The sequence below is a fragment of the Halichoerus grypus genome, chromosome 9 (assembly GCF_964656455.1).
Source record: "Halichoerus grypus chromosome 9, mHalGry1.hap1.1, whole genome shotgun sequence".
In the NCBI taxonomy this organism is placed as follows: Eukaryota; Metazoa; Chordata; class Mammalia; order Carnivora; family Phocidae; genus Halichoerus; species Halichoerus grypus.
This window is the reverse complement of record NC_135720.1, coordinates 77,514,132-77,586,220: the sequence shown is the minus strand read 5'-3', so window position 1 is coordinate 77,586,220 and position 72,089 is coordinate 77,514,132. Positions and strand designations below refer to the sequence as shown.

The window sequence follows — 72,089 nt, the reverse complement described above, 5'->3', positions numbered from 1 at the left end:
ATCCATCTTCTCTCATAAATGACTTGAAAGGAACTCTGAAAATACAGTACAGACATAAGAAAGAATTTACTGATAGGGTTGTTTGTTAAATATTAAAACAGGCTATAAAAAGAAGATGTGGAGTCTTCTTTGTCGGTGATTTTTCCAAAGAAAACTAGACACAAATCAATCTGGTATGGTCAGGGAACAGATATACTTGCAATCAGGGAACCAGAAAAGCTCAACTATTGAGGTCTTCTTTCAGCTCTCAAGAATTCTGTAGTTCTCTGGCTAATTCCCTTGAATAATCAGAACATAGGTAGATAGCAAATTTTTCTAATTATTCTTGTCCAAATATGCAGACTACATGAATCTGTTACTATCCTAATATACGTAGTTTGTTTGTTTGGTTGTTTGTTTTAGAGGAAGGTGTGGTACATGCAGAGGTTGAGTTAATCTAACTCTTTGGTTCATGGCACAGTATCATCGTTAATCTGAGCAAGGCAAAAAAGCAATTTTTTAAAAAGATTTTATTTATTTGACAGAAAGAGAGAGAGCAGTCATGCATAAGTAGGCAGAGTGGCAGGCAGAAGCCAGCTCCCGGCTGAGCAGAGAGCCCGACATGGGGCTGGATCCCAGGACCCTGGGATCATGACCTGAGCTGAAGGCAGGCGCTTAACCAACTGAGTCACCAAGGTGCCCCTGCAAAAAAGCAATTTTAAATGGATTTCCTCCCATTATCGCATTCCTCACTCCCATCCTCCCTTCCCAATAGGTAACTGCTCTTATGTGTGTAGTGGATATTCCTTTTTTTTTTTAATTTTATTTATTTATTTGACAGAGAGAGACACAGCGAGAGAGGGAACACAAGCAGGGGGAGTGGGAAGGGGAGAAGCAGGCTGCCTGCTCTGCAGGTGGGGGCTCGATCCCATCATGACCTGAGTCGAAGAAAGATGCTTAACTGAGCCACCCAGGCACCCCTGTGGTGGATATTCTTAAGTTTAAACGTATCTTTGGAAAGAAGTAGTGTGGTTTTGTGTGTGTGTGTGTGTGTATTTTAAAATTTATGCAAATAGATCTCATTCATTTTCTTCCATTTTCACAAAGCATTGTGTTTTCAAGAGCAATGTTGTTTTTAACTGCTGTGTCATATTCGATAGTGTTCATCCACAGCCTTCTCCTTCCTCTAGTGGTGGTCAACGAGGTTGTTTCCAATTCCCTGCTTCCACAGTGTTGTGGAAAACATATTCTCTTACATGCTTCTTATTGTAAGGTTTCTCTCTCTCTTCCTTTTTCTTTAGAAGTATGACTGGATAATCAAGCACAATTGGTGCATATGCAATTACTTGGCCAGATTGTTCTCCAAAATGGCAGTGACCAAGTATGGAGGAGTTGTTGTTTCCCCAGCAACATTCAGCATTATAGGACTGGGCAATGTTTCCCTATCTGATGATCATAATGTAGTATCTCACTGTTGATTTTCTTCTTTACTTACCGAGATAATATACTTGTTATTTATTCACAGATTTTCCCATCTTTCTAGGATTTTTCAGTCTAGTTGCTTCCAGGAGTTCCCTCTATAGCATAGCTATTAATCCTTTATCTATTACTTATGTCTATTGCATTCATCTATTTGTCTAGTACAACTGACATTTGGTTTGAGATTGCAAAGTAATTCAAGGATAGTTGACTCTATTATACTGTTAACTCACTCCACAAATATACATAGGCTAGATATCCATTTATTTAGATCTTCTTTAATGTCATTTAGTAGAATTTAAAAGTTTCTCCCTAAAGAACTAATACATTAATGATATCTCATCTAAAATGTAATTATCCCTCCACAAATTTGGCATTATTAACTAATTTAATGTACATCTTCCATATCAGCCCTGTTTATGTCCTTCATGTCTGTAGTGTTTATAAACTCTTTAAGGCAAGATCTGTTTAACTTCATCTGTGCATAAAGTTAAATGTCTACACAGCTCTAAAGATAGATATTGATTGTACTTTTCATTAATTGATTCCTTATTTTTTCTCTTGTGAAATGCCTCAAACAAAATGGTAAATCCTTATTATTTATTATTATTTTTAGAATAAAGACTTATTTTTAGAATAAAAAGTTGTTGAATCAATAACAGTAGACTCAAGGAGTAGAGTAATCCAGTCCCTCATTTATATTACAAAATTTTTACTGACTTCCTACCATGTGGCAGGCTATATCCTATATTCTAGGATGATCTGTGGATCCCTATGATCCTGAGACCCTTTCAGGAGGTCTGTAAGATAAGAATTATATTCACAACAATTTTAAGATGTTATCTGCTTTTTCAGCTCTGTTGACATTTGCACTGATGGTGCAAAAGCAATTCTAGAGGGTGAAACTTCCGGTGTCTTAGCGTGAATCCAGACAGCGGCACCAATCTGTACCAACAGTCATTGTGTTCTTCACTGACATGCATTTATAATGAAACAACAAACAAAAAAACACGTTTTATTTATTAAGAATCTCCTTGCTGAGGCAATAAAATTATTAATTTTATTAATCTAATCCTTGGATATGACTTTTTAATATTTTGTGATAAAATGTTAAGTATGTATACTGAAGTACCATAGCCATCTTGAAGAAAAGCACTTTTGCCAAAAGAACTGTATCAATTTTTTCATGGAATATCATTATATATTGAAAGGATGTATACAACTGGCTGACAAACTGTGATTATCAGACTTGGATATTTGGCAAATATGTCCTCAAAAATGAAAAAAGTATTTCAATTCAAAAGAAACAATAGTTGATATTGATAAAAAACAAAAGCTTCCAAATGAAAATTAGAATTTTGGAGAATTTTTATCCGCCACCATGAGCTTGATGGCTTCCCAATACTTAAAGACTTTTCTGATGAGATCAGAACAAGTGTGATTTTTAAATATTATATAATAAATGAGTCAACATTTGAAGAATCTGCATAAATAATCAAATGACCAATGCAAAAAGTTACAAAACCATGCACAGGCAGACAATCCATTCAAATTTTAAAATAGACTGATCAATTTTAATGCACATTGAAAAAGTTAATTGATATGGTTTCAGATTCCATGTTGCAATCAGTCTTTAAGGCACTACCACTTGTTGAGTTTTAGGTTAGTATCAAAGAAAATATACACAAATGTCTGAAAGCCTATAAAATATTCTTCCCTTTCCAACTACATGTCATTATGGGGATAGATTTTAATCAACACAACGTATCACAACAGATGGAATGCAAGAACAGATATGAGAATCCAGAAGTCTTTTATTAGACCAGACATTCAATATATTTGCAAAAATAAAGAATAATACCATTCTTTTCACTATTTTTTTGTTTTAGAAAATAGAATTACTTTTCATAAAAATGTAATTTGTGTTAACATGTAAGATTCATTATTGTTGTTTTAAAATAAAAGAATACTTAAATATTTTTTAAATTTCTCAGTTTTAATTTCTAATAGTAGATTAATAATAGATATAGCTCACATATGCAAAAGTTCTTTGGGGTCCTGAATGATTTCTAAGAGTATAAATTTCCTGAGACAAATAAGTTTGAGATCCACTGCTCTAAAACTAGAGAGGAGAATGAAAGAGACAAAAGTCCCTGCCCTCATTCTAGTTGGGGTATACAGGTGAACAGATATAAAAAGATAACTTCAGATTGTATAAATCTTAAAACAAATGAAGTGTCTGGGTGGCTCAGTGGGTTAAACGCCGACTCTTGGTTTCAGCTCAGGTAATGGTCTCGGGGTCATGAGATCAAGCCCTGCATAGGGCTGCCCACTCGATGTGGAGTCTGCTTGAGATTCTTTCCCTCTCCCTCTGCCCCTCCCCTCGCTCATACACATACTCTGTCTCTCAAATAAATAAATAAACCTTAAAAAATAAAATAAAATAAGTGATGTGATGCAGAGTACATGGGTAAGAGTACTTTATTATTTTTTAAAAAATTAATTTATTTATTTTAGAGAGAGAGAGTGAGCATGAGTAGGAGGGGCAGAAGGAGAGAGAATCTCAAGCAGACTCCATGTTGAGCATGGAGCCCGAGGTGGTCCTGGATCTCACAACCCTGAGATCAAGACCTGAGCCCAAATCAAGAGTTGGATGCTTAACCCACTGCACCACTTAGGCACCCTGGGTAAGAGTTTAAATACTAAGCTCAGGGAAGTTTTCTTTGAGGAAGTTATAATTTGATCTAATACTTGAAAAATAAGTAGAAGTGACCAATTAGAGAGCCAGAGGAAGAGCATTTCAAGTAGGAGAAAGAATTTCATCAGTCTGAGACAAAAAGAGTTTGCATGTTTGAGAACCAAAGATGAGGCCAGTGTGGCTGAGGTGGAACAGTCATCAGAGAAAGCAGTGCTAGAGGAGGTTGGACAAGTGGGCAGAGTAACCAGGATCTTCGTGGCAATCATTTGAATTAAAACAGAAGTCCAGTGGGAAGCCACTAAAGGCTGGAGTGAAGGAAGCTGACTCTGGCTGTTGTGCTGAGGATGGGTTGCTTGGTTGTAAGTTGGTAGTAAGAGTTGAGGGAAGGACACTAGTTAGACAGGCAAGACACTGGCACGAAGAGGAGTCAAGTGGCTAGGCCAAGGCAGTGGCCATGGAAATTGAGAAAAGGTGATGGATTCCAGTATATGTTGGAAATAACAGTAGGTTCTGTTGATGGAATGTTTGTGGGGAATGAAAAGGGGAGGAATCAAAATGGATTCTTAGGTCTTCAAGTAGAGCAACCAAGTGATTCAGAGTGCATTTGCTGAGATGGCTCACCACATTGACACACCTTCAGCTCCCTTGCACCTCTCCATCACACCTGCCTTGCAAAACCTCAAACCTGGTCAAATCTAAATCTCCATTGACTCTTCCTGTGCATCTGAGCAATGAAACATGGAGAGAGAAAAATCACATGCTCAAGCAAACTGGTCTCTCTTCACAACCTCATAATTTACATGGACCTTTCTTCTACTATGCAATCTTACTATAATTTCGTAGTTAATTCACCTTCCTACTATCCTAGATAACTATTGTACATAATCTTTTCTCTCTTTTGGCCTCCAATACCTCTCTGTTCTCCATTTTCTCAGCTGATAATGACCTTTCAATTTCAATAAAAATTGAACTTCCACACTTATGGTCACATCTGCCAATTCACTGCAAACTGAGGCTTCTGCCTTACCTCTCATTGTAATGGATGAACTGTCTGGTCTCCTACCTAAGATCACCACCTCCATCTAAACTCTGCATCCTGTCTTTCTTGCCTAATCGTGAGCATTGCTCCAACAGATAATTCCTATCTTTCCTGAGTCATCAGTCAGCATTTGCAGCACTCTAAATAAGCTTTCACTCCCTCCATTCCACTGAAATAACCTTGTTAAAGTCATCAGTGACCTTCACTTTCTTAATGTAATGATGTTTTTCAGACTTTATCTTACTCACCTTCTCAGCCACATTTAGAGTGAGACACTTCTTTTATTTTTCCTCCAGGCACCATGCTCTCTTGGTTCTCCTTTTTCACTGGTCACTCTTTCCTCAGTCTTCTCAGCAGGTTCTTCATCATCTTCCCAATCAGTAAATGTTGGAACCTTCCAGATTTCCCTCATTGGAACTCTTCTTTCTACCCTCACTCACTTGTTGATCTAATCAAGTCTGGTGGCTTTCAATACTATTCGTACACTGATAAACCCCAATTACTATCTTCCACTTGACTGCTCCCTGAAACCCCAGACTCATATATCCAGCAATCATTTGACATCACCATTTAGTTGTTTAACAGTTACCTCAAATTGATGTCTAACTGAGCTCCTATCTCCCTACACTCCTCCCATATCTGTTCCACCTATAACCATCATCATTTCAGTAACTTCATAATTCTGTTTAAGTCAAAAACCTTGGAGTATGCCTGACACTTCTGTTGTACAATCCATCAGTAAAATTCTGCTGCCTCTAACTTCAAATCATATCCAGAATCTTACCGCTTCTCACCACCTCTATTGCTACCACTGTAGCTCAGGTCATCATCCTAACTGGTGTTTCTGCTTCTGCCTTCATCTGCCCACAAGATATTATGCAGCAGCCAGAGTGATTTATTTAAAACGTAATTTTAATAATGTCTGCTTAAAATCTTCCAAGGCCTTTCCATTTCATTGTGAATAAAAATCAAAATCCTTGATTTTGATTCCTCCAATAAATGATCTTATCCCTTGCCACCTCGATAATCTTGTTTCCTGACCATCTTCCCTTTCTATCCCACCTCTCAACTCTACTTCAGCAACACGACTCCTTGCTGTTCCTTGAACACATTAAGCACACTCCTACTTTAGGACCTTTCTCGCTTGCAGCTCCCTCCATCTGGACTGCTCTTCTTTTAGATATCTACATGGCTTACTTCCTCACTTCTTTCGGGTTTCTGCTTGAATATCATCTTCTCATAAAGATATTCCCTTAACACCCTTCAACTTCTAGGTGAAGATGGAAGATTGAACACATGTATTTCCTTCAGCACTCTCCTCAAACTCCACTATGTGGCAGTTAATGAATGTATTTTAAGCCCATGGACTCACAAAGACAAACACAACAAAAGAGGAGACACTAATGACAAAATTTTGAAAGGTGGAAAGGAGAGATAACACAAAACACACTACCCCCACCCCCCATCCATTCCTCTTATTTTTCCCAATAGCATTCAACCTAGATAAATGTAGATACATATAAACATGAGATATCTAGTTACTTTTAAATTTTTTGTTGTCTCCCCCTCCCCCGCCCCCAAGAATGTAAGCTGCATGACAGGTCTTTTCTGTTTGGTTCATTGTTGAATTCTCAGGCTTTGAAATCACAGATATTCAGTAAAAATTTTTGACTGAATAACTGGGGTAGCCTGGACAAGGTGCAGTTTATGGAAGGTGTGGGGGTTGTGGCAATCAAGAATTCTGATTTGGATGTTAATTCTGAGGTACCTAATAGATATCCAGGTGAAGATATCAAGTGGGAATCTGGATATCTGGAACAGAATGCAGAATGCAGACATCCGGGCTAAATGTATACATTTTGGAGTCATTAACACTAGGAGTAGGTGAGATCACCTGGGGGAGTACAAACACAAAAAGAAAAAAATGCCAAGCTCTGAGTCCTGGAGGATTCCATCATTTAGAGGCCAGGACACTAGTGGTCTCCAAACCTTTAGAATCATATAGCATTATCTGTAAGAAGAAGAAAAAATGATTTAAATTGAGCAATGTGAAAGAGGGTATTTATTTATTTATAAATTATATGTCTTATTGTACAAATATATTATGTGCATTATAAAATACAAAGACATAGATATTAAAAAAGAATGAACTAAAGGACTTCCAGTTAAAGAGGAAATATTGCACACATGCATTTTTCAGGTCCCTCCCGAAGACCGCTATAGTGATAGTAAATGGATTTTTAAAAATAAAGTATAAACCCACAAGGACAAAGAGAACAAGAGTAAAACAAATCCTCAGAATATAGGAAGCTGGAAAGAAGAAAGATGAATGGCAACTAACTTTGACTCAGGAAAGCTGAAGCTATGGTGGGGAAAAGCCAAGAAGCAGCCTGATTTACAACGCAGAATCCCGTCCCCACCCCCACCCCGAAGGCTCAGGAATTGGTGTCTGGCACCTCTGGTAGAGAAGGTAAATGTCAGGCAATAACAGACTTGGCTGAAAATCTATTTAAGAAGCAGCTACACCCCCAGACACCTCCACCACTCCGCATTGCAGGTGACTAACCCCCTACTACACAGCTACTGACTGGAGGTTTATTTTCTGGAGAGGATTAAGTAGAGAGTCTTGAGAGGAGAACAACAGACACACTTGAAGATGGGGATTCCAAATGAAAAACAGGTCATCAGAATGTTTAAAACTGAAATATCAAGAAGGAGCTCTATATGTTTCTTTGAAATAGGGAGACAAATAACAAAAAGAACACTATTTTGATGGGTAACAATGATTGCCAATGAATTCACCAACATAAAGGGAACTTAAAAAAAACAATGAAATATAAACTTTTCTTTATTTCATAGAGCCATTTAAAATATTTATTTCTATTTCTTTTCAAGTACATGGATTGTTTGAACATTGTCTTGGTACATGAATGCAGACATTTAAGTAATTGCATTTGCTGTATCCTGGACTGAAAGTAGGCATAAATATTGATTTCTTCTGTTCTATGTAACTAAAGATGCAGACTCTACTTTGAGCACCATGGCATCACCAAAACTTATTAACACATTTCACATGATGTGTGTATATATGTAGAGAAACAATCCTTAGAGATGCAATAATATCTTGCCTTTATAATATTACATTTTGATATTTATATACCTTGAGTATCCAACATATTCTATACCTCATTCACAGTGAAACTATGTTATTGGAAATCACTATACTTTTATTATTCTTTGCCTGCAATGTCCTTTTCCTCCTTATCTGTCTGAAGAGCTCCCACTTACCTTTCAAGAGCTATCTCAAATATGACTTCTTCTTTAAGGGCTTCTTTGACTCCCCTCAACTGTTATTATTCCATTATTTATGCAATATATACCTTGTTTGCACTTCTATCATGTCAGTCCCTGCATTGTTTTAAAATTATAAGGCTGCTAACTCTCTTAGTCCAGGTACTATGTCTTATTTATATATGTAGTCTGTTAACCTACTATAGTACTGGGCACACAGTAGTTATTTAATAAATGTTCAAATGGATGTTTGGAAATGATTTTGTGTTCATTATCTCATTTGACTTTCCCAGATTCAACCAGTCACTAGATCCTAGTGCTTTAAATATTTATTATATCTATCACTTCTTGGATATAATATATCATGCCAAGAATTCATGCTCTCGCTGTATGTTGCTGGGACTATTAGTATCTTAACCTGACTTTGGTCCCTAATCTCACTCTCTTCCGATTAATACTACTTTTGCCCATCAGAATGACTTAACCCAAATTTTAACATGTTGTATATATACATTAAAAACTTTAAATTGGCTACATGACAGGTATAATAAAGTAAAAAAAGGGTATATTTATCCTCCTGCTTTAAACAATTAGAAAACAGACAAAACAATTTTTAGACACTTAGACAATAGGCAGTGCAGGACATTGATCCTTGAGAAAAGGGAAACTAATAAAGTGAGCCCTTTGATTGCCCTAGCTTACTCCCTGGAAAAAATTTCCAGGCCATACCAAAGTGACAGATAACCTAGAACAAAGTCTTGCTCAGTTGAAGAGACAGAGTTTAGAGTTCAGAGAGATGAAGGTAGCTAGAATTTGTGAAGAGGTGAGAGCTTCAGTGAGGGTGGAGTGCTTGCTCCAGAAACCTTCTGAGTGTTCCCTAAAAGTCTTGAGACTGAGTTCTGATCTGTGAATGTAAGGAAGGAAGGAATTCCTTTTATCAGGAAGGAATAAGATAAAGAATCCTTGAGCTCACATAGGAAAGTAATAGTTTATATTCTAACTAACCAGAATGGAACAACCTCCTAATACATGGACATTGAATAAATCCTCAGAAGGATGGTGCTTCAGTAATGGGGAGACATTAGCTTACACTAAAGGTTATTCTAGACTGCTTCAGAAAGTTTAAAAGCTAACCACAAAACAATCAAACTGATTCCAAGCCAACAATACTTAAATGAATACAACATCCAGTGTCTAACAATGTAAAAATTAATAACATTAGTATTCAATCAAATATTTACAAGCCTGCGAAAAGGGAGAAAAATGTAACTTATAACCAGGAGAAAAAAAATCAATCAATAGATACAGACCCAGAGATGAGATAATAGAATTGACTGACAAGGATGTTAAAATAGTTATTATAAATATATTTCATGTTCAAGAACGTAGAGGAAAACATGAACATGAAAATGAGAGAAACAGAAGGCATTAAAAAACAAGTTAAGTTTTTAGATGAAACAGACATGATCTGAAATGAAAAGTAACTGAATGAGATTAATAGCATATTACACACTGTAGAAAAAAGATTAGTGAACTTGATGATGCAGCAATAGCAACTATCCAGAATTAAACAAAGAGAAATAATTTATTTATTTTTTTAGAGAGAGAGAGAGTGGAGGGGGCAGAGGGAGAGAGAGAGCATTTTAAGCAGGCCCCACGCCCAGTGCAGAGACCAACGTGGGGCTTGATCTCATGACCCTGAGATCATGACCTGAGCTGAAATCAAGAGTCGGACGCTTAACTTACTGAGACACCCAGGTGCCCCATGAGAAATAATTTTAAAAAATAAACATAAGATTAATGAGTTAATAGTCTAATAATGTATGTATGGGAGGGCAAAACAGAAAAAAAATATTTTAGAAAATAATAGGCAAAATTTCTCCAAATTTGGTGACAATATTATACCCACTGATTCAGAAAGCTTAATGAGCTTCTATGAGCATACATATACGAAAAGCACATCAAGACACATCATAATCAAATTACTAAAAATCAGTGATTAAAATGAAATCTTAAGAGCATCCAGAGATAAGGAACACATTATGTTTAGAAGAATACAGATAAAAATATCAGCAGATTTCTTATGAGAAAACATGGAGACCAGAAGATAATGGAGGAACTTCATTAAATAAATGAAACCAAAAGAAAAAAATTTAACCTAGATATCTATATCCAGAAAAAAAATCTTCTAATAATGAAGAGAACTACTTTTTTCTTCAGATGTAGAAAGCTAGAAAGAATACTGTTTTTCATCATAGCAATGAGAACAAGTTTGTAACAATGAGTTACAAAATCATATTTTTCTTGAATCCATCAGAGAACTAAGATTGCCAGATACCCATGAGCTCTGAAATCAAAAACAGACAGACTTCTCCAAAGAGAGAGAGAGAGAGAGAATGTGAGAATTGGCTCATTTGTGGCATAATATGGGAAAAAGAGATGATAGACACTGTAAAAACATGTAAGAAAGATTTAGTTAAAAATTAAAGAGATTGATAAAAAGGCTAAGTTTGGGCTAGCATGAGAGTATAGATACTTGAAAGCCACAAACAGAAGACAAGTCTGCACCAACCTGCAAATCCTTTTCCATGGGTTTCCACTGGGAGCTCAAAAAAAGAGGTTATAGGCAGGACAAGAGATCAGAAAGAGCTTCCTTCCTTCCTTCAGATCTTCCTTTATAGAGGGGTGCAGGATCACTGAAGGGGATTGAGTGCTGCTGTGGGAAAGGCATGAAGTTTTCCTGGATCCTTTACTTCTGTGAAATAAAAGCCTTAAGTCAAGGAGGTAGAAGCAGTAAACCCTGATACTCCCAGGACACATTTGAAGTACACTGTGGCTGGTGGATAGGTAAAAGAAAAATACCCTCTACTTATAAAAGAGAGGCAGGAAATAGTCCTAGACACAGATCCTATATTAATCAATACCATTAAAGTTCTCCTATTACTGGTGTGTGTGTGTGTGTGTGTGTGTGTGTGTGTGGGCAGGAATGGGGAGTCTGGAAAGTCCTAAACAAGACCCACTAAGGATACAAGGCACAGTTTTGCTGTCATGGGGAGGAAGGACAGGATCATGAGAAAGCCCCATTACAAAGGTGGAGACACACAGAGTGTAACGAAGACTGAGCTGGACTAGAACAACAGAAAAACTTCCTGCCCCCTCTCCAGATAGCAAGCTTTGAATAGTAATCAGTAACAGGCTATCACTGGAGAGGAGGCAAGATTGTGGGGAAAGATGTCCAATGTGGCATAATTGCACAGGAACGGCTGAAAGCTGAGGGTATATCAGGATCATTGGGGAAAAAAAAACATTCAGCACAGAGTCCCCAACCCTAACGGCAAAGTAAGCCTAGAGGACACTGAAACTGGTAGAGAAACCATAATCATAGAAACAACAAAACTAAAACCAGTTCAACTTCTGACTAGGTTGAATCAACACCCAAAACTCATGGTCTAGTAGAAGAGGGATGCCTATCTCCAAATATAAATAGAATCTACTTCAATTTCTACTGTTCTATGTTTAATGTCTAGTATTCAATAAAAATTATCTGACACATAAAAGCTAAGAAAAGGCAACCCATGGTTAAAGCAATTAACAGAACCAGAATCAGAGATGACCTAGATGTCGGAAATCATGCAGTGAACTTAAAATAACTATTATTAAAATGTTAGAGGTTCTACTTGAAAAGGTAGGCAAATACATGAGCACATAAGAAATTTTAGCACAGAGGTGAAAACCACAAGAAAGAATCTAATAAAATGCTAGAAATAAAAAACAAACTCCAAAACAACAGAAATAGATGTCTTCAATGTGCTCCTCAATTGACTTGATACAGGAAATAATTGGTGAACTTGAAAATAGCTGATTAAAAATTATACATACTAAAACACAAAGAAAAAAAAACAGAGTGGGAAAAATATAACAGAGCATCCAAGAACTGTGGGGCAACATAAAAAGGCTTAACATACATGTAACTGGAATTGTAGGAGGAGAGAGGGATAATGGGACAACATATGGGGCACCTGGTGGCTTAGCTCTCCCTCTGCTACTCCCCACTGCTTGTGCACGCTCTCTCTCTCTCAAATAAATAAATACAATCTTTTTAAAAAATGGGACAAAATATGATTTGGAGAAAATAATGGCCAAAATTAGTTAAAGAAGACAAACATAGAAGACAAACATAAAGAAGACAAAAAAAAAAAAAAACAAAACAAAACTCAGAGTATACAAAAAATCCCCAAATATACAAAAAAACTGAACCCCTACATATGTCATGTTGAAAGTGTGTAAAACTAAAAACAAAGAAACAACTTTGAGGGTATCAAGAGAAAACACACGCACACACAAAGGAATAGAGCTGACAATTAAAGCAGATTTTACATCAGAAACTATGCAGGGCGCCTGGGTGGCTCAGTTGGTTAAGTGACTGCCTTCGGCTCAGGTCATGATCCTGGAGTCCCTGGATCGAGTCCCTGGATCGAGTCCCGCATCAGGCTCCCCGCTCGGCAGGGAGTCTGCTTCTCCCTCTGACCCTACCCCCTCTCATGTGCTCTCTCTCTCTCATTCTCTCCCTCAAATAAATAAATAAAATCTTAAAAAAAAAAAAAGAAAGAAAGAAACTATGCAAACCAGAACAATGAAGTGACATTTTTAAAGTATTGAAGAAAAGAACTGTCAACCTGGGACATTTTACCCAGAAAAAATATCTTTCAAATATAAAAGCAAAATAGAGGTGCCTGGGTGGCTCAGTTGGTTAAGTGTCTGCGTTCAGTTCAGGTTATGATCCCAAGGTCGTGGGACCGAGTTCTACATTGGGCTCCCTGCTCAGTGGGGAGCCTGCTTCTCCCTCTCCCACTCCCCCTGCTTGTGCTCCTCTCTCTCTCTCTCTCTCTCTCTCTCTGTCAAATAAATAAATAAAACCTTTAAAAAAATATAAAAGCAAAATAAAGATTTTTTTCATAAAAATGAAAGTTGAATGAAATTATTACCAATGGACTTGTGATATAAGAAATGTTAAAGGAAATTCTTCATGCAGAAGGAAAATAATATCATGCAGAAACCTAGAGCTATGCAAAGAAATGAGGTGCTCCAGCAATAGTTAAAATGAAGGTTAATAGGAAAGGCATTTCTCCATTTTAAATTCTTTAAGAAACAAGAGACTTTTAAAGCAAAAATAGAAGCAATGTATTGTGAGTTTATGGTACATGTAAAGGTGTAATGTATGACAAAAATAACATAAAGTAAGGGAGGAAGGTATTGGAAGTATGTTGTTATAAGATTCTTACACTATTTAAAAAGAAGTAAAATATAATTTAAAGGTAGCCTGTGGTAAATTAAAAATATACATTGTAAACCCTAGGGAAAAGACTAAAATATTTAAAAATTATAAGTAACAAGCCAGCAATGGAGAAAAATGAAATGGTAAATTAATTCAAAAGTAAGCAGAAAAAGGGAAAAAAGTAACAGAAGCCAATCAGCAAGATGGTAGATTTTAATTAAATCATGTTAGCAATTAAATTGAATGAAAATGGTCTAAACCATGTTGCCCAATAGAAATATAATGTGAATAAGGTATGTAATTTGAAGTTTTCTGGTAGCCAGATTAAAAAAATAAAAAGAGACAGCTGAAGTTAATTTTAATAATATATGTAACAGAATCTATGCAAAATATTGTTATTTCAACATAGTCATCATAAAAATTATTAATGAGATAGTTTATATTCTGTTTAGTAAAATTCCATGGGTATCTTACACTTACAATATATCTCAATTCAGACCAGCCATATTTCAAGTTCTCCAAAGGCACATGTGGCTAGTAGCTGTCTTACTGGAAAATGCAGATCTCACTAACCACACAAGTTGAAAGACAAAGATTGTCTGGCTAGATTAAAAGGCAAGAACTGACTAAATGCTATTTATAAGAAACTTCCACTTTAAATATAAAGACATAGGTACATTAAAAGTAGAGGATTAAAAAAAAGCAAAAGAATGGAAGAACATTTACTATGAAAAAATTAATTGAAAGAAAGCTGAATTCACTACATTAATATCAAACAAAGAATTCATAATAAGAAAAAGAGGTACTACATAATGATAAGGAGCCAGTTAACTACAAAGACATATCATAATGTGTATGTACCTAATAATAGCTTCAAAATGTATAAAGCAAAATATAGTAGAACTGGAAGGAGAAATAAAACAAACGTAGGGGCACCTGGGTGGCTCAGTTGGTTGAGCATCTGACTCTTGATTTTGGCTCAGGTCATGATCTCAGGGTCCTGGGATTGAGCCCCATGTCAGGCTCCACACTCAGTGGGGAGTCTACTTGAGATTCTCTCTCCCATTCCCTCTCCCCCTCCCCTTGCTCATGTACTTTCTCTCTCTAAAATAAATAAATAAATCTTAAAAAAAAGATAGAAAAAAGTATAACCATATTTAAATATTTCAACAGTCTTTTCTCTGTGTTTGATAGAAAAATTAGAGAGTGAATCATTGAGGATAGAGAAGACCTGGGTAACACTACTGACCAATTTGTTTTAATTGACATTTATAGAGGTCTCCACTTAAAAACAGCAGAACACGTATTCTTTTCAAGCACACATAGAACATCCACCAAGATAGAGCATATTTTAGGCTACCAGATAAACCTCAGTAAATTTAAAAGAATTGAAATAATGCAAAATATTGTCTTTAACCACAATGGAATTAAGCTTAAAACTAATAACAGAAAGACATCTGGAATACTCTCAAATACTTGGAAGTTATACAACATACTTATAAATATCAGTCAAAGAGGAAGTCATAAAGGGAATTAGTAAATATTGGAAGAACAAATATTGTGAAGATGTCAATGCTACCTAGAGCAATCTACACATTCAATGCAATCCCCATCAAAATACCATCCACTTTTTTCAAAGAAATGGAACAAATAATCCTAAAATTTGTATGGAACCAGAAAAGACCCCGAATAGCCAGAGGAATGTTGAAAAAGAAAAGCAAAGCTGGCGGCATCACAATTCCGGACTTCCAGCTTTATTACAAAGCTGTCATCATCAAGACACTATGGTGCTGGCACAAAAACAGACACATAGATCAATGGAACAGAAGAGAGAGCCCAGAAATGGACCCTCAACTCTATGGTCAACTAATCTTTGACAAAGCCGGAAAGAATGTCCAATGGAAAAAAGACAGTCTCTTCAACAAATAGTGTTAGGAAAATTGGACAGCCACATGTCGAAGAATGAAACCGGACCATTTCCTTACACCACACACAAAAATAGACTCCAAATGGTTGAAAGACCTCAATGTGAGACAGGAGTCCATCAAAATCCTAAAGGAGAACACAGGCAGCAACCTCTTCAACCTCAGCAGCAGCAACTTCTTCCTAGAAACATTGCCAAAGGCAAGGGAAGCAAGGGCAAAAATGAACTATTGGGACTTCATCAAGATAAAAAGCTTTTGCACAGCAAAAGAAACAGTCAACAAAACCAAAAGACAACCGACAGAATGGGAGAAGATATTTGCAAATGACATATCAGATAAAGGGCTAGTATCCAAAATCTATAAAGAACTTCTCAAACTCAACACCCAAAGAACGAAGAATCCAATCAAGAAATGGGCAGAAGACATGAACAGACATTTTTCCAAAGAAGACATCCAAATGGCCAACAGACACATGAAAAAGTGCTCCACATCGCTCGGCATCAGGGAAATCCAAATCAAAACTTCAATGAGATATCACCTCACACCAGTCAGAATAGCTAAAATTAACAAGTCAGGAAATGACAGATGTTGGCGGGGATGCGGAGAAAGGGGAACCCTCCTACACTGTTGGTGGGAATGCAAGCTGGTGCAGCCACTCTGGAAAACAGTATGGAGGTTCCTCAAAAAGTTGAAAATAGAGCTACCCTATGACCCAGCAATTGCACTACTGGGTATTTACCCCAAAGATACAAATGTAGGGATCTGAAGGGGTACGTGCACCCCGATGTTTATAGCAGCAATGTCCACAATAGCCAAACTGTGGAAAGAGCCAAGATGTCCATCGACAGATGAATGGATAAAGAAGAGGTGGTATATATACACAATGGAATATTATGCAGCCATCAAAAGGAATGAGATCTTGCCATTTGTAACGATGTGGATGGAACTAGAGGGTATTATGCTGAGCGAAATAAGTCAATCAGAGAAAGACATGTATCATATGACCTCACTGATATGAGGAATTCTTAATCTCAGGAAACAAACTGAGGGTTGCTGGAGTGGGGGGTAGGGTGGGAGGGATGAGGTGACTGGGTGATAGACACTGGGGAGCCTATGTGCTCTGGTAAGCACGGTGAATTGTGCAAGACTGTTGAATCTCAGATCTGTACCTCGGAAACAAATAATGCAATATATGTTAAAAAAAAAAAAAGAAGAAGATAGCAGGAGGGGAAGAATGAAGGGGAGAAATCGGAGGGGGAGATGAACCATGATAGACAATGGACTCTGAAAAACAAACTGAGGGTTCTAGAGGGGAAGGGGGTGGAAGGATGGGTTAGCCTGGTGATGGGTATTAAAGAAGGCACATTCTGCATGGAGCACTGGGTGTTATGCACAAACAGTGAATCATGGAACACTACATCAAAAACTAATGATGTAATGTATGGGGATTAACATAACAATAAAAAAATTAAAAAAAATATTTGTACTGAATGAAAGTGATCACACAGCGTATCAAAATTTGTGGGACACAGCAAAAGTAGTATTTTATTTATAAAATGGATAAAATTATAGCATTAAATGTTTATATCAGAAATGAGGAAAGTTCTTAAATCGATGATCTAAGCTTTTACCTTAAGAAACTGGCAAAAGAAGAGCAAATTAAGCCCAAAGCAAATAGAAGAAAGGAAACAATAAAGTTAATAGCATAAATTAATAAAATAGAAAACAGAAAATTAATTTTAAAAATCAATGAAACCAAAAACTGATTTTTGAAAAATGAATAAGATTGATTTACCTCTAGCTAGGCTGATCAAGAAGAAAAGAGAAAAGACTAACTTACAATACCAGAACTATGAAAACCAACATCACTACAGATTCTACCCATATTAAAAGTAGAATAAGTATTTACGAACAAATTTAACTTAGATGAAATGGGAAATTCCTTGAAAGACACAAAATATCAAAGCTTACTCAAGAAGAAATAAATAACTAGAATAGCCATGTTTATCAAAGAAAATGAATTTATAGTTAAAAATCTGTACATAAAGAGGACTCCAGGCCCCAGTGACTTCACTGGCATATTATATCAAGTATTTAAAATGAAATAATGCAAACTCTATACAAACTCTTCCAAAAAAATAGAAGAAGAGGGAATGCTTCCTAACTCATTTTATAAGGCTAGCATTAGCCTAGTAACAAAATGTGACAAAGACATAACAAGGGGGAAAATACAGACCAATATCTCTCAAGAACATAGGTGCAAAAATCCTCATCATTATATTAGCAAATCAAATACAGAAAAAAAAAAAAGACAATGCATAAGGGCCAAGTGTACTTTTTCTTGGGAATTCAAGGACGGTTCAACAATGGAAAATCAATCAATATAATTCACCACATTAAGAAACAAAAAGAAAAATGATATGACCTTCTTAATATATAAAGACAAAAGCATTTGACAAAATTAGCCAGTCATTATACAAATCTCCAGAAAACTAGGAATTGAAGGAAACTTCCTCAATCTGATAATGAGCGACTACAAAAAAAACCAGTGGCTACATAACACTTCATGGTGGAAGACTACATGCTTTTCCCCTTGTTCCCCTTTGGGAACAAGGCAAGGATACCACTTTTACAACTTTTATTAAACATCCATGTGACTCAGTAGTTTCACTTCTAGAGATCTACCTGAGAGAAATGAACACATATCTTCATAAAGACTTATATAGGAGTATTTATAGAAACTTTATTCGTAATAGCCTCAAACTGGAAATAATCAAAATATCATCAACTTGTGAATGACTGAACAGATTGTGGTATATCCATATTATGGACTACTACTAACTGTAAAGAGGAACAAAGTACTAATACACACAACAATGTTGATGATTCTATAAGGCATTATGGTCAGTAAGACAAGTTACACAAAAAATACTGCATATTATATTATTCCATCACATGAAATTCAAAGTGATCAACATTTTCCAGAGGGTGAGGATCAGGAATTAACTGCAAAGGGAGCATGTAGTAATTTTTCATGGTGATGGAAATCATGGAAACCATATAATGATTGTGTTGTGTTTATATTACTGTATCCAATTGTCCAAACTCATTGAAGTACACATTTAAACTTGGTTAATCTTATTTATATAAACTGTACTTCAATAAAACTAACAAAAATGTTTAACAGGAAAAAAAAAAGAGTGGAGGAAAAATAGACCATTCAGTGACTCTCCTTTGTTCATAGTAAAGTTTGTTGAGTAAATCACAATAGCCACAGGAGTAGGGGTAAGAGAAAGGTTGCCTCAAGGCATGGAGGTGGAACAAAGAGGAAATAAGAGGAGTTTTTGAAATGTACATAGAGGAGTGGCAAAAGGAATAAACTAGTTTGGCAATAGAGAAGGAGCGACTGAGGAACTGTTAAAGGAGAGCCATTTTGACTAAGGAACTGTTAGAGAGCCAAAATTTATATTATTTACATATATTGAGCTGAGACTTGCCTACCTCTCTGTCTAATTTACCTTCTCTTTCTCTTACTCACTGTTTTCACTCTTACTTCTTACTCTCTTACTGTCAACTCTTTCACATTTTCCTTAGTGCCCTTCTCATAGCTCTATGCTTGACACTGTCCTTTATTCACTTTACACCCTTTGCCTCTTTAGGTCAATCATCCACTTCCATGTTTTCAATTATTATACCAGTGATGGCAAAGCCGGGAAAAGCCTCAGAAGTTATTTTTTTCCTCCTTATTGTCAAGTGTTCTTAGGCAATAAGACTAGCTACCTGAATTGAGTTTGGGAATAGAAAAAGGAAACAGAGGCATTTATGGAAGAAGGTAAGAATGGGCAAACATGAAGGAGATGAACATTTGTTGGTATTTCAAAATTATTATCCTTTCAGACTGAGCAGTATTCTCTCCTAGCATCCTACATTTCTTCTCTGAAGAACATAACACACTTGAAATAATTTGTTGAATATCTATCTTCTGGGCTAGCCTGTAATCTCTTTGAGGGTCTGTCTTACTCACTTCTGCATTCCCCAAAACCAAGCAGGGTACCTGGCACTTAGTAATCACCCAATAACTATTTGTTGCCTAACTAACTACTTACTCTACCTCTCAAACTTGTTGCTTCATCCAAGCTAAGCTTATACACTATATTGTTTCATGCCCTTGTACAGTTATTTTAATGATTCTTCTGCCTGGATTGTCCAATCTTCCCAATTTCTTACTAACCACCCTCCAACCCTCATCCACCAGAAAAATTCTTACTTTTACTTCCAACCCCAGCTTAAACATCTTCTCCAGAAAACCCCCCTGACTTCCCTTAACTCAAGGTTTGTGCCACCCCCATACCCTTGTACAACCTTCCCTTGTAGCCTTGTAGCTAGCTCTGTATTGAAATTATGTTTTCATGTCTGTTTTCCCTTCTTGGTTGGTTCTGATCCTTCCGTACCTGCCATAATAGTTGTCACATAATGGATTCTTAATACATATTTTGTTAAATAAGGGATTTTCCCCCATCAGTTATGTGATACATACAGAGAAGCATTATGCCTAGATAATTATTGGGTTTGTGAAGAGAATGAGCCCCAAATTCCTTACATGAAAACTAGTTAAAAACAGAGTGAATCAACTTCTACAAAAGTGGATGTCAAACTTCAAATCCTTCAAGGGAGATGTTGTTGGGATTTCTAACCACTGCTACAATGACATTTAAATAAATAGTAAAGCAACCCAATTTTGTGAAGTTCTCCAAAGGGAAAATAATAAATTCATGCCTACAATTCGTTTAAAATCAGAGGGTAGCTACATTAGCTTGGAAATAACTAAATGCAAAATTATGAAGAGGTTTATGCAAAAGAACTTTTCATATGGCCTAATTCAATGTTGTTTAAGGCAAGTGCCTTAGTTAACTGTTTTTTTTTTTTTTTTTTTAACCTACTTACTTCCAGGAATTAGAATTAAAATGTTATTACTGGGAAATTTCTAACCATGACAGACAAAAGAATTTTGTTAGCATGTAGGACAAATAATGTGTGACCCTGTGTAGTTTTTAAGTGTGTTAGAACTGTAAAATAATGGTTTCCTTGAAATATAAGGACTTTAAGATAAGTACATAGAGGCCTCAACTTCTACAACTTTTACCAACATGCTAGAGAAAGGAATGTGTAGTTCAGAATTGGGTCTCAAGTTAGCATATTCAATTCTCCCCAGTGACACCAAGATTTTAAAGCAGGTGATCTTACTGATGGCAATGAATACAGTTCTGATTGTTTAAAACAACAACAACAACCATGTACAATAGAGAAGCAAAAACCTCACCCCCTTCTTCCTGATTATATATAAGACACCCTGTTACAAATACCTAAAAATCATTTTAGGTTGAGATGACAGGTATGAGAAAAACCATAGATAAATGTGTGAATTGTCTATGATTTTTTGGTCTCAGGGTTTGTGGTGGGAGTTGGGCAGGAAAGAACTAGAAGGAGACCTGACTTCTCAGTTCCAGTCAACTATACTACTTGAGTCACTTAAAGAAAATTTCAAAAAAAAAAAAAAAAAAGAAAAGAAACAGAAAGAAAATTTCAATTCCCTCCTCACATAATATAAGCCCTGCCTACCTGAAGCTCCCTGCACAGAGCCAAGGCCACCTCTATACTTTGTACATTCTGAAGGAGCAGAATGGTGGTCACAAAGGATCTTCCTTTTTCCTTTCATTTCATTGAACTCAGTGAAAGAATTCTCCTGGAAACATATAACCTACTGAGCTAGATTATTTCACTTCTACTGAAAGATCTTACTGCAAATTCCATTCCACTCTGATCAAGCCTTTCCTAAAATATACATCTAGAATGAATGCTAAACTGTCATATACTTGTGTAAATGTTACACTGCAATTATTTCCTTCATAAAGTAGTCATTTATTCAATAATCATTCTTCAACAAAATTTACTGAACACATACTAAGGGCCAGGGATTGCACTGCTTATTGTCATCGCCCTCATGGGATATATAATCTAGTGGGAGAAGCATACCATGATAAATGAACAAGTACTTATGACACCAAGAGTGAACCCTAATGTAAAGTAGGGACTTTGAGTGATGATGATATGTCAGTGTAGGTTCATCAATTTTAAAAATGTATCACCGTGTAGTGGAGGATGTTGGTGATGAGAGAGGCTGTGCACGTATGGGAGCAGAGGGTGTGTGGGAAATCTCTATACTTCCCTCCCAATTTTTCTGTGAACTTAAAACTGCTCCAAAAATTAAAGTCTTTAAAAAATACATGTATAATAAAAGAAACATATATAAAAAATGAACAAGTAAATGATATGTTTACAAATCACAGTAAGTACAATGAAAGAAATAATAGGGAATAAAAGAAAGCATGTGGAGTGACTTATTTTACATGTGGGTTTCAGGGAAAGTCTCTCCAGGAGGTGATATGTAAGTTGAAATCTGAAGAATGAGAAGGAGCTGGCTATGGGGTGTGTGTGTGCGTGCGTGTGTGTCTGTGTGTGTGTGTGTGTGTGAATGTTCCAGATGGAGGAGAGACATGTGTAAAGCTCTGAGATGGGAAGAAGCAAGGCAAATGTGAGAGGCTGAAAGAAGGCCAGTGAGTGATACCAGTAAGAGCTGAAATTTAAGAGGAAGAAGCATGATCGTGCAGGACTGTATAAAACAAAGTAATCAGTCTGGATTTTATTCTACTGACATGGGAAACCCCTGAAGGATTTTTCAGCAGGTATGCAATATGATTCTCTGTATCCTGAAAAGATTAGAAAACTCAAGAGTGAAAGAAGCCAGATTAGGTCTGCCTTCTTGCCTGCAACTAGATTTTAATAGTGAAGAGAACAGGTGCTGTCCCTTAGGGCCTAGCCCTGGGCACAGAGAAGGCATCCAATGCATGCTTATTAAATGATGAATGTAATATTTACATTTTATGATCTGGTGTTCTTTTATACAATAACATTTATAATAGTAACTAAACAAAGGGTGAGTGCATTAAAAGACCTTTCCTTATGAGACTAACAACACCTGTTTTATTTTTACATCTGAAATTGGGTATCAAAGAAAACCGCATTCAGCCAGGCAAGGAAGATGAAGAGCAGAAGGAAGAGAGATGACAATTTTTTTCCCTCTTGCCCATGATCCTATTTCCTCCAACTCATTTCTCTGTGAATGTCTTTGGCTAATTTAAGGAACCTATTCTTGACTACAGGAACCATATGTTGTTTCTAAATGTTATGCCCTTAGAAACAGCTTAAGTTTTTTTTGGGGGGGGGGTTACTCATACTTGATCTTTATAAAAAGCATCATCATCATAATAAATAATCTCAGTAGGAGTATGATCTTTTGAATGTTTGATGGAGATAGTAAAATATTTCACTTTTGCTTATTCCTTAAAGCCATGAAATTCTACTATTAGCTCTGCATGTGCAATATGATCTAGACTTTTCACTCCATGATCATATGATTCTGAATAATATGTCATTTGATTCAGCAACTATCTGATTTACATGTGGAGGTCCACAGCGCTGGAAAGATCAGGAATGTATCTTATGTTGTATTTCACATTTCTGTTTTGGGTATATTCATCTAGTCTAAATTATAAAAACAAAGCCTGAATTGATTCTTGATACATTACAACCAAATCATTTGCCTATTTTTTCTATTTAATTTGCTTTAATAAAGAAGAAGTTCTCATTAGATGAAATGGCTCTATGGCCAAAATTATGTACAGATCAGAGATGTAAGCCCTTGGGCTCTCTGTGATTTTGCCCAGTTTGATGATGGCTAAGAGTGAAATGGGAGCCAACTACGGTATCCTTGGGTGCCATGCTCAGCCTCCACAGATCCCTACTCCTTCAAACGTGTGCTGAAGCCCCGCAGAGTGGCCAGTCATGTTTTCAGAATAAGCAACTTGCACGCAGGTCTTTGAGAATCAGTATCCATTTGGTATGGCCTTTACCTAGAAAGGTGGATCCTACAAAGCAAAATTCTTCAAGAAATTAGGGATATGAAAACTATTGTTTTTAAGCGTAACTTAACAACTAGTTAGGAGTTTTATATTTTTCAATGTGTTAGCAGTATTATTACCTCTGGTAATTATAATGCAAGATTGATGTATATCTCTTTCATGATGATGATAATAACAATAATAATATCAATAATTTATAATGTTTTGAATGATTACTATTTGCAAGCTCTGATACTTCCTTTGTATCATCTCATTTACTCTTTACAACAATCCTATAAGCCAGATACTACCCTCTCCACTTTATTGGTGAAGAAATGGAGGCTTTGTGCTCTTAACCACCCTCTCTTAATGTCTCTTACAAAAGTAGTTCTTCCTTAGGAAATTTGTTGGAATATACTGTTCTCCCTGGTCCTGAAGAGGCAATCCAATGTCTTTGTTACCTTTATGCTCACTTCAAAGATTTCATCTCTGGACAACTTGAAACTGTGTGCCAGGATCTGTGTTAGACTAGTAACAATGTATCTCTATTTTTCTTAACAGTTGAAGAAATTGAAGCTCAGAGTAAATGTATAACTTGCCTAGAGTGAGAATTGCAATTTTGCATCAAGAACTACATTTAACTTATGATCCCACGGTTCACTAGCATTGCTACATTTGCTAAACTTTTTTTTTTTAATTATGTTATGTTAATCACCATACATTACATCATTTGCTAAACTTTTAAACCTCTCCGAGCCTCTGTTTGCCTTTAAACCATGCTGACAAGAATGCTTATATAATAGGCTCCTAACTGTCAGGATCCTATTGTGAATATTAAAACAAGAGCCTGCCACAGAGTAGCTCCCCAGTGAAGGTAGCTTATCATGGTGACTTCCATTTGTCAGCCTCAAACAAGAGAAGAGATGATGCCCACTTCTCTCCAGGCATTCACAGACATTACCCGGGGTGTGTTTTCCTTGCTATCTAAGGAGGGAATGTTCCATGGAAGAACTCTTGGCCCCAGTTTCTTCCTGGAAACAAATCTGAAATTTAATCTTGCCTAGGTGACAGTAACTGCAAGATATGACTATTAGTTGTGTAGATTTGTATGTTCTTTTCTTAATGCACCATAAATTATATATTTTTAAATTGGCAGGGTAATGGGTTTCCTTAGGAATTAATAACATATAATAATATTGTTATAAATAAATAAGTATGAATAAAGTAAAAGAGGGCATGCATAGACCAATGATGAGACTATCACATGAAGCAAGGATTATGATTTAATCTAATTCTATGCAGCTAGAGTCCATCAAAAATAAACCAAAACAAGAAACTTCACCCTTTTTCAAAAACTCTCAATGGCTCTCTATTACATTAGGCCTCATGGGCTTTAAGCTGTTATGTCTAGATGTTCCCTATTTCTTCATTTCTTTAATGTAATGGAAGAAAAGGAAGGAAGAAGGGTAGAAGGGAAGAAGGAAAGAACAAGAAAAAAGGAAAAGGCCACAGGACTGATTGATTCTTAAGGTCAGTGAAGCTCATCCAACAGTGACAAGTCATTCTTTTTTTTTCTTCATAATCTTTCATAAGATAAACAAAAAAACAAAAAGTTGACTTGAATACTTCCCATTTGTTCCAATTTAGTAGGAGATGAATAAATCAGTTAAGATGGAATAGAGCATACAGATGATTAATGAGTAATTTGGTTACTGTCTTCCGGGGGGAAAATATATATGAAAAATATACATATATATTTATATTCTATATATAATTTATATATAAATATAAAAAAGAGGAATATACATATATGTAGGATGAAATTTGAAACAACATATAGAGGAAATAAGGCTTCTATGAATTTTAAAGACGTCCTCGGTGTTAAAAAATTCTCAGTTTCATGCTTTTACCTTTGGATTTTGAAATGTTAAGACCTTTGCTCTTTTTCTTGGAGAGAAAGAAAATGTTTGCAAGAGTTGAAATGTCAGAAGTCATTCTTCATGCCTTTAAGGCCTGGGATCAAAAACCCCAGGATGGGGAGATTAAGAATAAACAAAAGTAGAAGCAGAAGGAGATGTCCAGCAGAATTCTGAACAGGCCCTCTCGCTCTTTGAGCATTCCTTCTGGCATTAATTCATTTCCAGCTAACTACTCTGCCATCTCCTTGATTCTGTCTCTTGGTATATTTTTTTGCTCACCATCTAGGTTACCTAGACTCCCCTTGCTTGCTCCTTTTTTTTTTCTTTTTTTTTTAAATAACTCTGTTGGGGCTCAACTTGCCTTTGATCCTTGGTTCCGGCTTCTGGATTTGCTCTGCACCTGTGTTCAACCAAGCTCACCTTGACTCCTTTTGGTTTCTGATTCCCATTTCAAGAAAAACCCTTGCTGAATGTTTGCATGTATAGTTACCCCTCCTGACTGCCTCCTGCCTGGTTCCTCCTCAGCTTTGCCCAGCCAGTCTTACAATATGGACCAACCAATATAATATATATAATATATATATATATATTATATATATATATATAAAATATATATATATATATATCTCAAGCTTAATAATCAATATCAATAGTCTCCATTTTGGGGACTGGTGATGAGCTTAACTTATGAAAGAATCCTAGTTTTTATTTTTATTTTTTTTAAAGATTTTATTTATTTATTTGACACAGAGAGAGAGCGCACAAGCAGGGGGAGTGGCAGGCAGAGGGAGAGGAGAAGCAGACTCCTCACCGAGCAGGGAGCCCCATGCGGGGCTCGATTCCAGGACCTGAGAGCATGATGGGAGCCGAAGGCAGACGCTTAACCGACTGAGCCACCCAGGTGCCCCAGAATCGTTTTTTTTTTTTTTAAGATTTTATTGATTTGACAGAGAGAGACACAGCGAGAGAGGGAACACAAGCAGGGGGAGTGGGAGAGGGAGAAGCAGGCTTCCCGCTGAGCAGGGAGCCCGATACGGGGCTCGATCCCAGGACCCTGAGATCATGACCTGAGCCGAAGGCAGACGCTTAACGACTGAGCCACCCAGGTGCCCCGCCCCAGAATCGTTTTTAAAAAGCATTTTCTAACAAAAGCAAGGTCCACATTGGCTAAATTCTATATGGGATGGATTATGATGAATGAATGAATGAATAAAACAGTCTTATTTGGCCAGGATCTTCTTATTTGTGTGCTTATATTTTAGAACAACAACAACAACAACAACAAAAAGATTCAGAGGATAATAATTTTTATCCTACACTTCAAGCCAAACAGTAGAATGTGATAATCAAGTGAATAAGCATTGTGGAAATGCCCAAAATTAATGGTTGAAATTATATCCTAATATTTTAGCTTTATTTGTAGCTCAAGCCTTATCATCTATTTCAAATTTAAATTTAAAGAACTCTGACTAATAATATAAGCTTCCTCAGTATATTTAAGAAGATCTTTCCTTAAACATTTGGTTAGCTTTATTATTATTATTATTATCAATTAGTTAATTCTTTTCCAGAATTAATATTTTAATTTCATTTTCATTTATAACATCTATACTTCATATATAAGCAAAATTCACTTCTAGATCACTGATGTTGTAAACATTGTCAGCAGTCATGGGAGACATGCCAGGGTACCCCAGCCTTTATTGCAAGGCATTGTATCATAAATACTGAGATATACTTTAACTCCTTTAAATGGATAGTTGGCTTAATATGTATTTTGTGTCATGCTATGTTTATTTAATGTTGCATAAATAATATAATGCTATTAGTAATTTTTTTTTTAAGATTTTACTTATTTATTTGTCAGAGAGAGAGAGAGAGAGAGACAGAGCACAAGCAGGGGGAGCAGCTGGGAAGGGAGAAGTGGGCTCCTTGCTCAGCGAGGAACCTTATGCAGGACTCAATCCCAGGACCCTGGGATTATGACCTGAGCAGAAGGTAGACACTTAACCGACTGAACCACCCAGGCATCCCGCTATTATTAGTATTTCTTTACTTCAAGCTACTTCTGCAACCAACTAATTTTTTAAATAAATAATCATTTGTTTTTTCTTTTTAAAAAAATAAAACAGAACCCTGACATAAATAATACCTCAAAAATTGCAACATATACCCTCCATTATCAGTTTTCAGAAATTTTACTACTCATGGATTTATTCAGCCATTTATTCACTAAACATTTACTGAAAGTCTTCTATGTGCCAGGCACTACTAATGTAAGGTGCTGAGTATATGGATCAATAAAATATGGTTATTCCCTCAATGATCTCATTGTCTAGATAGAAAGTCAAGAAATCATACAAATAGTTAGAATACACTATGATATAGTTTCAAATACAGTTATTTATAAATTGCAGATACAAAAGCCTTCTTTCTCTCTATAAGACTTATGGAAAGCTACAGAAAAGAGATAAAATTGGGCTGCTTTTGAAGAAGGAACAGGATGCAGCAGAGGCAAGGGATGTAGACAACACATTCCAGGAAGGAGCATCTACCTGCATAGAAGCTGGAATCTCATGAGGAAAGACAATAAGGCACATGGCATCCAGCATATGGGTAACATCAACCAGTGCAGTGTGGCTGGAATGTGGGAAATATATCAGAGAAGGTATGTAGATGAAATGGTGGGTGGACACTTTTCAAGACAGTTAAGACTTGGCACTATTTGTGGTAGAGGCAAAAGATTCAGCAAAATGAGAGATGAATGACACAAAGGTAGAAGAAACAATTCTATATGGCCCTATTCCAGCTCCCTTGCTGTTAGGCAACATCATATGAGTAGTTCAGGTGAATAAATTGTGAGCAAAAGTTCAATGTGTTACTTGTGAGCTGAGGCAGTGAAAAGCCCCTGTGTTATTTTGCAGGGTCTTTCTTCCCCTGCCATGGGAACCAATGGTGCCTCATGTTGGTGTGGGGAACCACATGATCATAACTGCCTAAATTCATGAATCACCACATCAAAGACAATTGCCCTGGAGAGTTGCCTAGATCCACAATAGTTTTGGTGGAAGGAATAAACAAAAACATTTTTTTTTAATTAAGCCATTGGATTTGGGGATTTTTGCTATTGCAGTACAGTCTAGATGATTCTGACCAAAACTCAAATCTGAAAGTCAATGCTTAATGGGCATACAATTCAAAGGAGGCAGAAGAAGATGGATTCAAGATCATAAGTTAAGGGGTCTGGAGAGAAATGGGACCACTTCTTCCTCTGACACATGTAAGAAAGTTTAGGGAGGGACAAAAATACAGAAAAATTTGGAGGCTGTAAAGGGGAATGTAAAGGAGTTTATGATGGACATTATATTCTTGTGATATTAGAAGTTAGGTCATTTGCTGAGAAGGTGAGTGGTAAGACTGAGGGAAATAAAATTATTGAGCAGTTGAGGGGACTGTTACTATTCAGAATGGGGAAGACAGCCAGGTAGACAGGAGGGACAGAACTGCAGAGCAGTGGTGGGCAAGTGCCCAGCGGGGTCTTCGGTCATGCATCTATAGTGGAGTCAGCCAGCACGAGTTTGCCATTTGCTATAGCTGTGATTGCCAGCCTGAGAGAAAGAACAGAAAAAACAAATAATTATGCCTATAGTAGGGCTTGGAAAATAAGTTATAGTACAAAGAGGATATCTCTAAATAATTAAGGAGGCTCGGGAAAGTAGAGTTGAAGTGATTGACAGTAGTGTTAAATCCAAAGAGGAAGAAAGTGAAGTCAAGGAGTCTGATAGGGATGCCTGGGTGGCTCAGTCAGTTAAACGTCTGCCTTCGGCTCAGGTCATGATCCCAGGGTCCTGGGATTGAGCCCCGCATCGGGCTCTCTGCTCAGCGGGGAGCCTGCTTCTCCCCCTACCTGCCGGTCCCCCTGCTTGTGCTCTCTCTCTCTCTCTGTCTGTCAAATAAATAAATATCTTAAAAAAAAAAAAAAGAAGGAGTCTGATAGAGCCAAAGACTCTACAAGAAACTGTATGTTTTAATGGGGTTAAAGGGGAAGTTTAGCAGGTGTAGAAATAGTTAAAAGACAGGAGGTGATGCTTACAGAGACAGTAGTATAATGTAGTAGTTAAGAGCAAGCAGCTTTGCCCCTTACTAGCTACAGAGCACTAGGCAAGTAGTCACATTTTTTTTTTCTGTGCCTCAGTCTGCTTATAGGACATTTTAAGCAACACTGAAGGATTTTTGTGATGACTGAATGAGTTAATGTACATAAAGCTTTTAGAGTTGTGCTTGGTATAAAGTGTTCTGTAAGTGTATGCTGTTATAATGGCAGAATTTATGTAGCTATCTATGGAAGTGGGTGTTGAGGAATAAGGAGATGAGCATTGTAGATGGAAAAAAGATTAAGGAATTGTAAGATGGGGATTTGGTGAATCATTAATGTGAACACTGTGTATTCTCAAGATGCTGAGGAGAAAAAGAAAATAAGATTGTGGGGGTGCCTGGGTGGCTCAGTCGGTTAAACGACTGCCTTCAGCTCAGGTCATGATCCCAGGGTCCTGGGATTGAGCCCCATGTCAGGCTCCCTGCTCTGTGGGGAGTTTCTCCCTCTCCCTCTGCCACTCTCCCTGCTTGTGCTCTCTCTCCTCTCTCTCTCAAATAAATAAATTAAATCTTTAAAGAAAAAGAAAAGAAAATAAGATTGTGAGCTAATGTGACATACCTCAGCTGATGCAGTGATATCATAAGGTAATGACCATGAGGAGAGTGCGTAACTATAGCATGGTTCAAGATCTGCAATTCAGTAGTGTGGGAAGGTTGTCTACCCTAAAACTTGTCGCAGAGACACAAAGGGCATGAAAACATGAACAGCCTCTTCTTTCAAGGGTTCTCAGAAACTTTTGTCAAGAAAAAGCCATGGTTTAGTCAATGCAGCAAGGAATAGAAGAAAGAGGAGGGTTCAATTAAGCAAAATCTGTGGATATATATGAATGAAGAGTCCCAAAGTCACTTTGGACAAGATTTTTTTTTTTTTTTTTTTTTAAGGAGAACCAGTAAGGGCAGGATAAGAGAAATAAAAGGTAAGAAGTTTTTTTCCTGAAGGGGAATGTAAAAGTACTCACCTTGAGCCATTATCATGGGGTAAGAGATAGGGAGGTAAGTTACCTTTAATTTTTGTTTACCTCAACTTGACATGTCCATATCTTGACCATGTATAATATTCTTAAGAGGGTATGTGTTCTTAGGCATAATCAAGAGTTGACTATGGAGCTCTTTTATTATGCAAATAAAAATAAGTGCATTTATACATTTAAAATTGTTAAGGAATAAATAATTCCAATGTTATTTAAAATATTCCAAATCATAGAAAATGATGTTAAGCTTATTAACATATTTTATGAAGTTGGCACTATGTTAATACTAAAGCTGGATAATAATAATAGAAAAAGAAAGTAATGGCTCCATTTCACTTAAGAATATAGATAAAAAATTATTAATAAAAATATTAGCAAATGAAGTCCAGTATGTATCAGTAGTGACCCAGTATAATTTATTGCCAAAATGCAAAGATGGTTTCATGACAGGAACTTTTTCAATAACATAATTTATTACATCATTATTTTAGTGTATTAAAACTATATTAATAGATGCTGAAAAGGCATTTGGTTAAATTCACCAGCCATTTCTACTAAAACTGCAATCAAAATAGGAATAAAAGGAAACTACCTAAACATAATAAATACTACTTATGCAAAACCAAGAGCAAATGTCATTTAGACATTAACCCAAGAGACTCTAGTTTAAAACTGTTTTAAGGTAATTTGGTCACATGCCTATGTATGCGATACTTATTTCAAAAGCAATAGTATGGCTCTATACTAGAAATAATCAGAATTAGAAATGTAAGAAATAATCCACAGACAATAATACAAAAACTTTAAAGTATTTTGAAATAAATTCAGTAAGAAAAATACAGGGCCTATAGGAAGAGAACCATAAAATCTTATTGACGGGCTCATCAAGAGCTGAACATATGAAAATATATACGCTATTCTTGCAAGAGAGGACTTAATTTCATAAATTTGTCAATTCTGCCCATGTTGTTATATACACTTAATGAAATTCCAATTTAAATCTCTATGTTTTTAAAAAATTGAATTATCTTACATTTTATATGGAAGAATAAGTGTCCAAGAGAAGTTAAGAAATGTATGAATATGAAAAATAATGATGCGATTCTTTGCCAGATATTAAAATGTTATAAAGTCAGCATAATCAAAATGGTTGGATATTAGCATAAGGATAGACTAGTAGATTAGTAGACCAAATCAAAAATTGCAGAATACATGGGAACTTAATATAGGATAATGGTAGTATTTCACTTCAAAAGGGAGAGAATGGTTTAGTAAATGAATACATTTTATTTTCATGTTAGAAATTGCATAATCAGCTATTCATTTGAAAAAAAATTAACATTGGACCATTACTTCATATGATATATAAAAACATGGCATTTGTCTTAGAAGTTAAAAAATAAAATAATAAAATTCTTAAAAGATAAAGTTTAGGAGAGCATGTGTATAACCTGCATGTCAGGGATATCGTGAAAAGCAAGTTAGTAACCAGGTTATTAAGAAAATGCATGATTGACCCTGCATAAATATTAAACCTTCTTCTTAGGGCAAAAAATACTTTGTTAGTTAGGATGGATTTGACTTGAAGTACCAAGAGATCCAAGTCATATGGGCTTTAACAAGGAGGGAATTTATGGGCTCGCGAGCCTTGAAGTCCTGAGGCAGGGTAGCCTTTAAGAATGGCTTAACTCAGTGTCTTTTTTTTTTTTTTTTTAAGATTTTATTATTCATTTGAGACGCAGAGATACAGAGAGAGAGAGAGAGAAAGCATGAGCAGGGAGAGAGGCAGAGGGAGAGGAAGAAGCAGGCTCCTTGCTGAGCCAGGAGCCCGATGTGGGGCTCGATCCCAGGACTCTGGGATCATGACCTCAGCCGAAGGCAGACGCTTAACCATCTGAGCCACCTTAACTCAGTGTCTTTATCCAAATTATTTCTCTGTAATTCTCTCGTCATCTCAGCCCAGTTTTTTGAATTGGCTTCCTCCTGAAGCAGGTATCAAGAAGGCCACAGCAGTTTTTCTAAAAATGACATCTACGCTTGACAATGACTAGGATAAAAAGAGCCAATTTCTTCTCCTGACCTATTCTTAAGAGTGAGGAAAAAAACCTTCCAACAAGTTTCTTCTCACATCTCATTGACCCCAACTGGCTGCATTTCTGATTCCCTGTGGCTAGGGAAATGAGCTGATGGGCTCAGGCTTAGATGTGTACACAGAAAGGACCGTCCGTCACAAAATTTGTTTTTCTCAGTGTGGGGGATTTTGTGTAATTTTTACTTTCTTCTTTAATATCAGGTAGAATTTTTAGAAGTTAATAGGCATTACTATTATAATAAAAAATGATAAAACTAAAATTATTTCATAACAGATTACTGAGGAGAGTCTGGATTTATATATATTTTCTCTCTCTTTTTTTTAAAGATTTTATTTATTTATTTGACAGAGAGACACAGCGAGAGAGGGAACACAAGCAGGGGGAGTGGGAGAGGGAGAAGCAGGCTCCCCGCAGAGCAGGGAGCCCAATGCTGGGCTCGATTCCAGGACCCTGGGATCATGACCTGAACTGAAGGCAGACGCTTAACGACTGAGCCACCCAGGACCCCCTATATATTTTCTCTGTATAATTTCATTTCTATTTTGTCCTGGCAGGGAGTCTTTTTTTTTAAAGTGTAATCTTCCTTTAAAAATGGCCCCCAAAACATTAAGTGTGTACAAAAAACTACTTTCCTCCAACAATTTGCAATGAGTTTAATTATGTTTTGTTAAACATTAGCAGTACAATTCACACTTACTCTCATCAAGCCTCTTTGCTTAGTTGGAACAATGGTATGGCTGACAGGCTTGAATTATATTTCTACCTCAACAATTACACTCATTTTATGTCCTTGAAACCATGATAAATTATGCCACTCTCATCTGAGAAGAGGAAACACACCAGTTCCTTTTGATCTGATCTGTCCAAGAGTGACTATGAACAAATTCCTGCGGAAGTCTGAGCGTCGTGGCAGCGGGTGCAGGGGAGAGGTACAGGGTGACCCCACACTGGCTGCACCAGTTGTTCTTACTGGGGCCCTCATTCCCTAGGAAATGCTACCCGTACTACCACACAGAATGCGCTATTTTTAGCACTGGCCCTGCGTGGGGAAACTGGAGAACTTGAACACTCACCAACGAGGAAGTTGAAGAGAGGGAAGGCTTAAGAGAGAAAGATGAGATGCTTTATCTTTGCCTCCTGTGATTTTATTTGGCACCTAGGCATCCAGTTAGCAAGGTCTAGGAGATAACAAAGAGATAAAATGCTGAGTGGTGAGAGATGTTGGGTGAAGGGAAGAGAGCTGGCAGTGGGAAGGAGTGAGGAACATTCTTACGTGTAGAGGAGAGAAGCTATAGAATTGAGTTACTCAAACTTAGAGGGAGAGTTTAGGGCAAAGAAGTTGTTTTTGGAGAAGTTAGTCAAGACCTGAAGTGAAAATCCTTAAGAGTTTTGGAAGAGTGGCTAAAAAAAATCAGATATGACTTATGATAACTTTCCAGCTATGGTAATTTAGGCAAATTACTTAAACCTCTCTGAGCCTCAGGTTTTTATTTATAACCTGTGGGTTTTAAATACCTACCTCATAGGGTTCAAATGGGCCAAATGTATGTAAAACACTCAGCATGGTGCCTAGAACATAGGAAGCACTTATAAAGAGTGGCTGTTATTATAACTTTGTTTTAATTTCTATCTTCTGAATAGAATTGCTCTAGTGTTCATAAAGAGGTGAAAAATAATAATAAACTATATGGCAAGGGGGACATTTGAGCTCTTGTTCCTCATACACATACACTCACACACAGGGAAACAAATTACAGATGTCTTCTTGGCAGCATAATCCATCCATAATGAGGCAATACTCAGGAGAGTTATTATACTACATTACTCGGACGCTGTCCACCTCTGTTTTGTAGTTGTTCAGCAAAGAGGGAAAACCTTGTGAACCATCATGAACATGGATTAAGTGTAGTGTAAGTCTGAGGGCAAACCAAAGTAAATCAATGTATCTCTTTTAGACACTCATTGCTAACTAAATGTAATAGTTTCCAGGGGCCAAATTAAATAAAAGGTAGGTAAATGCACTAATATTAAGACAATCAAAGAATGATAAAAAGCAATGTGGTGCACAGGGCCTCAAGTTGATATTTAGTAAAGATTATTAAATGAACTTCAAAACAAGAAAATATAAAATTAATATTAGAAATATATTTATGTGTTCTAAGCAAAAGTAAGATAACTCATAGAAGATATCCTGCACTGGCCAGGACTTGAGACTATGTGACTTCTAAGATCTTCCAACTCTCAGGAAAAAGTAATATTATCGTTTCTTTGCATGAAAAAGCACAATGAATGTTTTCTCTTTTAATTTTACCTTCTCTTCAACTTGATTTTCTTCAGTTTTCCAGTGAAAAGCAATTAGCCCTAAAAGACTTGGCAAATGGTATTTCATAGCCTTTATAACAAACATCAGCTCCACTCTTCAGGATGACTTAAGTTATTTTGGCTTTCAGAGAATTTTATAAAATTTTATAATTCATGTTTAAAAAATTACCAGCAACTTTCATTTACATTTCTTTCTTATTTTTAATTCTACAAGTTCTCTCTCTCTCTCTCTCTCTCTCTACACACACACACACACACACAATCCTTTCCAATGCAATCTAGAAAGAGATAAATGTACAAAATTTTTTTCTCCCCTATCTTTTCCCTCTCCTTGCAACAATAGCCTATTGACTCTATCCAAAATTTAAAGTTAACAGAAATAAGCTATAATTCTTTTTCCATGTGACTTGTTTGAAGGAAGACTCTAAGTGACCTGGAATTCCCTCCACCATTTTTAGGTTCTGGAACTGGGAGATAGATAAAAATATATACATAATCACAGACAGAAGGAGTCTAAAGGTGGCTGTTGCAGGACAGGTCTCCCAGGAAGGAAACCCTGAGATAGAGATCAGTGTGCACAAAATTTACTGGACTGTTCTTGGGACTGACACTTCCAGGGGAAGGAAAGGAGGCAGGACATCCAAGAAGATGGGTTGTAATGTAGTCACAACAAGACTTTAGCCAACTTCTGGGATTGGGTTAGGGAAAGGGTCTTGCCTTTATACTGAATATGAGATGCTTAAGGGAGGGGGCCCCACTCTAGGAAAGGAGGCTGTCTATGACTGAAGGAAATTCCCAGAGAAAGCTGAAAGCTGATGGCTGTCAGCAGGCAAAATTTCTACCTTCCGGGAGAATAAGATCTTTAGTCATGGAGGGAGAATCTAAGCAGTGTGGCACTGGATCCGGAAGTCACTGGGGACAGGTGTCATCATCCTTGGGTAAGATGCTAACTATGAATGTGAGGTGGACTGACAGTTGAGATAACATTTGATTGCTCTTCCCTTCCCCACATACATAGTCCTATACCCCATACTTGTCTGCCATTCCATCTGCTATTGTCTTGGCGGAGGGAGGAAACAGCAGAATACAGAGAACACAAAAATCAATTCTTTGCTTTTGAGTTTCAAAAGGTTTGGCCTTGGCAAAGACAAAATATTTGGAAGAAAGTGAGCTGTGTAAGAGAGGAAGGTTTCTCAACCTCTCCCAGACTAGATAAAGGTTCCGGGGGGCTTTGGCAAGGAGAAAAGCAGGAAGGAAAATAGAGACCTTGGAGGACTGTGGATTCCTGGGGTGGAACTTGGGAGCTGAGAGCACAGGAATGAAGAAGACAGAACTCTCCTTGCCATCAAGGAATTTACAGACTAGCAGGGAAGATACATTCAACAAATAAATGCAATAAATCAAATTAACTATTATGATAGAACATATAGGAAGGGAACCTAATCAGGTCTACACATCTGGAAATAACTCACTAAAAAAGAGATATTTAGTTGGGAACCTGCAGTATAAGTAGATGCTGTCTAAACAGAGAATAGAGAGAAAAAGTGTTTTTTTTTTTTTTTTTTTTTTTTTTTTAAAGATTTTATTTATTTATTTGAGAGAGAGAGAATGAGAGAGAGCACATGAGAGGGGGGAGGGTCAGAGGGAGAAGCAGACTCCCTGCCGAGCAGGGAGCCCGATGCGGGACTCGATCCAGGGACTCCAGGATCATGACCTGAGCCGAAGGCAGTCGCTTAACCAACTGAGCCACCCAGGCGCCCCGAGAAAAAGTGTTTCAGGGAATAAGAAGACATGTGGAAAATTGTGGAGGAAGAGAACGTGACATGTTTTAGAAGTCAAGAGAAGTCCAAGATGATTACTGGAATGCAGAAAGAAGAGGAACAGTAGGAAAGGTAGGCAAACTCATTGGGAATTTAGTGCTATAATCAATAGGGGAGGGATGGTGGTCAGAGCCCTGAAGGAACCCTGGGAATGTATGAAATCAAATGGATTGGAGCGGTATTTGGAGGGAGCATTGATGAGACTTGGTGATTGATTGCTGTGGGAATGAGAAAGAGCTTGTGGCAAATATGAAAGATCTAGTAGGATTGCCAGAAAATATTGAGGACTGGTTTAGGATGGCGACCAAGAACTTTATAGTATCACAGATTCTCTGGGAATATAGTGTATATCATAGCTATGTATTCATACATACCTATGAATCAGGTTATTTCAGAAGGCTTCTCTGCCTTTGGGCTTCCCACTCCTATGGAGTTATTTTGTGCATCTTTATAGACCTGGAGAGAAAAAAATACCACTTTGAGTTTACTTAGGGACTCCAGCCAAGTACAGTGACTTCCTAGAGGGACCGGATTTCCTAAAGGGAGGTGGAAATAGGAGGACAAAGGGAAGGGAAGGTTGGGGGTCCTAAGGAAGTTTACTTTTCTCCAGCTCAAGGTTACAGTTTCTGGTGAGCTTCACTTATTGATTGACTCATTCAAACTCTTTTACTGAGTACCTATTCTGTTAAATGCACATTGCATGCAAGGCCTTGTGAAAGATATAAGGATGAATAGCAATTAGAGGGCACAGCTTTCCCTGGCAGCTCTTTCAAGGCTGTCTCGGAATCACTAGCCCTAAAAGATCACCCTAACCTTAGTGTTGGATTGAAAATATGCAACTCCTCAAATTAGATTGGAACTTATTCAATATACCTTCCTTCCACCATTTGGGAGATTCTCCAAGTGCAAATCCTCCTGCTTCTCATGGAGATAAACACCGTATCAGCTATTTCAACTCTCTTCTGCTTAAAGTCCTCAAACAACACTGTTTTGGGGCTGCTTTTTACTCTTTTGTCCTTTAGCCTGATAATGGTAATGCTATTAGCCAACATGGCCATCTCCCATTCTGTCCTACTCATGTATGTCATCGTGAATGTATCTCAAGCAAGAACACCCTTGTTGCTTCAGACCTTCGGAACCCTTGACTCATGCCTCCTCTTGCCCATTTCAGCAAGCCTGAGGTAGCCTATAGACAGTCTTTAAAGCATATGTTCATGGGTTTGAACATTGTTTGTTCTTTGCTAACCTTGCCTTCCCTCAATGGCACAACCTCTGGTCCCTCTTGTTCCATTCCCTACTCTTCCCTCCTTTCCTCCAGTTTCCCCCTTCTTTTCCTCTACTCTTCTTACTGAGTAAATCATTAAGGGATGCAGACATCTATAGTAATGAAGGCTGGGCAGGCATTGAGTTCTCTTTCCAACTCTCCCCTGGAAATACTTTAGGTCAGAGACTATTGAGATACGGAGAATTCTATTGAAGTAATAAAATGTTGCTATTAGCTTGCTTGGCCATTTGCTAGGTACATAACTTTAGGTGAGCTATCTCTAGGCTTCAGTTTCTTGTATGTATAATGAAACTCTAGTATGTGATTGATGAGTAGAGACGGATTTATTAGGAAGCCTGTGAAGCTTAGCTGGAACTGCCCAGATCCCCTTCCAAGGCCCAGTAAAGGGACATGGTAATTTTGTATTATTTTTTTAAAGATCCATCCTTCCCCAAATTATATAAACTTCAAGCCCCACCAAACTGAGCACTACCTCTACTTATAGAGTTTTGTAAGAATGAAATAAGCAATGAATGTGAAGCACTTAGCACACACCTTTGAAGCTATTGCTATCACCATTATCATTATTAATACTATGTTATTTATCTATAGAAAAGATTGTAAAAAGCTTAATCAAAATTAAAAATCAACACCCAAAATTAATGTAACACTGTGTGTCAACTATACTCAAATGAAAAAAAATTTAAAAAAATTTAAAAGTCAAACTTTAAAAGCTATAAAAATGAATGAAAACATACATTTTTCCAGTTTTTATAGGGCTCTGTTATAGTATATAGTAACAATATTTTTCAAAAGTTTTCAAATCTATTTTTAATTTTAAGGGTAGTGTATGATTATTATAAAAACCAAAACAATATAGTTAAATAAAAATCTTGAGTTAAAAATAAAAATCTCTTTTCTTTTTCTCCCCTCCCTGGCTATTGCTCTTCCCTCCTCAGAAACATTCTCCTCTCAGTGTAACCATGAATTAAGACTTTGGTGTATATTTTCCAAATCTTAAAATGTACTTTACATTTGAACGTAAAAATTTCTATCTCACAAACAATACAAAAGTAATTTTTTGTTTTTTTTTTAAAGTTCTCCCTTTGTTGAAAACTGTCACAGAAGAGCAATACCAAACAGGTAACTAAAGAGAACACATACACACACACACACACATGTGTGCACATTCCTAGCAGTTTCCACAAATCAGAATACCCAGAATTTGAGGAAACCAGAACTGTCTTCTTAAAGATTTTGCCAACTCATGAAAGACCATTATACTAAGTGTTATGAGAGAACATTTGCTAAAGACAATGCACATATTAGCTCAGTGTCAACCCTTGCTGAAGACCAGTGCTTCAGCCTTGTTCTGCACAGGTCGGGGTATGAAGGGGAATGGAAAGCAGCTTCAGATAGGGGTAGGCAGATGGTACCAGCTTCCTGTCTCTTTTATCTTTCTGCTTCTTAGTTGTAATATTATGTACCAAACTCCTGTATTGAGGAAGAAATAAATATTCGTGTTGCTTCTGCATGCATTTTTTTTTTTTTAATTCAAGGGTGGCCAAGCATAGAGAGAGACTGACATACTAGGTATTAGAAAATTCTGTAGAGGGGCCCCTGGGTGGCTCAGGTGGTTAAGCGTCAAACTCCTGATTTCCGCTCAGGTCATGATCTCAGGGTCGTGAGATCGAGCCCTGCATTGGCTCTGTGCTGAGCCTGCTTAGGATTCTCTCTCTCTCTCCCTCTGCCCGCTCCCCCCCACTCTTTCTAACAACAAAAGTCCTTAGAATATGTGTACATGTGCTATAAAAATGTGTATTATGGACATTGTAAAGACTTCGTGGTAAATTTTTTAAGGTACTTTATTGCTACCATTATAAATACTACCTTGCAATTATTTCCAGTGCTTGATGTAACATTCAGCCTGCAAAACACATTCACCAGAGAAAGAGTTAAATAGATTACACATTTAAAAACCTCATAATCTAAGGGAGAGATGGAAAAAATCCCCGAATATTATTTAAGACCTTTGTGTCATACTCTTCCAAAAAATAATTATTTTTCAGAGAGAACATAGATGATTGTTCTTATAGTTTAATTCTTAAGGACTTTTCATAAATACTTTTTTAAATGAACACCTTTCATGAACTTTCTTTCTAGTTTAATCTATTAAGTGCAATTTAAAATTAAAGAACAGCTACAGTTCATAGTGAAATCATTAACAGGATTTACACAGAATATTGCATATGTCTATGTATTCATAGAATGTATGTATTTTGTAGCTTACTATAAGAAATGCAAATAACAATTCCATATTATTTTCTCTAATTTACAAATTTGATTTGTTTTATTGTTTTACTATGACCTACATAAATAAACCAGTTTAAATATTAAATTGTAAGGGAAATATATGTCAGGTCAGTTAACAAAGAACCTAAATTTAAAAATGTATACTACAGAGAGAAACCTGTAATATTGCATAATATGTTTTTATAAAAGAGTTATGACAACTTTTAATATGCAAGGAAAGCTCTCACTTGAGTAATTAAAATTCCAGACCATCTTAAGACACATACAAATTTCCATGGTAAAATCATGGTTGGCTTGTTTTCCCTTTGAATATATTGTAGCACAAAATCTATTTTTTCTTGTGCAGTTATATGCTTACTAGATTTCTCTCCCTCCCTCTCCCTCTCCCTCTCCCTCTCTCTCTCACACACAAACACACGCACACACCTTTTACTAGTTATTTCTTTTTCTGCCAGTTTGGTTTGTACCCACAAACCATAGTTAAAGTGGAACTTGGAAGTCCAAGTCCAACCAGTACTAGAATTTGATTGCGAGCAATGAAAACAAACCCTGCCTAATTAAACAGAAAAGAAATTTGTTGGAAGAATATAGGTTAGCTCACAGAATCAAAGGGAAAGCTGATGAGCAGCCGCAGGAAGGGCAGACAAAGAACAGTTCCAGAGGTCTAAGTAAAAAGGATCAGTGGACAGTGTCCTCAGAAAGCTCAATGGAATGAATCTGCACTCTGTCTCAGCATCCTTGTGCTCAGGATCTGGATTCCCAGAATTAGAGTTTACAAGGCCACACCTTGACTGGGGCAGTCTGAACATCTTCACTGAAATTATCATGAAGAAGGCAGGGAGTTGGGAAGACATAGATCTCCAGAGGTAAATCGAGGTGTGGTTACCAAAAATAGGAAAAGATCTGGGAGTTGAGAGTAGTATATGTTCTTAGATTCTAAAATATAGCATACTATAACTACCATAACATTTATTTGTAATTGCTATATATGGTTCTGATCATTAACAGTTAAAGCATTCATATGGGAGGATATTGTAGCCAGCAAGGCTTTTGTTAAGAATAATAAATAAGAAGGATACCTAGGTGGCTCAGCCAGTTAAGCGTCTGACTCTTGATATCTGCTCAGGTCATGAACTCAGGGCCATGACATGGAGCCCCATGTCAGGCTCCGTGTTCAGTGGGGTTTCTGCTGGAGATTCTCTCTCTCCCTCTCTCTCTGCCCCTCTCACTGCTCGCATCCTCTCTCTCTCTCTCTCAAATAAACAAACCTTAAAATCAATCAATCTCAAAAAAAAGAATAATGAATAAGAAAAATAAGGACATTTCTTATTTATCCTATCTCCCTCCTCCAGCCACTTGTTATTACTAAGCTTTCAATGGAATATGTAAACATTAAGCGAAAATTTTCTTTGCACTTGAGTAAGTATAGGCAACACGCAAAGACATTGTGTTGGGCTATGGAAAATGGTTGTGAAATGAAAGATAGATAGTCTAGGAGATGAAGGGGAGAAGACGGAGGAGAACAAAGAAAAGATGTTTTATTATTTTTCAATTTTTTTAACGATTTCATTTATTTATTTATTTGAGAGAGAGAGAGCACAGAGGGAGAAGCAGACTCCCTGCTGAGCGGGGAGTGGGACGCCAGGCTCGATCCCAGGATCCTGAGATCATGACCTGAGCCAAAGGCAGACACTTAACCGACTGAGCCACCCGGGTGCCCCAGAAAAGATGCTTTAGACAGAAAAGTAAAGAAGCAGCACACCTGTAGTGTTATCACTACATAAAAATGGAATAATATTAACGGTTAACACTTAGTGCTTGCTCTTTGCTAGGCACAATTTTAAATGCTTTCCATGTGCCAATTTATTTTTGAGACAGGTATTATTATTCCTGTTTTACAGTAAAGAAAATGATAGAGAGTTTAAACAAACTGCCCAGGGTAATGTAGCAAGAATGAGGCAGGTTTGGGATTTGAACTCAGATGAGTCAGCCTGCAGGGTCTGGGCATTTAACCACTATGCTATACCGCATCTCTGTGCATATATAACAGCTGAACAATCATCCAGTACAAATTTAGTAGGGTTGGTCTATTTTAGACCAATTCAAAATACAGAGCCAGTTTAAAAGAATAAATTAGTACCCACAGCTATAAATATTCTTCTTAAAATAACACTATCATTTCCTTTATATAGCTTCTTTTTTTTTAACCTTGGGCTAAACCTCCCCCAAATTCAGCCTTAATGACAGAATCTTTGTCCAGAAATTAATACTTAACTAGAACAGGGGAAAAGCTGATCCATTTGGGTCTTCCTAGGTTTAGAAAAAGAAAACTTCTTTTGAACATTGAAAAAGGTGGTTATTTTCTTTGCATGAAGAATAGTAATTCTGGCTCATAATAATTCCTAAGTGAGAAATGAGGTCTTGTGATTTTGAAGAAAACCCGATGGACAGTAAATTAATGTTTTCTTGTGAGACGATCTAGTCACATTTTCCCTCAGATTTAAGTGGTAGCATTATCGTGAAGAGTTATAAAATTTCTTATTCAATTACAGGGCTCTTTGTTTTCTTAGTTCATCATTTTTATAGCTATGAATTTATATAAATACATTATCTGGAGATACGTAGTCATGCAACTAATTTTGTTTTTGTTGTTGTTGTTGGGTTTTAATTGGTAACTGAAAGAATTTAGGGATGAAAATCATTAAAAAATAAACAGCATGACATACCCAATCTCATAATAGAGATTCACAGCACAAGCATGTTTGAGGGCTCATGTAAGAGATAACATTTTGGTCACTGTAGAATTATCTTTCACTAAATAATGAGAATCTTAAGTCTAACGCCTGAACTTTTTCTCTCAGAATTCTCTCTAGACTCTCAAACCCATAAACATCTTTCCTTCTTCTGAACTTCCATGACACTCACTCTCTCTTCAGTGTAGCATTGGTTCCTTATCATTCCCTTCCTGAAGGATAAATGGCTGTTGTTTATATATATACTGTTATTATCTTGCTGGGGTATAAGGTCTCCAAGATGGGGATGGTGATTCACATTCCTCTGTATCCTCTAGTACAACCTACCACATGGTAGGCCTTCAGGAAATAGACATTAAGGAGATATTTAATCAACTAGATACCACATTGTGTAACTCAAGCTAAAAACTTTCATTAGAGAACATTATTTAAACAGTCTGTCAGTCTACATTGAATCAAATGGGTGATTTCAAAGTTCCATTTCACATTAACTGTTTACATGCAAATATATCTGATTAAATGCATCAGGGAAATCAGATTTAAATCAAACAATTGTATTAACTGTAAAAACAATGTTGACACATATGGGCCATGTCTTCTATTTTATTTATGTATTTTTTCTCAGTATCCAGTACATTCCTAGGAAAAGCCCAATAAATGCTGTGTGATGTTGAATGTGTATCATCTCTATATGACTACAGCTTTGCAAATGTTGTTTTATTATTGTTTCCACAGATATATTTTGATAGGTTTCTATATCTCTTCTTCATACTCTATTTTTAATAAATAATTTGAAGTCAGAAAAAATCATTTGTCCCCAGCTAATGTAGGAAAGTAAGAACAAAATATCTCTTTTTTGATAAGTAAGCCACACTTTCAATATGCCATTAACCTCCACTTCTTCTCTTTCTTTTGGGACTTTCTCCTGGTTTTTAGAGAGTTGTATGAATATGGCTGGTGGATCTAGAAGTTAAGTTTTGCCAATTATACAATGTTTAACAATTTCAAATTTTCTCTGGCATCTGGAATTAAAATAGAAGCTCCAAATAGTATTTTCATGCCTATTTCATATCACTTCTATACTAATACTTCCCAAACTCGCCTTTCACAAGTGACGAACACACTGGCCTTGATAGAGAGCTTTCACCCTCTGGGACTTTGCCAAGCTATGAATATCTATGGTAGACAATGGATTTTGTGTGGTAAACAGATTTCAAATGCAAAGTTTGTGTCAAATTTCCTTGGAAGTTTTGTAACATTATAAAACAGAAACTCATACACGGAAAGGCAATTGTCTTCTTACATAAGGCAGCTCTCTGTCTAGCTCCAAACTATTTCATTTGCATCCAGTAAAAAATCCATGGTGAAGGCTGAGCATGTTGAGCAGTAAGAGCTTGACCTAATAGATACTAGGCTCACAGTCAAGCAGCACCAGCCTTGGACAAAGGCAGTGATCACACCAGGCCTTGTGGTCTGTTGGGGCTCAAGGCTTGGAGCCCTCTCTTCAACCCAACTAGTTCTGCTGAGAGAAGGACAATGATTAGCATTTCCAAATCAAAGACACTTCGAGTGTATGGCAGTTTGCTGGGTTTAAGTCACAAGTTACTACAAAGCTAAAAATTAGGCCCTGGCCACACCAATCAAGGTGGTACCATGCTAGTATTTTCCAAATTTATTGACAATGAAATACTGTAAAAATTTTAGTGCTTGTGTATGTTTGCAGTCAAATGCTCTACCACTGAGCTACACCCCCTCGTGTGTGTTTGGATAAAGGTACACAGTAAAGAAATGACTTCATATACACCTTAAACTTACACATGTTTTATATGTCAATTATATCTCAATGAAAAAATTAAAATTTAAAATCTAAAAATTTGAAACAGAAATGACCTCACAAATGAATGGAATTCTGTAAGAAATGATTAAAATTAGATCTGTGGCTTTAAAAACCTATATCCAGACTCTAATAACAATAATAAGAAATTAGAAAAATTAAAGTATTTCAATTGTGAGTGTAGAATAAGAACAATATATGAAGTTAAAGGAAACATACATTTTATAATTTTGTTAGAAAACATTTCACAAAAAAACCCCCAACATTTTAAATTGGTAAATTGATTCCTTTTTAAATGACCAAGTACTTATTTAATAATAGAAATAATATTCTTGATTCATACTTCAAATATATTTCAAGACTTTGTTTTTATGGTATGAAGTTTGAAAAATAAAAATCACTTACACAGCTCTATTGAAGAAAAGAGAAGAACATGAACATTATGTTTCAATAGTTAGGCATCTTGAATTATGCTGCTTTGCCTCTCCAGTCCAGATATCATTTTAGAAGCCCAGAGCCCAACAGCCAACTGCTTCTCCAGGGCTCCATTTGGATTTCTCATGGGAATCTCAAATTCAGCACGTGCCAGCTGACATCCTTGTGCCTTCACCCTGCACACCTGCTCACTGTGTCTCTGGGGCAGCTTCCCCAGGTAAATGGCACCACTAGCTGCTCAAGCCAGAAAACTGGACTAGTTCTGACCTGTTCTTCATCTGTCCTGAAGTCCACTTAGTCCCCAAGCCCTGTCACTTGTACTTGACGAATAGCTCATGCATCCATCCTCTTCCCCCTGCTCCCTTGGTCTGCTTCGCCATCTGGCCTCAGCTCCCCTCTCTTGCCTTATTCACCTCCACTCCTCCCACCTGTTCTCAGGTCACATTGAATCATTCTTAGTTCTCCCAGTATGCAATTTTCTTCTGTCCAGGACTTTCTCTGACCTAGCAAAGAATGTTGTTGCCTAGCCTGGAGCACCTTCACACACTTGCTCACTTAGCTACTCCCCACTCCTTCAAGTCTCAACATAGATACTACTGTTTTCAAGAAGCCTTCTTTTGGCATCCCATATTCACCTGTATATCTTCTAGAAAACCTAGCACATGCTAGGCCCTCAATAAATATGCTCTGAGATATTTGATCAACTAGGTACCACACTGGATAGTTTAGACTAAAAAATGTCATTTTCCTTCTGTTCTTCCTCTGTTCTCCCATATCTCCCCCATTATTGTGCATTTGTTTTAAAGGTCTATTGACTTATCTGTTCCGATTGGATTGTTAGCAAGGACCTCTTAATTACCTATCAAAGACTGTGGCACCAATTAGGTGCCATAAATATGAATGAACTAACATATAGTCCATCAAAATCCCTGAATCTATTACCCTGCCCCACTTTTTTTTTAAAGATTTTATTTATTTATTTGAGAGAGAGAGAAAGAGAGCATGAGCAGGGGGAGGGGCAGAGGGAGAAGCAGACTTCTTGCTGAGCAGAGAGCCTGACTTGGGGCTTGATGCCAGGACCCCGGGATCATGACCTGAGCAGAAGGCAGACACTCAGTCCATTGAGCCACCCAGGCACCCCTCCCTCCCACATTCTTGCAGACTTTCTTTCCTCAATTTGAAGCTTTGAGAAAATTTCCCATGAATTAATAATCCTGATTTCACTTAGTTTTGTGATTAAACTTTCTCATATCTATCTACTCTACCAAGATGATTCTTAATTTTATTTTATATATTTATTTATTTTTAATTTTTCAAATTTAAATTCAATTAATTAACATATAATGTATTAATAGTTTCAGAGGTAGAGGTCAGTGATTCATCAGTCTTATATAACACCCTGTGCTCATTACATCACGTGTCCTCCTTAATGTCCATCACCCAGTTACCCCATCCCCCTACCTCCTCCCCTCTAGCAACCCTCAGTTTGTTTCCTATGATTAAGAGTCTCTTATGGTTTGTCTCCCTCTCTGATTTCATCTTGTTTTATTTTTTCCTCTCTTCCCCTATGATCCTCGGTTTTGTTTGGTAAATTCCACACGTGTTTCTCTGATTGGCTTATTTCGCTTAGCATAATACTCTCTAGTTCCATCCACATCGTTGCAAATGGCAGGATTTCATTTTTTTTGATAGCTGAGTAGTATTCCATTGTATATATATACACAACATCTGTATCCATTCATCTGTTGATGGACATCTGGGCTCTTTCCATATTTTGGCTATTGTGGACATTGCTGCTATAAACATTGGGATGCAGGTGCCCCTTCAGATCACTACATTTGTATCATTGGGGTAAATACCCCAATTTGCAATTGCTGGGTCATAGGGTAGCTCTATTTCAACTCCCTGAGGAACCTCCATACTGTTTTCCAGAGTGGCTGTACAGCTTGCATTCCTACCAACAGTGTAAGAGGGTTCCCCTTTCTCCATATCCTCGCCAACATCTGTCATTTCCTGACTTGTTAATTTTAGCCATACTGACTGGTGTGAAGTGTTATCTCATGGTGGTTTTGATTTGTATTTCCTGATGCCAAGTGCCATTCTTCGACATGTGGCTGTCCAATTTTCCCCAACACCATTTGTTGTTTTTTCATTGGATATTAGTTCCTACTTTGTCAAAGATTAGTTGACCATAGAGTTGAGGGTCCCTTTCTGGGTCCTCTGTTCTGTTCCATTGATCTGTGTGTCCGTTTTTGTGCCAGTACCATGCTGTCTTGATGATTACATAATACAGCTTGAAGTTTTGCATTGTGATGCCACCAGCTTTGGTTTTCTTTTTCAACATTCCTTTGGCTATTCGGGGTCTTTTTTGTTCCATACAAATTTTAGGATTATTTGTTCCAGCTCTGTGAAAAAGTTGATGGTATTTTGATAGGGATTGCGATGAATGTGTAGATTGCTCTAGGTAGCACAGACATTTTAACAATATTTTTTCTTCCAATCCATGAGCATGGAACAGTTTTCTATTTCTTTGTGTCTTCTTCAATTTCTTTCATGAGTGTTCTATAGTTTTCTGACTACAGATCCTTTGCCTCTTTTTTTCTTTTTCTCTTTTTTTCTCTTTTAATTTTCATTTTTACATTTGCATTCTATCTTTTCATTGTACTTAATTTTATTTTTGTACATATATAAGTTTTTCTTTCTTTTCAGTTTTGGGATCTAGTTTTCTAACAGACCAAAATACACACAGGATCCAGTGTATTGCTCTATTCTGTTCACCTGTCTGATTATATCCTCTCTTTTTTTTTTAAACATATATTTTTTTTCATTTTTGGGTCTCTTCTGATTTGTCTAGTGTATATTTCTCTGGGGTCGTTGTTGCCATTTTAGCTTTTGTTCTCTCATTCATCTATTCCTCTCTGGACAGAATGACAAGACAGAAAAACTCACCTCAAAAAAGAGAATAAGAGGAAATACTGACTGCCAGGGACCTAATCAGTATGGACATAAGTAAGATGTCAGAACTAGAGTTCAGAATAATGATTATAAAGATACTAGCTAGGCTTGAAAAAAGCATAGAAGACACTATAGAATCCCTTTCTGGAGAAATAAAAGAACTAAAATCTAATCAAGTCAAAATCAAAAAAGCTATTAATGAAATGCAATAAAGATGGAGACTCTAACACCTAGGATAAATGAGGCAGAAGAGAAAATTAGTGATATAGAAGAGAAAATGATGGAGAATAAAGAAGCTGAGAAAAAGAGAGAGAAACAACTACTGGATCATGAGGGGAGAATTCAAGAGATAAGTGATACCATAAAGTGAAACAATATTAGAATAATGGGGATCCCAGAAGAAGAGGAAAGACAGAGAGGAGGACAGAAGGTATATTGGAGTGAATTATAGTGGAGAATGTCCCTAATTTGGGGAAGGAAACAGGCATTTAAGTACAGGAGGCAGAGAGAACCTCCTTCAAAATCAATAAAAATAGGTCAACACCCTGATATATAATAGTTAGACTTACACATCTCAGAGACAAAGAGAAAATCCTAAAAGCAGCTCAGGACAAGAGGTCTATAACCTACATGGGCAGAACATTAGACTGGCAGCAGACCTATCCACAAAGACCTGGTAGGCCAGAAAGGATGGCATGATATAATCAGGGTGCTAAATGAGAAAAGTATGCAGCCAAGAATACTTTATCCAGCTAGGAAGTCATTGAAAATAGAAGAAGAGATAAAAAGCTTCTGGGACAAACAGAAATTAAAAGAATTTGTGATCACCAAACCCGCCCTACAAGAAATATTAAAAGGGATCCTTTAAGTGAAGAGAGAGCTCAAAAGTAACATAGACCAGAAAGGAACAGAGACATTAAACAGGAACAGTGACTGTACAGGTAATACAATGGCACTAAATTCATATCTTTTAATAGTTACTCTGAATGTAAATGGGCTAAATGCCCCAATCAAAAGACACAGGGTATCAGATTGGATATTTTATTTATTTTTTTAAGATTTATTAATTTATTTGAGAGAGAGAGAGAGCATGAGTGGAGAGAGGGGCGGAGGGACAGAGAAACTTAAGCAGAGTCAGCACTCAGCTCGGAGCTCAATCTCATGACTCTGAGATCACCACTGGAGCCAAAACCAAGAGTTGGAGGCTTAACCAACTTTGCCACCCAGGCACCCCAATGATTCTTAATTTTAATCAAGGCTCTCCCCATGGGACTAGGAGCCACACTCTGTTGCATTTCTTTAGTGAATCTGCTGTTAGATATTCAGTCTTTTTCATCATAAATTTAATTAAGGAATATATCCAAAAGCCCTAGGCCCTGTGTCATTCCTGGAAAATGTGAGTCCATGTTGCTTCTCCATGTAGGGAAGTTGTATTCAGACCTGGTCCTCTTCTGCCACTTGGCTCCCCTTCCACAACTTCTCAGCTAAATCTGCAGCTGTGGACTTCTGGTCTTTTTTCCCTCATACCATGTAATTGGCTTGAACTTGGCTTCTTGTCTATGCCCTTGCCTCCTGGCCTAGAGCTGAGATGTACCCGCTGCTTGTCTCTTCCCAATTCTCGCATGCTTGGGGCTGCATGCGCAATTGCCATTATCATTGCCTTCGCGAGTGCTCTCACTTCCCAGAGTGGCTTCCTATTAGCTGACCCATCTGAGCAGCCAGGGAAGGGAAGGCATTCGTCATTTCAAAGCCTTTTCTATTTGTAATAGGGTTGCAAATTTAATAACCATTTTTCTCATAACTGATTTACTCTTTCTCACCTACTACATAGTATGTTTTAAATTTACAGTCACTATACCTGAATTTATGGTGGTTTAATCAGTCTTTTTTGGGCATGTCAGTCCCTTTTGGGCAAATGCTAATTATATGAGATTTTCTCTTCTTCCCCTTTCTCAACTCTAAGATACTGTTATGACATCATGTGAGGGGGTGTTGGTGGGGAAAAGAGAGATGAGAAGGGGCTTTGGATTCAGATGGTGACCGCAGCGGACTCTCACTGGTCTCTATAGTTGAGTGCTTGGTCTGGTCCCTGAAATTGTGACTGCTGGCACAAAAGACCCTTCTGCCCTGTGGGTCATTGTATGGGTCCCCCCCACTGGACTGTTTCCCTCTTTGCCTTGCCTCTGGATCTTGTTAGTCTACTGGGTTTTTCTAGATCTTTGCTTTCCCCACCCGGGCACACAGGCATTTCTGAATCCCCTGCTCACTGCACACAGACCCGGAGAGCCAAGTGATCAGGCTCTTAGTTCCAGACAAATTCTCTCCACCAAATGCCATTGCTGGGCACACACACCACATCTTCTCCCAACGTTCTATAGAGGGAGCAAAGCAAAGACCCTCTGCCTTCAGAATTCTCCAACATATTTAAGGCACTACCCCTTTTGGAAGGGCTTTTGCCTGGGTTTTACTTTTTACCCCTGTCTGTCTTCTCTTTGCTGCAGATCTCCCCTAGGCCAAAAGAGATAACCTGACCTCTCCTTCCCTTCTCCATGATTTTCCCAAGTTACAAGGTCCTCCCTCAGGTATTATTTTGAATTCTGTCTATCCTGGGGTATTGATAACTTCCACAGATAAAGTCAATATGGAGCTTAAAAAATTTAGAAAATTTCATAGTCTTTTTTTGTGTGTGTGTTTAACTTTTTATTTTAGTAAAATGAGAATATGCATAGTCTTTTGATAAAGACCAGATTTCATGGTTATTTTCTTGCTGCAAACTCAAAACCCCTGCTTTGGATATTAAAAGCTGATTATTAAAACCCTCTATTTTTGCATTCCAGCTATAATATAATCCTAATGCCTTGGGCAGAATGAGCAAAGGTCACACATTAAGAAATGCAAAGGAGAAAAACTCATTAATATATATCAAAATATTCCCATTACAGTATTGATTCAGAGAAAACATATTAACTATAGCAAAATTCCACTAATTTGGACTGGAGGGTGAACTCAGTCTGAATTAACAAAATGTTTAAATTATTGACTATTACTAAAAAAATGTAATATTAAATTATGTAGAAAGAAAATAAAATACTATTAAAGATAAGAAAGGGACAACTATTACTAAACATTTAGAAGGGCTGCACTCTAGATATTTTTTGTCTGTACATATATTACACATACATGTCAATATATGTAGATATGTATATCTTTTATACATACATGTAGGGTACATATTAAGTTCTATAAACATATGAGCCAGTTTATCTTTTTTTTTTGAGAGAGAGAGCACGTGCAAGTCGGGGACAGGGGCTTAGGGAGAGAGAGAGAATTTTTTTAAATTATTTTTTATTTATTTTTTTAGAGAAAGAGAGAGTGAGCACAAGTGGGAAGGAGGGACAGAGAGAGAATCTTAAGCAGGCTGCACACTCAGCATAGAGCTTGATGTAGGGCTCGATTTCATGTCCCTGAGATCATGACTGAGCTGAAATTGAGAGTTGGACACTTAACCGACTGAGCCACCCAGGTGCCCCAAGCCAATTTATCTTAATAACTGACTTTACAGAGAAAGAAACAACACAAAAAGATCGACTTGCCTAATAGTTGGTAAGTTGTTTTGCCAGGTTTGCCTGGCTTTGGAATCCCAATGGATAACTTTTATAAACCTATTTTTAAAAAATGGGGAGCGGGGGGTCACACCTGGGTGGCTCAGTCAGTTAAGCGTCTGCCTTCGGCTCAGGTCATGATCCCAGGGTCCTGGGATTGAGCCCCCACATCAGGCTCCCTGCTCAGCAAGGAGCCTGCTTCTCCCTCTCCCACTCCCACTGCCCCTGCTTGTCCTCTCTCTCTCATTCTCTTTGTCAAATAAATAAATCTTTAAAAAAATGAATTCTATGAAGATAACTTTAACCAGTATATGAAAAAATGTAATTAATATATTTTGTATAGAAATGACAATCCTTGAAAATGTTTTATTCTTCTAATATATTATGGTGACACATGGTAGCTGCACTTGTGAGCACAGCATAAAGTATAGATAAATCAAATCACTATGTTGTACACCTGAAACAAATGTAACATTGTGTGTCAACTATACTCAAATCAAGAATTTTTTTGGATGCTTTATTTTTCTAGTATTAGATTAACATTTTTGATTGTTTATTTTCTTAAGAAACACTTTGTAAATTTTCCAATGAAAATTTTACCTAGCTATTCAGAAAGTCCTCGTTAAAGGCATTCACCTTAATGAATTTTTTTTTTAAAGATTTTATTTATTTATTTGACAGAGAGAGAGACAGCGAGAGAGGGAACACAAGTAGGGGGAGAGGGAGAGGGAGAAGCAGGCTTCCCGCCGAGCAGGGAGTCCGATGTGGGGCTCGATCCCAGGATGCTGGGATCATGACCTGAGTCGAAGGCAGACGCTTAACGACTGAGCCACCCAGGCGCCCGTCACCTTAATGAATTTTTAATGTATGATTTCCACAGAACTAAACATCATTTTTCCTTATGACATTTGCCATTTCATTTACCTCCTCTAGCTACTTTATAATTATAAGATATAAAAAATTTAGTCAATTCACTCAAAATAAAAAAAAAAGTCAAAGATCACAGACACTTAACATCACTTAACCAAATAGCTACTTGAACTGATTGAATTGGCACAATAGAGAAAAAATCAAAATTTCAGACTCTAGATTTAACAATAAGATATAAAAAATAAAATATATGTGTAAATTACTTGCTTAAAATAAAAGATTTACTGTTCAATATAGGCAGAAACTGAGACTAAAAGTGACTTTTGAAAATTGAAACTATAAAAATCAAAATTTTACAACAAACTATAACAAAATAATTTAAAATTTTTGAAATAGACAAAATGGCAGTAAAAGAATGATTTAAAAATATTGTATTAAACTTAGTGCCTTGGTTTCTAATACTGTTCTCTAATGGAAGAAACGAGGGCTCCTTGGAGAAATGGCTTCCAGGATGAGGGCAGGGAACATGCATGATGAACCTGGGGTATCTTAAATGCCAGAAAGTAGGGAAATACTTAAAACACACACTCAGAATGATGGGGTATGACAAAGGGACACAGGAGCCAACTGAAAGAGCTCCTAATGGCCAAACCTGGAATAATTTGAGCAACAAAATAAAGCACTATATGATTGTATCCTAAGTATAAGATAAATATCCATGAATCATACCAATATAAATTATTGAATAAATAAATAATAAATAAATAAATAAAGGAGTAGAAAAAATTGCCAATGCAGAAGAATTCAAAATAATTTATGTACTATGCCACCTACAGGAGATGGAGCATAATTCCCTACTTCATGAACATGGGCTTCAAATAGAGCAGTCCTTCCAAAGGGAACTCTATGGAAAGGGGAGAAAAAGAGTAGCTTTATATTGGAGAAGCCTGACAAATACTACCTCAGGCAGGTGATCAAGGTTAATATTAGTAGTGATAAATCATCCGTATAGTATGTACCTTTGATGTGATAGGATGAAAATGACACTTTACTTCTGTGGTCTTCACTTCCAAAGTCCTTAATCCTAGATCAATCATGAGAAAGACATCAAACAAATCCCAAGTTGGGGACATTCTACAAAATAATGCACCAGTACTCCTCAAAACTGCAAGGGTCATCAAAAACAAGGAAATTCTGAGAAATTGTCATAGCCGAGAGGAGCCTAAGGAGATACGACTACTAAATGCAATATAGTACCTTGGATGAGATCCTAGAACAGGAAGAGAACATCAGGTAAGAACTAAGAGCATCTAAGTAAAGTATGGGTATTAGTTAATAATGGCATATCCATATTTGTTTATTAATTATAATAATGAATCATTTTCATTTAAGATATTAATAATGGGGGGGATAGGTGAAACAGGTGATGGGGATTAAAGAATGCACTTACCATGATGATAACTGAGTACTGTATAGAACTGTTGAATCACTATACTGTATACCTGAAACTAATATAACAGTGTATGCTAACTATACTGGAATTTAAAAATAATAAATAAAGATAATAATAGGGGAAACTGGGTGTGAACTCTCTGTACAATCTTCACATTTTTCTGAAAATCAAACTATTCTTCAAAGAAGTTTATTTTAAAAAAGAAGCTACATGTGGATATTATATTGGACAGCACAGTTCTATACTAATAGTCAGGAAACACATAAGACTGAAAAACATATTAAATTATGCTACAGGATGCACTCAGTAAAATCTAGCCTGTAGAAAAGACCACAGGACAAATGACCCAGTTTCTTTAACAAATATATTGTGGGAGGAAAATAGAGAAAGCTGAAGTTTAAATTGAATTAAGAGACACAACCAATCACGACGTGTGGACCTTACTTGAAAATGGATTGAAACAAACTGCAAAAAAATGATAATATTATGAAACAGTTGGAATATTGAACACACACTGAATATTTGATGATCCTAAGGAATTACTGTTAATTTTCAGTGTGATTATGCTATTGTGGTTATTTTTTCAATATCCTTACCTTTAGAGATACATATTGAAATATTTAAGGATTAAATTATGTAATCTCTGATGTTCATGCCAAAATAATATGGGATACGGGAGGATTGGGGGGGTACAGGTGAAGCAATATTGACAATGAATTTTTAATTGTTGAGGCTAGGTTAGGTATATGCGAATTCTTTATTTTATCCTATATGCTTATACACATGTTCAAAATTTCCCATAATAAAAAGTTAAATGAAATAAAAACTACAAAGGGAAAATAACTGTCTAATAAGCCTTACTGTATAGTACTCTATTTCTAAATAGTAAAGTGTTTTCCACCTACACATCACCAATACTCAAAATAGCAGCTTCAAGATAGAAAGTGACATTTAAGCTGTGTCTACAGGAAGCCAAAAACCTACTGGTTGATTTGATTAATTCAGACAAAGAGCTAGTCAGTTTAGAAGAGGGGAAAAAAGAAAAATCAAACTGTTCATTTTGTTGAGTTTACTGAATAATGCCTGGTATAGTGCTATGTACATAATAAGTGATTAATATTTGCTGGTTAATAAATCAGTGAATTAAACATTTGTCCTGGCACCTTAATGAAGACACAATGCGACTGTGAACAGCAATTGCAAGAGAACTCAGAAACAAGGGTAAAAGGCTAGTTCTGGGCAAAACTATGGAGAAGGCAACATTTATTTTCCAAATATTCATGTGCAAAGAACATCATTGCAAGCACACACAGCCTAAGTTCATGACAAGAATAAGAACCGGCTTATAAAACTGTCAGTAGATTAAGTTTTGACAAAATCCTACCAAAAGTTGTTACAATAGATACTTGTGCTAAATTGGTATTTCAATGATTTATATTGTGGTATATCATGTTACCTCATTTTGTGAATCAGACAAAAATAGGTAATATTATCTGTTTTTCAGGTAGAGGATAGGCTCTGGGAGGCCTCCTAGCACTGTCAGTGCCAGAAGCAGAGGAATGGGGGCTGGAACCCAGGTGTCCTGGCACCAAGTCCAGTGCTCTTTGTAACACTTAGCTATCCCTCAAGGGGGAATACATAACATACTCTTGTTGCTTCTACTTGGATTATATTGGAAAGAAAGTGGGCATGAATAAATCTCTCTAGTTTAGGAACACAAATAACCTTCTCTTTTGCCAATCTCTAGTATTTAAACAGTGTCAGTAAACTGGTGCTTCTTTTTAATGACTGTATATTATAAATAGTCAATATTCTGGGCAACGTAATGCTCCATTAATATTACATTCTGTTTGTTCAGTGATGCACAGCTGAAATCCAGAAATTAAGCTCTGTGAGGATGGTAAACACTCTTCTCAACATTAAATCCTTTGATGTTGAAAAGAATATGTATTGAAGTATATTAAAATATTATGTAACAACTTTATAATATCAATGAACACAAAGCTCATCATTCTGCTCCATTATTTGGCAAATGGCTTTATTCTTTCACAGTATCTTCCTATAGGAGGACTTCTATTCCTCCTCAGTAGATTTAGTCCATTTATTTTTCACAGCTTCACTGCTGCTTGATTTCATTTTCCTGCCTATTATATGTGCAGAGAAAACCATTTATAATAGCTTATGTGTGACTGTTTCTCACCTCCAGTCAATGACCATTTCCATTCAAACTATTTTAAACAACGTCTTGGAATCAGTCCATTCCTTGCCTTTGCATATATTCTATATCTTTTTCCAACTTTCCCAAATGACTCACTTTTTGCCTTTGTTTTTAATTAGAGGTTCCTCTTACGGTTTCTTCCTGAGTATCCCCTTTGGAGGTAGACAGATATTGTTTTGCACAGCAGAATGTCCAGCTGAGAACAAAAATACAGACATGCATTTGTTGCAACAATGTTTAAGTGGGTTTAATCAGAATGCAGTTTAACAGTTCAAATATGTCCATATTTCAAGGACCACAGAAGAACTTAACATTATATGCTCTCTGTTTCAGCAGTATGAACAAACCAAATTGTCAAACACTGAACAAGTAGAAGATGAATGTACTTCCAAAATCATTTCCCTGAACCGATGCAAACAGCTTGATCACACTGGAGAATGTGACCCATTGAGTTGCCGAAATGTATTTTCCTGCTTTACCTCATGCAGAATAATCAAACTAAGAGTTTTCTGAAATGTCACTTCACAAACACACTGAAGAAACTGGAGGAGATAAACTGGGATTTCAGGGTTGGAGATAATTCCTGTTGGGCCACGGCAGAGGGGCAGTGTATGTACCTGGGAGAGCGCTAGAAACTCGGGTGAGGGTCAAAGACCAGGACTTGGTGCTGAGCGTCAGGGAATTGATCTTCCTAGAGCATCCACACCAGGGAATTAAGATACCATCTGCATAGGGGCACCTGGGTGGCTCAGTCGTTGAGCGTCTGCCTTCGGCTCAGGTCATAATCCCAGGGTCCTGGGATCGAGCCCTGCATCAGGCTCCCTGCATCAGGCTCCCTGCTTCTCCCTCTCCCACTCCCCCTGCTTGTGTTCCCTCCCTCACTGTCTCTTTCTCTGTCAAATAAACAAATAAAACAATCTTTAAAAAAAAAAAGATACCATCCGCATATGTCATCAGGTGGCTCACTTCCCTGCTTCACCAGGTATATTAGTTTTTTATTGTTGCAGTAACAAATTGCCACAAAATTAGTGGATTAAAGCAACACAAATTTATTATCTTACAGTTCCGTAGGTCAGAAGTCCAGTAAGGGTCTCACCAGATTAACACCAATGTGTCAGTAGGGCTGTGTCTGCCTTTGGAGGCTAGAACGGCAGGGAGAGTCTCTCTCACAACAAGTATCCCTGACTCTTTTGGCATCACATCTCTTTCTCTGACCACCATTCGGAAAGGGTCTCTGCTTTTAAGGATTCGTGTGATTAGATGGGGCTCATCTGGATATTCCAGGGTAATTTCTCCTCTCAAGGTCCGTAACCTTAATCATATCTGCAAAGTACCTTTTGTCATATAATGTAACATATTCACAGGTTTTGGGGAACAGGAAGTAGATTTCTTTGGGGGCCATTGTCCTACCTACCACACCAAGTGAAGAGTAGAATGATAAAAGACTTTTCTGGCATCCACCTTTCAACTTATCCTTATCTTAACCTACTGACTGGATCTGGGCCTACCACTGTACACCCCAACATATTCTAACCCTACACTCTTATTATCCCTTAGTTTTAGCTCACCAGGCTTGAAAACCATATCATCTGTAATTTCCCCCATGATTCTCAACAATATCTAGGATGTGGAAAATTTATAAGAAACAAATTGCTTATAAATAAATTTATAAGAAATAAATTATAAGAAATAAATAAAAATGTATAAGAAATAAATTGCTCAACTGGAAAAAATATGTGTTAATTAATTCTCAGTAACAATCTTGCATCTACACATCAGCTATCTCCTGAGGTGGGGGAGAGGCAAGATTTTTTTTCTAAAATTAAACATACTCATTAAAAGAGTGCCATGAGATGGTCATAATATATTTAACAATAGCATCCAGTTAGGATTCTCTGAATAAATAAAACTGAATAGATGGGTTTCTTCAGAGGAGGACATTCAGAGAATTCCCACCTTCCTTTTGGTCTATGCTCTAGGTAGCCTCAGGTGGACAGATTATTGTATTGTGTTCTTAGATCCAAATGAATAAACATTATTTGTCTATTAAAAATTATGGTATTTTATTTTTAAAGAACTGTGCTAGGGGCACCTGGCTGACTCAGAACATTCAACTCTTGATCCCAGGGTAGTGAGTTCAAGCCCCATGTTGGGTGTAGAGATTACTAAAAAATAAATAAATAAAAATGTAAAAAAGTTGTTAAAAAAGAATTCTCACTTAAAAAAAAACTGTGCTGGGGCGCCTGGGTGGCTCAGTCGTTAAGCATCTGCCTTCGGCTCAGGTCATGATCCCAGGGTCCTGGGATCGAGCCCCGCATCGGGCTCCCTGCTCCGCGGGAAGCCTGCTTCTCTCTCTCTCCCACTCCCCCTGCTTGTGTTCCCTCTCTCACTGTGTCTCTCTCTGTCAAATAAATAAATAAAATCTTAAAAAAAAACAACAAAAAAAAACTGTGCTAATACAAGTTTTGGAGGATATATATCTTTGCTACAATTTTATTGATGAATGAAATTAAGGTTTTTTGTAAATATTATATAAACTGAAGACAAAATTTAATTTATCTTGGTGGCTTAGTGGGTCAAGGGTTGGATTTTTGATTTTGGCTCATGTCATGATCTCAGGGTCGTGAGATTGAGCCACGTGTGAGATTCTCTCCCTCTCCCCTCTCTTTGCCCCTCCCCTCACCCAGCCCCTGCTTGCACTCTCTCTCCAAAAAAAATTTAAAAATTAAAAAAAAGTTTTTAAAAATTGAACTTACCCCTTGAAGATAATTAAGCTTAAACTTCAAGTCCCTTAATTTTGTATTAGTAGTATTTGATCATATTTTTCTAAAGAAGGTCGCAAAAATTGCATAGGTTTAAGACCCCATAAAACTTTAGGCCACCACTGACTGGAGGAGTTTCCTGTTTGAATTGCATAAGTGTTTAATAATCATAATATTTCTTTAAGATAAATATATTTGGTCATGTTATTTTGCTCTTTTCTACATCTCAGTTGTGATAGACTATTTTATTTGTTCACAATTTTTTATTCCTCTCCACTTTTGCCATATTTCCTTTTAATGCAACATATTTCCTGACTGTACTGACTTTGGACTTGCTTGGCCAATGGAATGTGAGCAGATGAGAAGTATGCTGTGTCCCAGCAGAAAATTACAATGTCCTTGTGTAATTTGGCTCTGTCCCTCGACTTCTGCTCTCTACTATGAACATTACCTGAATCCCAGAATGAGAAGATATGTAGAACCTAGCCAAGCTCAGCATAAGCCCTCTAGACCTATAGCCTTCATGTAATGTGAGTGAGAAATAAATATTTGTAGTTCCACTGAGATTTGTGCATTGTTTGTTATTGTAGCAAAAGCCAAGAGTGATTGTCATTCTGTTTACTTTTTCATTTCACAGTAAGGTATTTGTCTCTCTCTCTCTCTTTCTCTATCTATCTATCTAACCACTCTAGTATTTTCCTGGATTTGCAGGATTTGCAGGATTTCCTGGATTTTGCAGGATTTGGTTGCTTTTAACAAGCATGTTTATTGATGGTTGCCAAGGACAGAGTCATTAAACACATGCCTTCTCTTCCCCAGAGACAGTCCTTTGTGTGTGTTCTTTTTTTTTTTCCTTTTCTTCTTCTTCTTCTTCTTCTTCTTCTTCTTCTTCTTCTTCTTCTTTCCTTCTTCTTCTTCTTCTTCTTCTTTCTTCTTCTTCTTCTTCTTCTTCTTCTTCTCTTCTTCTTCTTCTTCTTCTTTTCTTCTTCTTCTTCTTCTTTTCTTCTTCTTCCTTCTTCTTCTTTTTCTTCTTCTTCTTCTTCTTCTTCTTCTTCTTCTTCTTCTTCTTCTTCTTCTTCTTCTTCTTCTTCTTCTTCTCTTCTTTCTTCTTCTTCTTCTTCTTTTAAAGTAAATTGGCAGGTACACAAGGAAGGAAGCTTGTATTGCTGGGGACCTCAGATCCCAAGACTATGCTGCATGCTCACCATTTTCTGAAAATGTAAAATCCATCCCTGTCTGTTTTCTTGAAGTTAATTCATAAAATATGTGGGTTTTTCTAATTATTTTTAATTATGCCCCTATAGAATTAGTGCAAATTTCCCCCACTTGTTTATCTGAAAACCCATTATGTGAAGTGAGGATATGTCCCCTGATGGGTACTATTTACATTTTAAAGCATCTAAGGAGTCTCTTCTGTGGATGCTCTCCAAAGTAGCCAAATTAATGTCATTTCAATTTTTTGCATTTCCACTAAATTTCCCCAATCAGTAATAACAGATGTTATTTGTGTGTGAGTTCATTAAATACATTATTTCCTTAAACATATAAAATTATCAGGAAATCTATCCCTTCCCTACAAGGTGCTATGATTCTGAACTATCAAATTTTTTGACTATATAAGTTGTATCACAGTTGAGATATCTTAATATATATCCGTTGAAAAACTCATTCTTGGTGGAAGGATGAACTGTCTTTGAAAAGCAGCATGATATTCTCATTATTTCACAATTGCTTTTGGGCCTGACTGAATGTGCACTCCTTGGTTCTGCTTCAAACCACTCCTAAATCTGAATTGTGAAAAAACCTTTATTTAAAAAAAATTTTTTTTAAGAAATAACTACTTGCAGTTATGTAAAATCTTAAAGCTATTTAAAATGTCCTAAGCAAAGGTAACAAAAAATTAATATTCAATAAATTAGGTTATAAAATAACCCAGGATGTAGTGAATGTTAGAATATCTTTATGCCTTTTTGTATGTGTATGTGAGTTCACATGTATTCTTATTCTAAAATAAAAATGTCCAAGAAGGATTTCAAGGGAGGTTATACCATAAATTATAGTAGGTACTCAACAAATGTTGAGAGAATAAATTGGACTGAGCTAAAGTGTCTTTTTTTCAGGTGATAAGAAAATGGAAAAAGGCACATTTGGAACATTGCATGAATATCTAAATTTAGGTTACATTGATACCTATTTGGAATTGATTGTGAAAAGAACATCTTTAAGAGCTTGACTGTATTTTTTCTTTTATTAGACTGAATGTTCTTTTAGCAAAAAGAACTTTTATTTCTTTTAGGTCAAGACTAGTGGTGTGTACAAGGCCATCTGTGAACACTTGTCTGAGGCTGACTTTTCCGTTATTGAGGACATTGCCATGTAACTGACCAAGCCTGGGGCAGATCCTATCAACACTGGATCCAGGCATCATGGAGCCTTGGGGTGAATCTTAGCTCTTGAAGTGCCAAGACACTTTGGTCAAATACTTATTCTTTCTAAATTTCAATGTCTTCACTTGTAAACAAGAAATAGGATGCCTATCATACAATTGCTTTAAAATCTAAGATTCTGGAAGTAAAGTGTAGCGGGCTGAATGGTGGTCCCCCAATAAAGATATTCGTGTCCTAATCCTTGGCGTCTGTGAATGTTAACTCTATTTAAAAAGAGTCCTGGATATTTAACTAAGTTAAGGATCTTGACATGAGGAATCATCTTAGCTTGGCTAGCTGGGCCCTAAACCCAATGACAAATATCCTTATAAGAGTAAGACAGAGGCACATGAGATAGAAGAAGAGAAGGTCGTTGAAGGCAGAGATTGGTGGGAAGTCACCGTAAGTCAAGGAATACCTACAGATATCAAAAGCTGGAAGAGGCAGGGAATGTATTATTCCCTAGAGCCTCTGAGGGAATGCAACCCCTCTAAATGCTGGCACCTTGATTTCAGACGTCTGACCTCAAAAAGTGTGAGAGAATAAATTTCTTTTAAGCCACTCAGTTTGTGGTAATTTGCTACAGTAGCCATAAGAAACTAGTACATAAATTTTGTGGTATATAATAGGTTTTAAATAAATACAAATTTTGTCCTTTTATTCTCAAGTCATCATCATTGGAGAGTACATTTTAAAAAGGTACCCAACATTCAATGGTCCATATTTAGGGACTTTGAAGTTATTCACTCACTGAATGCACTGAATATGAGTTTCCACATTTCTATGGTCCTTAATGGTTAAAGGAACAAATACAGGGTAGCCCTTGGAGTCTAGATATATCAACACAAAACTAATCCAGTGTGTCAGTGGAAGAGATACATTAGGGGCTGGAAAATTTTTTAGGAAATAGTCTCAAGCCAGGCAATGTCTCTAGCATTTCTCTCCCCTGCCCACTAAATGTCAGCAGTACTCTACCAATCATTGTGACAGTCCCAAATTTCCCACCTTTCCAATTGCCCCCCAGCTGTGATACCAGCCTCATTTAGACCACAGGTCTGTACTAGGTCTGCACAGTTCAATCTAGGTTAGGCCTTTCAGGCTTGCTCTATATCTCCTCAGAAAAATGACTCTCAGCCTTGCCCTCTGTCCCCAAAAACTTTGTCTAAAACTGGCCCCATAGTTGCTTCCTACTTCGTACATGCTCGAGTAGGCTACGCCACCCCATCATGGCCCCTCAGAACTTACTCTTCAGTACTGGCTGCCCAGCACCCCAACAAGGAAGGGAAGGACTTGGAAAGGAACAAAAGAGCTCAATGTGATCAAAAATATAATTTATATATTTGTGTATTTGAAGTTACATATATGATGCATTTCATGCCATCTAAAAATGTAACATATAATGTAAATTTTCAAAAGATAGATATAATGTATCCCAAATGTTGTATATTAATTTTTTTAAAGTTATGCTTGCCCAAATTAGAAAAATGTGTCAAAAGTATTAATATTCACAAGCATTAACTCAGTGGTGTCACTTTTAGAAATCTCTCATAAAAGAAAAAAAATCTTAAGTGTCACCAAAGAACTATACATAAAGCTATACTTTGGAATATTGCTCCTTATAATACAAATTTAAAACAACCTAAATGTCCAACAATAGAACAATGAAGAATGGTCATATAAATTATGGCATACCTAGATGATAGACTTATGCAACAATTAAAATCATTTTTACAAATATTTTTAATGATATGGAAAATACTTTTGATAGTAAAAGGTGGTATATAAAATTTATTCTGGTCAGAAGAACCGAATAGATATTTTTCCAAATAAGGAAATTGGACATGTTTCCAATAAGACAACTTCCATACAAATGGCCAATAAGTATATGAAAAGGTACTGAACATCACTAATCATCAGGAAAATGCAAATCAAAACCACAATGAGATGTCACCTCACACCTGTTGAAAAGGCTATTATCAAAAAGACAAGAGATAAAATAGGCTTTGGTGAGGATCTAGAGAAAAGGGAACTTTTGTGCGCTGTTGGTGAGAATGCAAATTGGTGTAGCTACTATGGAAAACAGTATAAAGGTTCCTCAAAAACTTAAAAACAGAACTACCATATGATTCAACAATTCAACTTCTGGGTATATGACTGAAGGAAATGAAATCATTATCTTGAAAAGATATCTGCATCCACATGTTCATTGCAGCATTATTTACAATAGCCAAGACATGGAAACAACCTAAGTGTTCACTGACGGATGAATGGATAAAGAAAATGTGGTACAAATACACAACTAAATATTATTCAGCCATAAAAAGAAGGGAATCCTGCCATTTGCCCATTTGAGGGCATTACACTAAGTGAAATAAGTTAGACATAGAAAGGCAAATACTATAAGATCTCACTTGTATGTGGAATCTCAAAAAACTAAACTCAGATACAGAGACTAGATGGTGATTGCTAGAGGTGGGGAAGTGGGAGAAATGGGTAAGGGTGGTCAAAAGGTACAAAACTCCAGTTATAAGATGTGATGACTTATAAGTGTGATGACTATAGTTAACAATACTGTGTTGTATATTTGAAAGTTGCTAAAAGAGTAAATCTTAAAAGTTCTCTCACAAGAAAAATGATTTTAACTATGTGAGGTGGTGGCTGCCAGCTAAACTCATTGTGGGAATCATTTTGCAAAACCTACATATATCAAATCATTATGTTGTATATCTAAAATGAATACATTGTTAACATGTCAATTATATCTCAATAACACAGGAAACACATTTATTCTATTTAAAAAATTGTTTATCGCATCCAAATCAGAAAAGAATAAAATTATCTCTGCACATAATTTAATCTTATATGTAGAGAACCCTGAAGATTCTACAAAAAAACCTGTTAAAAATAATAAACAAATTCAGTGAAGTTTCAGGACACAAAATCAACACACAAAAATCAGTTGCATTTCTATACACTAATAATGAAAAATCTGAAAGGGAATTTAAAAAACAATTCCATTCATAATAGCATCAAAAGGAATAAACTGCTTAGGAATAGACCTAACAAAGGAGGTGAAAAAAAAAGACTTTTACACAGAAAACTACAAAATACTGCTGAAAGGAATTTTAAAAAGAGAAAATAAATGGAAAGATATCCTGTGTTCATGGATTGGAAGACTTAATATTATTAAGATGTCAATACTGTCCAAAGCAATTTATAGATTCAATGCAATTTCTATCAAAATCCCAATGGCATTTTTTTCAGAAATAGAAAAAAATCATTCTAAAATTTATGTGGAATCTCAAGGGATCTCAAATAGCAAAGAAAAGCATAGGTGGAGGCCTCACACTTCGTGGTTTCAAAACATATTACAAAGCTATAGAATCAAAACATGGTGGTACTAGCATAAAGACGGACATTTACAGACAAGTGGACTAGAATAAAAAGCCCAGAAATAAACCCTCATGTATATGGTCAAATAAATGATCTTTGTCAAGGATGCCAAAACCATTCAATAGGAAAAGGACAGTCTCTTCAACAAATGCTGCTGGGAAAACTGGATATCCACATTCAAAAGAATGAAGTTAAACCCTTATCTTATACCATATATGAAAATTAATGCAAAATAGATTGAAGGCTTAGACATAATGCCCCAAACTATACAACTCCAAGAAAAAAACATAGGGGAAGCTTCATGACGTTGGATTTGGCAATGATTTCTTGGATGTGACATGAAAAGCAGAGGCAATAAAAGCAAAAATAGACAAATGGGACTACATTAAACTTAAAAACTTATGTGCATCAAAGGGCACATCACTGGAGTGAAAAGGCAATGTATGGAATGGGAGAAATTATTTACAAAACATATATCTGATAAAGGGTTAATATCCAGAATATACAGAGAACTATACCTCAACAACAACAAAAAAACCTGATCAGAAATGGGCAAAGGACTTGAATAGGCATTTTTCTAAAAATGATAGACAAATGACCAACAGCATATGAGAAGGTATTCAACATCACTAATCATGAAAGAAATGCAAATCAAAACCACAAGGAGATAACACCTCACACCCATTAGGATGGCTACTATCAAAAAGACAAAATAACAAGTATTGGTGAGGCAGTGGGGAAATCTTGACTCCCTTGTGCACTGCTGGTGAGACTATAATGGTGCAATCATGTGGAAAACAGCATGGTGGTTCCTCAAAATTAAAAATAGAACTACCCTATGATCCAGCAATTCTACTTCTGGCTATATATCCAAAAGAATTGAAAGGGAAGTCTCAAAGAGATATTTGTACATCCATGTTTATAGCAGCTTTATTCCCAATAGCCTAGAAGTGGGAGCAACCCAAATGTCTATTAATGGATGAATGGACAAAAAAAAAAGTAATATATACATACAATGGAATATTATTCAGCTTTAAAAAGGAAGTAAATTCTGCAATATGCTACAATATGGGTGAACTTTGAGGTCATTATGCTAAGTGAAATATACCAGTCACAAAAGAAAATACTGTATGCTTCAACTTATATGAGGTATCTAAGGTATCTAAAGTAGTCAAATTTATAGAAACAGAAAGTAGAGTGGTATTACCAGGGCCTAGAGGGAGGGAGAAATGCAAGTTGTTAGTTAATGGGAATAGAGTTTAAGTTTTGCAAGATTACAATATGAATATATAATGTGAATACACTACTGAACTGTACATGTAAGGATAATTATGATGAAAAAAATACTTATTTTGGAAAGCCTTTAGCATTGTTTATAGTGATACATATAATAAAAGATTAGATGTAGAAATAGGAGAATGTGGAAAGTAGGACAGAAAAAAATCTAAATAGAAAATCATAAAATTAAGCTAGGAGAGAGTTTTATCCAGAACATGAATGGTGTACAATTTTGTGTATTTGACTCTAGGCTTTTTAGCAGTCATGGACAACAAGGAGAATAGTTATGTGATTCCTGTAATCTACAGAAATAAGCTTCTGGTATGATTTCAACTAGGAAAAAAAGAATAAAAATATATATGAAACCTTAGAAGGAAATATGCCAAAATGTGAACAAAGGTTATTACTAGGTAGTGGTTGTATTAGCCTATTTATACTTTTATGTATTTTCTGAAATTTTCACAAATGACTTAGAACTTATAATTAGGAGAATGCTGTTGTGCCTCTTGATGACTTTGGTAGAAACTTGTTAAATGCCTCAAAGGGGCAAAAGGAAAAAGTTTCATATGAGTACATCTAGTGCCAGGTAAAACCAGCTGTAGAGGGAAAAGGAAAAACTGGCAAAGACAAGGATTGATCTTGGTGTGGTTGAAGGGCTACAGGCCATTTTCTCTGCATGGAAGCGAAAACGTGTGAAGCTCTGGGTCATTTATGGGGACAGAGCAGTGGGGAAATAGCTTCTCTTGGGCCACAATCTTATCTTATGACTTCCTGCCATGAGCAAGGAACAGGGTGCAGGAGAAGACCCAAGCAAGTAGGGAGACCATATTGAGTTTCCAGCATTTTCTCCCGAGGGAAGATATACAGTTATTGTTTGTTTTGGTGTTGTTTCTCCAGAACCTGACTTTACTCCCAGTCTGTAAGATTCCATTAATCCAGGTAAATTTTGGTCAAATGGAAAATTATGGGGTTCAATTCATGATTCTGAAAAATTTGAACAGCTTTCTTGAGACATAATTTACATACCATAAAATTCACCCATTTAAGTCTACAATGGTTTTTAGAATATATAGAGCTGTGCAGCAATCACGACAATTTAATTGTGATTACCCCCCTAAATCATATCTATTAATAGTCACTTTCCATTTTCCTCCAGCTCAGTCCTAAGTAATCACGAATCCACATCCTGTCGCTACAGATTTGCATGATGAACATTTCATATAAATGGAATCATATGGTCTTTTGTGACTGGTTTCTTCCACTAAGCATGTTTTTTGAGGATCGTCTATGTTGTGGTACGTATCAGTATTTCATTCTTTTTATTGCTGAATAATATTCCATTGTATGGCTATATTATATTTTACTTATCCACTCATCAGTTGGTGGACATTGGGTTGTTTCCACTTTTTGGCTAGATTCTTAAACTGCTAATAATTTTTCCTACATGGAGCCTATTTCTTTAAGTTTGCTCTTTATGAAAGTCTTATTGGGTTTATATTAATCAAAGACATTAAATGACTGTTATTCAGCATGACCAGATAGCATGAGATGTTCAACTATCAATTGTCCTCTGAGATGATCAATTATTGTACTGAGCTGATACAGTCTCAGTCAAAACAATAGAAACTTGACATTTTATTTAGTTCACACAGCTTTAAGTTAAATGTCCCATTTCTGATATAATAAAAATAATGCACAGATTCCCATCATTATCTCTGAGGCCACTGAGGGGCCTGGAGATAGGACCTGAGGTTGGGAGTCTCTGCTTCAAATTACAGAAGAATAACAAGCACTTAGCTTTATTGTTTTCAATTACATAAAGTAACAAGGACTAATTTCCAAAGCATTGACATAAAATGTCCCCAGGGAATTTGGTTTAATGAACAGCTAAAAGTGATCTACAATGAATGTATTTGCTATTGTATACAAATGGTGCTTTTAAGGAACATTAGAGTTTTTTTCTTAGGGGGTGTGGAATCTGGTTTTGCCTATTTATATGTTTTTGGTGTACAGAAGGGGACCCTCACCATGTCATCCTGTGCTGTTGTCCCCAGAAAAGCGAGCACAAGTCCTCTCTCTCCCTAGTGTCCTCTTATCCTGCTTGCTCCCACCCCAGGAGGAGAAGAGCTCATCCCAGTGATCTGATCCCAGCACACGGAAGGGGCTACTTTTTCCAGGGGTGGCATAATCAAAGGACTTTAAAGGTCCAGCAATTTCAGGTAGAGTCCTTTTTCTCTGATTCCATTTCAGCTTTTTTTTTTTTTTTTTCCTTTTCCAACACTGTGTGCAGCTTTGCTGCCCTGGTCTGAGAAGCAGAAGCAAAGCAAAAGGCATGGAAATACTTGAATGAATTTTTGAAAAAAAAGTCTGATGTTGAGGAGAAGGTAGGCAAAATGCCATGAAATTGAGGCTATCCAGAGAGTAACATCCTATTGGATACTCCCCTACAAATACAGTCATTCAGAAGAAGCTCAGGCTCCATCTATCTTGTGCCCCCACCATCGTCAACACATGGACTGGTCATCTCAGAAGGGTGGCCAGGCCTGCAATAATGTACATCATTACTTCCGAACTTCCATTGGCCAGAACTTACATGCCCCAGCCTAACTATAAAGGGGCCCAAGCGGAGGTTAAAATGGGCTTGATAAACACTTGGCAATGTCTCAGCCACACCAGCTCTGGGCTAAGGGATAAATGATATTTTCTGTTGTTCTCTGGAGGTCTGATTTCTTTGTCTCTGGAAGAGGTTCCTTGTCACATTGTAGTAGTAAATTCTGAGATTTTGGTTTGAATTTAGTGATGAATGGGGATTCATCTGGGGTCGGATCCTTTTATTCCTGGTTCTCCAAGCTGAAACACCATTTCAATAGCATCTAATAGTACCTATTCAAAACTCAGAGGTTCTGAAAAAGTAAAATTCAAGAGTTTTGCTGGATCTATCTGATTAAGTGGATTTTGTTTAGTATTATTAAGGTAGGAAGAATCCAACAGTACACTTACTATAGCGTTGGCTTTTTCCTGATTTGCCTCATGGGAATTCTTTTATCATTGAAAAAAGTTTCACTTTGGTGAGCAATGTTGCTGGACTTCTCATTTAGCCTATGTGCACAAAGGACCACAACTTGACTATAAGGAGGCAGTAAAGCCCCGTGCTTAGGAGCAGACTGCCTTGGTGTCACTTTAGGCCATTGGCTTAATTCTTTGTTCCTCAGTTTCCTTTTTATTAAAAGGGGGCATGAGGATGGTAATGCAGTCCCCACCTGGACTAAGAATGTGGCTCACCTTGCTTATATTCGACCTCTGTCCTTGGGTCCTGCCTCTCTTGCAGAGGTTGAAAAGCTAAAATTCTGCATTTCTCAAACTCCTTCACAGCAAGGGGTTTGGCTGTGATTTAGGTCCCATCCATTTAGATGGATTTGTTTGAAATTTGGAAGGCAGACAGGAGGAGGCCATCCTTCCCTCTCACTTGGCCAGTTGACGGCTGGCATGAAAAATCCTGGAGGCGGGAGTCTTCATCTGCAGCGCTGCTCCAGTGTTCTTTTTCCAGCTGCCTGGGTGTCAAAAGCTGTGGCAGTGGTAGCAGCTTTTTGAATTTGGATTCCTGTTCTGGGACATGGTTTGTAAATTTACTAGCTTCAGTGACTGTGAAGGTAATTGCTCTCCTAGTAGCCCAGATCTGTATTTCTCTGGGAATTACTTCTGGCGGTCCATCTAGAACCTACGCCTCCAGCCCATCTAACAATTTTGTAAACACCCAATTCCCTGCATTAAATCCCATCTTGTTCAAAATATTTAGAGTGGTTCCTCTTTTTTTTTTTGGAGTGAATCCTGATGGAATCAATATCTCAAAGGGTTATTGTAAGAACAAAATAATAACAGATGTAAAGCACTAAAGCCCCATATACATAAGTACTAGATACCTGTGAGTTTTATTATTAGGCAGAGTAATGACCAAGAAGGTGAGACGAACTCTTAGAGGATCCCTGAAGCGTTCCATTTTTAGAGATGAATCTGGCTCTAGCAGTGTGTCGCCAGCAGCAAATAAAGTGGAGTTTAGTCAGACACAGTTAATTTGCCCACATTCCTTTCACATGCTAATTCAGGAAAAGCTATTTGGCCCTCTGCTGACCCCATTACACTGATAATTGCCATTTCACCTGGTCCCGAAAGGGCATAACCCCAAGTTACTCTTTAGCTCTTGGACTCCGTGAGGACATTGTGGATGGAGATACAAATGCATCAGGAGCAGGGGTATTTTATTAAAACTCTGTCCTTTTAAATTAATTTGTTTAGTTTCAGAAGCCAGCTAAAGATAAATAACTGGCTATTCTAAAACAAATGTTAATATAAAAGAAGAAAATGTGGAACAAAGCAAAATTACACTTGGTCACTCTGAAACTTCCTCTAAGATTTAAAAGCCTAATTTAACATTCATTATTTCAACCTGAAATTCATTCAGTCTGCCTTTCTTATAAATTACCTTTTTAATACATGCTTTGCATGGAAGCCGCAAAGATTAGCTTCTTTTGTTGTTCCTTTTATTGAGCCCCTATTTTGAATCTGAAGTGGTCATTAACTTGCCTCGTGTGAGGAATTTACACAACTCAATATCATTAATGAAAATTGAAGGGGCTTCTTTTTGAGAATGGCAGATGTTTGTCATCAATGATGATTATGATTTTTTGACCAAAGAGAGTTTGTTTAACTAGCTTTTTCTGGACATGGACACCCTTGCAGAACTGATATACATCATATTGTCCAAGAAGAATTGCTGGATGCCACATGGAAGAGAGGAACCAGGTGGACTTTAATGAGATTCTTCCTACAACTTTTATTTCCAACTTTGGGCAAGAATTATTCCTAAGTTCCTGTTTCTTCACCCATGAAATAATAGTTTCTCCTTAGATTTATTATGAAGAACAGAGGTCATAATATATATAAAATTCTTAGCACAGTGTCTGGCACAGCACATCTATTGAGCTGTTTGGTTTTTTTTTAAAGAGTTTATTTATTTATTTGACAGAAAGAGTGCACAAGCAGGGGGAGCAGCAGAGGGAGTGGGAGAGGGAGAGGGAGAGGGAGAAACAGACTCCCCGTTAAACAGGGAGCCCCCAATGCTGATGCCAGGGCTCTATCCCAGGACCCTGGTATCATGACCTGAGCTGAAGGCAGACACTTAACTGACTGAGCCAGAGCTGTTCTATGTGACCAAAGGAAAGTTGCTTTAGTTTTCTCACTAAAACTTTTTTGCAGAATATTAGGACAAGTTTGTGTCAAGGCCTAGCACAAGTATGTGTCTATTATTATGCCTATTATTACTATTCTTTACAAATAGTCAACTCTTTCTTTGAAATAGAGTATTTGGCTAACATAGTACTCCCCAAACATCTTTTTTGCAACTGTGGTTATTTACTGAAATTAATGAGGGTATTTTCCTTCTTAGGCTGAAAAAGAAAAGAAATGCATGATTGTCAACTCAAATAACTTTTGATAGCATTTATGGATATAACCTGTATGTTATATATAACCTGTTGTAATTCCTACTAGGTGTTTGTTGCCATCACTTCTTAGTCAACTGGACAATGAAAAAATTACTCTTTTTACTTCAT

The 72,089-nt window shown here is 36.8% G+C and overlaps 1 long non-coding RNA gene across 1 annotated transcript; it reads left to right on the top strand.

The window, feature by feature from the left end:
* Positions 1-22,190: 22,190 nt before the first annotated feature.
* LOC118529375 (uncharacterized) lies at positions 22,191-58,240 on the top strand. Its single transcript, XR_004914083.2, has 4 exons — positions 22,191-22,429; positions 50,980-51,060; positions 54,026-54,243; positions 56,955-58,240. It is a non-coding gene; the product is annotated as an uncharacterized LOC118529375 (long non-coding RNA).
* Positions 58,241-72,089: the final 13,849 nt, after the last annotated feature.